This window comes from Crinia signifera, chromosome 3, assembly GCF_055691185.1.
Source record: "Crinia signifera chromosome 3, ASM5569118v1, whole genome shotgun sequence".
In the NCBI taxonomy this organism is placed as follows: Eukaryota; Metazoa; Chordata; class Amphibia; order Anura; family Myobatrachidae; genus Crinia; species Crinia signifera.
The window spans coordinates 64976748-65048836 of NC_139219.1; the positions used below are offsets into that span (position 1 = coordinate 64976748).

At 41.9% G+C, this 72089-nt stretch overlaps 1 protein-coding gene and 1 pseudogene across 3 annotated transcripts; one reads left to right on the forward strand and one right to left on the reverse strand.

Moving 5' to 3' along the window:
• Nucleotides 1-21395: 21395 nt before the first annotated feature.
• On the reverse strand, nucleotides 21396-21513 carry LOC146066025 (5S ribosomal RNA; annotated as a pseudogene).
• Nucleotides 21514-37569: 16056 nt separating this feature from the next.
• Nucleotides 37570-58443, forward strand: NKX2-2 (NK2 homeobox 2). 3 transcript variants are annotated; one of them, XM_083175916.1, is made up of 4 exons: nucleotides 37570-37810; nucleotides 49447-50115; nucleotides 51283-51559; nucleotides 55294-55431. In XM_083175916.1, exons 2-4 carry the CDS (start codon nucleotides 49854-49856, stop codon nucleotides 55373-55375), a joined length of 621 nt encoding a protein of 206 aa, XP_083032042.1. In that variant the 5' UTR covers nucleotides 37570-37810; nucleotides 49447-49853; the 3' UTR covers nucleotides 55376-55431. The 3 variants fall into 3 exon arrangements, with proteins under 3 accessions (XP_083032042.1, XP_083032040.1, XP_083032041.1); XM_083175915.1 differs by having other exon boundaries at nucleotides 37578-37810; nucleotides 51283-51591; nucleotides 55294-58443; XM_083175914.1 differs by lacking the exon at nucleotides 55294-55431 and having other exon boundaries at nucleotides 37572-37810; nucleotides 51283-52625.
• Nucleotides 58444-72089: the final 13646 nt, after the last annotated feature.

The window sequence follows — 72089 nt, forward strand, 5'->3', positions numbered from 1 at the left end:
CACCGGCACGTGCATGTGCATATAGCTGGCGACGTCGGCGTCCCTGCAGTGCTGGAGCGGGCAGGTGCTGGAGCGGGCAGGGGTGTCCGTGCCGCGGGGGTACCTGCGGCGCTGTCACTGTGTATAAAGCTGCTGCGGCGGGGTCCCTGCAGTGAATAGAGAATAACTTGCGCTATGCGGCGGCGCGGGAAGCGCTTCTGGGTTTGAAAACACTTGCCGCACGCTGATTGGCTGAGATTCACTTTATGAGATCAACTCCACGCCGACATGGATAGTGGGGGTATGAAAAGGTCAGGAGGACGCGTTACGCGTCCCCTTGTGGGGCTCTCTGTGCTCACCACGCTTCGGGTTAACGTGGATAGTTGTGGTTTGCTAAATCACAATGCATGGCATTGCAAGCGATAAAATCGCATGCGATTTGAGTGAGATGCATTGTGATCCATGGCCAGGGGTTGCCGTGAATTTTAACGCTGTGCTCACCACGCCATGAATTTTAACACTGTGCTTGCTGTGCTCACCACGCTTCGGGTTGACGTGGATAGTTGTGGTGTGCTAAATCACAATGCATAGCATTACAAGAGATAAAATCGCATGCAATCACACGCGATAAAATCGCATGCGATTTGCGTGCGATGCGATGTGATCCACGGCCAGGGGGTGCCGTGAATTTTAACAAGTACCATCGCATCACATGCGATTGCATGCAATGCGATTCGATCTCTACGCCGGCGTACGTAGGCAAATCGGGCGCCCTACTAATACACAATTAGCGAAAAATTATTACCCTAAGTCACAGCTCACTAGCAGGGCCTGAGCACCCACAAAACTTGATGAGCACCCACAGGGCAGAGTCCCTCTGCTGGGCCGCCATATTAACTTGCTAATTTGCGGCTGAGGCACCCACATCGCCGGACCAACTGCCTGGGAAACAGTATGCCAGGACAGCCCAAACAGTGTATTCCATCCGCAGAGTAACACTCAGACATGGGACAGGACAGCCTGTGCGTGCTCTGTGAGTGATGTACGGTGCCGGCGTCTGCGGTCAAACATCAGGGCTACACAGCGTTCATAGCGCGCACTGACTGGGTAGCTCAGCAGCAGCCCACCCGCCCATGTCCCACCGCATTCCCCCTCCCTTGTCGCCAATACAGGTGGTGTGGGGGCATTTAAGTATTTTGCACTGTGGGGGCATTTAAGTATTTTGCACTGTGGGGGCATTTATGTATTTGGCACTGTGGGGGCATTTATGTATTTGGCAGTGTGGGGCATTTATGTACTTGGCACTGTGGGCGCATAGTGTTCATTCTAGCACACGCCATATTTGAAAACCCATGCAGTTCCTCTTCCCTGCCTGGGGTGTCACTGTCTGCTATAGTGCTTCTAGTACAGTGTGGTCTGTATATCAGCACTAATATGCCAGCCATACCTGTGCTAGAAACACCTCAGCAGACAGTGACACCCCAGGCAGGGAAGAGGAACTGCATGGGTTTTCAAATATGGCGGATGCTAGAATGAACACTAGGGACATTTATGTATTTGGCCATAATGTGTCAAAAGGGGGACTCTGCTGATGTAATGTGTAAAAATAATTTGAATATTGGAGACAACTGTGCTGTGCAAAATAAATTGTTATTATTTTGTGGCCATGTCCCTTCCCCATGATGCCACTCCCCTATATTTTTGGCTTGAGCACCCACCAGAAAAAACAAAAATCGGCACCTATGAGGCTAAACATCCATTCGAATGCATGTGGGGAAATCGGCATGTAATGGGGAGTGGATGTACCTCCGGGCAGAGTTTATATAACCCGCAAAGCTGCAAATTTCACAGCTTAACGGGTCAACCAGAATGAGGGCCTCTGTGTGGAGACCTGGAAAACGTGAACTGTTGGTGATACTTGAGGACTGAGGTTGGGAACCTCTGCAATAGAGCATCAAGCAATAGGGGTCACCTTGGAAGTAACAGGTATTGTCTTTTAAATGGTTAGGTACAGGTTCTGTGCTGTCAGTAATAAATACTAATGATTACAAACACCTGTTTGCGTAGATTACTTTAAAGAAAACATAGCACTTTGTAGCTATATGATTGAGCAGGTGTAAGTATTGAAATTGGTGAAGTACAAAGGAAATCTCCATAAGCTGTCTTTATAAATACTTTTACAGGTTTTCACAGGGTGCACCGGGCTACATGGTCCGGGATACATTCAATGTGGTTGGGTCACATGTTGCAGCCCAACCACATTGAATGTATTCAGAAGGAATGCAGCTACGGAAGGAATTTTGAAATTGTTAGATCAGGCAGAACAATTCATTTTCCAAGGGCATTAAGGCTAATTTAGAGTTGAATTCACAGGCCATTTCCCTATGCTATCTGACCAGGGGTTTGGAAGCCATTGTGGAAACTGGAAAACCTTGTTATGCTTTCCCCCATACAATTAAGTAAATGGGCTACATCTAATGGACTGGTTGGTTAAGAAGGACAAGGCGGGAGTACTCACATTTCTAGAGATTTCAAATGACAACATATCCAGTACTTCCCACTGTACAATATAATTTGCCTAAAATTAAGGTCATTTTTTAATCTCTTTCAGGGGGTGACCACTTCTCCAAAATTGACCTTTCCAAAGTCTTCTTACAGATGGAAATAGAGGAAGCGTGCAAGAAATCACATCAACACACACTAAGGGTTATTTTGATTTAGCCATCTTGTGAATTTGACTGTCTTCCAACCCAGCACTACAAGGAATACTAGGTATACAGTGTTACCTGGATTACAGAATTGGGATGGCCAATGATAATATGGACCATTTAAAAAATTTGGAGAGTTGTTTTAATGCATATGTAGGAATATGATTGATACAGAGGGTCTGTACATGTTGCCTGATAAAAGTACTGCAAGCACCCTGGGCCCCAGTCTGTCGCAACTGAGATCTCAAGGCACATCCATTTTCCCTGAACTCCCCTGGCAGCTCCCTGGAAGTCCTCATATCCTATTTTGTATTTGATGTGATATTTTTACATGTGAGTTATCACATTTGATTTTTCTGATGGGCTGGCAAATAGGGCTATATAAAGCAAATCTCACATGATATATCGCAGGTGATAAAAACCAGTCACAATGTGCACTTAACACCTGCGGTTCCGATTAACCCTACATGCAGCAGGTCCGATCTCCGACTCCAATCCGATGCGCAAGTGATGTCAAACACATGCGATTTTGCCACTTTTCATCCAATTTCTTGGCCCGATCCATTGGGAACAGATGAAAAGTGGCCAAATCGCACTAGTGTATGGCCAGCTTTATTTGGGCCTAGTTAATCATTATCACATATTCTTATCAGACAGCTCCACAGTACTACACCCACTAAATTAATAACTGAAGAAAGATGCAAACTGGCAATCTTAGAAACAAAAAGATTGATTACTTATGATAATGTATTTACTCCATTTGAATCCGAACTGCTCATCTTACTGGTGTGTAATGTCTCAATATATGACATTAGTGCAGTGTTGTTATATCAACTGAGAGATGGAAGTGAGAAACCAATAATGTTTGCTCCACTGTCCTTGACAGTAGATGAAAATAAATATATTTAAATTGATCAGAAGGCCTTAAGTCTTCAATATTTATATGGACAATGGTTTAATCATCAACAATTAGTATTCAACCATGACCATGCTTGTCTTCAATATTTGTATGGACAATGGTTTAATTTAATCACTGATCATCAACAATTAGTATTCAACCATGACCATGCTTGTCTTCAATATTTGTCTTTATTTCCGGGGCACACACATATATGACTGGTTGAGTTTACAGAAACAAAACTACATATCAGTGCTGATAGTCTGTTCTTACTTTTCTGAAAATAAGGAGACCAATGGTGACTACCCACTGGAAGTGTATCACAATTAACAGTGACACGATCAAGTGGGAAACTAGAAGAGACCTGGTACTTTTGAATGCAATGTCCTTAACGCTCAAAGAATGACCTAAACATGGCAGTGCTCAACATTACACATTTTCAGCCCGACAACTTTCTGTCTGTCAAGAAACGCTATGTTTCGATGGTCGATGGCCATCCCTAGTGCTGCTGCCAGTAAAGGGTGGTCAGGCTGGGGACATAAAGTGAAGGGAGGTCAGGCTGGGGACATACAGTGTAGGGGGGTCAGGCTGGGGACATACAGTGAAGGGGGGTAAGGCTGGGGGACATGCAGTGAAGGGCGGTCAGGCTGGGGACACAGATAGAATTGACAACCGCAGGACAAACAGCTGGTGGAGACAGATGCTAGAGGTGCTCCTGCACCTCTAGCATCTGACAGGGTAGCGAAGAGCACCCAGTGCTACCCAGGAGTGCAGATTCCTGGAGCATGGTGTGCAGTGTGCTCCCGTGAAAACGAGAATGTAATACCCCATGGCAACAAGCATGTTACATGGACCCCATGGACAACAAGCAAGAAACACCACCTGGGCAATGAGCATGTAACTCCCCCTAGCAATGAGCATGTTTTCCCCCATGGCAATGAGCATGTAACTCCCGATGCATTTAATCCCCCCCTGTGGCAACAAGCATAAAACTCATGGCAAGGAGCAAGTAAACCTCAGGCAACGAAACTTAATACCTGGCATTGAGCAAGAACCCCTTTCAAAAAGCATGTCATTCCTGGCAACAAGCATGTAGGTAAGTAACAATTATGTAGCATAATATGTAATAGGCATTAAAGTGTGTGATGTATAATTGGGGGGCCCTGCCTATATTGTCAGTCCCAGGCCCCACAATTTCTGATGGCAGCCCTGTGAGCATCTGCCTTTGCAACACAAGATTGACAAGATAGCTCTGTGAATGCTGGTGCCCACTGCGTCAATGACATCATCAGATTCACACCGGGAGCAGGACAGGTGATGGTTGCACAAGGTGTTCTTTTCTCTTTGCACACATATAAATGTAAGTACTTGTACCATTTTGCTTTATGTCTTAATAAAGGGCACTGAATCCGAAACATTGACTCACACCCGTGTATCGTGCATTATTGAATGTTTCTACTTCACATAGAAAATCTTAGGAGTGCCTAAGTATCCTTCAGGATAGACAGGCACCCAAGTGACTGTAATACGTTCTGTGAGTGCCGGGATCTTCCGTATATATATATATATATATATATATATATATATATATATATATTTAGTACAGTATAAATTGAAACCTAAATTTACGTTTAGGAAATTGTCTAGCTTTGGAGGGTACCATTAAAACCTTGAAATCACGTATTTAATTGAGTAAGAGGGGTATAGTGATTTTCTGAATACATTAACAATTCTCTTCACTTAGGTCAAGTGTTTAATGTATTTAACAAATACACTGAAATGTATAGATCGTAGCTTCCACTGGGTATCAATGATAAATAGACCTTGATTTTCTAGCAGTAGAGTTCTCGCTTTTCAGTTCAAGGGAAATGTGCCAAATGTTTATTCAATACTGTCAGTAAAATAGAATGTTTCTGTTTCTTCCTTTTCTTTTTTTATTCGACAACACGAGTTGTTCTGTGGAGCAAGGAATATTCAACAATCTCAAACTCTGGATATTAAAAAGTAAACCCCAGGGCTGGATAAAGCCTTCAGGGGGCCCGGGGTCACTTTAGACAGGGAAGCCCCCTCCCACTTGTCATTACTGGCCGCAAACTGCATGGGAGAATATTACACTGTCAAAACACAGAGTAAAGGCAATATAAACTTGGTCAATGGGTAACTGCAGGGGGGGGTTGATTAATATAAATATATACATAAAATACCACATGAAAATGATGTGTTTGTTCCTCTGTAACTTACTCTAGCGCTGCCTCTAATTAAAAACCCTCCCATGATGAGGCCACTGCTGCTGCTGTCCTCCATGGGCCTAAGAAGCATGTGAAGAATTCCACTAATCAGAGCTCAGCACAAGCCTCTCAGTCTTTGACCTCTTGTGCGGTCTCATGGGACTTACTCAACTCCCAGTAATGCACTGCACACTTGTGCAGTCAGTGTGCCTTGTCTCCCGATGCGCAGCACCATTAATCATTGTCACATTGGCAGATAGGTAAAGCTGCAGCACTACCCCACTCCCATGCACAAAACCTTTAGCTAAAAAAAATGAAAACCACAGGGGGCCCCTAGATAGAGGGGGGCCCAGGGGTATTGACCCCCTGTGCCCCCCCCCCCCCCCCCCTTAATCCAGCCCTGGGAAACTCCTTAAACTCAAATAAAATTTTAAGTAAAATTACATTTTCATTACATCTATCGGATGTACAGTCTGAAGGAGATAAAATGTCCAAGTTAGGCCGGCATTCTGCACCTCTGCTGCATTTGGACTGTATTACAATCTGCCGTGAAATTCTATTCAACTTCAAGTTCAACATAACTGATGAATTTCAAAATATCAGTGGCAGTGACAGAATGCAGGAGCAAGATGGTAAAAGTAATGGGCCCCATACGTCAGCAATCACAAATAATGGTTTTCCAGATCCAGTGATTTTTTGGCCAGATAAATTGTTTCTCCATTCTATTTGATTTGCCCACACATTACAGATTTATTTCAGTGATCGGCAGATTTTTCCCATCTAAAGATTGCATCTTCATATCTGGAAAGTGCCCATACATCACCTCAATCGATTGTCATTTCAGATGTTACTTCTTTTCATAATTTAAATAGAAGAAGAAGACGAAACGGGAATGCCCACACATATAAAAAAGAACCTCAGATAATACCAGATATCTGATTCAGCAATCAATTGGCGATCCCGATCAATTTTTGATCGGGATCGCCAAAAGGGGGAGCCCACACATTAAAGAATAATTGTGACAATCATCTCCAGAATGGAGGATTGTCACAATCAGGGGGAAATTTACTAATATGAATTCGTAAAAAATAGGTGTATTCGTAGGCAGAAATACACCTATTTTTTACACATTTGTATTTTCGGGATTTACTATCCCAAAAATACAGCAATTCCTATTCCTAAAGATGGGACATTCGTATTTGTATTTACAAATACGAATGTCTACACCATCGATAGAATACGACAGGAATCACCATTCAAAAGAATGGTGGTTCCTGATTTACTAAGCAGCCGTATTGATAATATGGCTGCTAATTGGCGTGAAACAGCCACGAAAATACGGCAGGAAAATACACCTTGATTTCCCTGTCGTATTTGCTTTAAGCCTGCACGGATCAGTCAGATCCGTGCAGGCTTTAGTGTAAAAAAAATAGAAAAATAAATAAATATTTTTTTAAAAAAACAGCGTGGGGTCGTCCCCCCCCCCCACAGCTGTAACCAGCACCAGGCTGAAAGAGCCGGGGCCGGTAATTAAAAATCAGGGAACCGACAAATAGGGGTTCCCTGATTTTTTAACAACCAGCCCAAGGCTCCAGGTCCGGGGCTGGTTCCCAAAATACGGGGGACAAAATGACTAGGGGTCCCCCATATTTTAAGAACCAGCCTCAGGCCAAACCAGCCAGCAGGGTAATGTCACAGCCGGGGGACACTTATTATATAAGGTCCCGCGGCCAAAATATTAACCCTACCGACCTGTCAGCCTGGCCAGGGGCCCTAGGGGAGTGGCGACCCCCCCAATACAGGGGTCCCTCCCCTCCAGGACTTACCTGACCAGGCTGAAGCCTGGTGCTGTCCCCGGTGGCCCTGTGCGGTGGCCACCGGGCTGATTGAAGTGTAAAAAAAAATAGATGAAAAACTATTGTTTAAAACTGTGGAACTATGAGTCCCAGCAAGCCTCCCCCTCAAGCTGGGACTTGGAGAACTCAGCCTGAGGGGCATTAAAGAGCCCGCTGGCACTTGTAGTTCCACAGTAAAAAAAATAGTACAATAAATACACACTGACACAATGAAAATAAAACTTTAATACATCCATTACACACATACTGATACTTACCTATCTTGAGCCTTTAGGCCCTCGGTCCTGGTGTCCGGTGTCCTGTGTCGTCCTCCAGGTCCATGTCGGTGGTCCATGTCGTCCTCCAGGTCTATGGCGGTGTCCGGGTCCGAAGTAATCCATGGTGGAGCTGTGGAAGGAAATCCTACTCACCTGGTCCTGTGGTGAAGATGTCTTCTCTTGCCAAGCAAACATTTTTATTCATCATAATGACCTGCCATTTTTACTTTGTATAAGGAATATAATCTTTTTTTACTATTTTTTTATTTGAATCTATATAACAAATGTGAGCGACGCTAGCATTTTTAGCGGATATTTTGCACATCTCTCACAGAGCTGCTGGCACTCAAAGGGTTAAAGGACCTTTATATCGGGACTGAAACACAAAAGCTAAATCGGGCTTTAGCGTCTCTCGATGTCCCCAGGAATGCTGGAGAAAGGTCTGTGGGATGGCAGATGGGCAGCTCGAACCCGCATAGAATATTTGCTCTGACATTTTAATGTTTGCCTCTTGTGAGGTATATATCATGGCAGCTCCCCTTCATATTCACTGCAATGTATTTATTGAGCACACTCTAGCAGCAGAGTACAAAGCAAACAGACAAAATTGACACTGAACCAAACAACTGCAACCTGATTCTGACCCTTATCACACATCTCCCTTCTGCTCTTCACTCAGTTCAACCATATGGAAGAATAACAGAGGGAATGTACTTTACAGTATCTGAAATACGCTTAGGTCATTCTAAAGTATTGGACTTATGTTCATTGAAATCATTTGTCACAGGTTTTTGTGCTAAAATATATTCATGTAGTATAATAACACGTTGTGTGTATTTAATATTGAAGCATATACTTCAAGATATCTATCTTTATACTCTCAATTCAAGAACTTTGTACTTTGTTTGCTCCAAACAATCGAATGGAGAAGCCATCTGTTCCTCACAGGTGCAGAAGCCTGAATCTGCCAAAAGTTATCTACCTTGCAGTATTTGTATATGATCTTATAAGCCAACTTCTGTTCGCTTTTTCCTCAATTGAAATCTGCCAGAGTTTATTATATTATATAACTCACATTATACTATTGTTCATATCATTCCTAGTAGGCAGCATATGAAAACTTTTGAAAATATATCCAATATTCTATCTCAATTTCAACTGTATGTTTCTGTACTCAATAGAGTATAATGTATTGAAAAATAATTAGCCAAGTAAAAAAATATTCCTCTCTGATATCCAATCCTGGGCAATGTTGATAGATCCCTAGACATATTGCTAGATCATGTGGTGTGAATGGTCATGTGGTCTGTATAAGGGTAATGATTTTAAATGGAATTACATAAAACTCATACTTTACAACACAGTTACATTCTGGGTAATAGGTTTAAATGGACTTGACTAGACGTTGCTGCTGCTATTGCTGTTCATGAAGTGGTTTGACCCATACTTGCCTACCCTCCCAGAATGGCCGGGAGGCTCCTGAAAATTGGGTCTGCCTCCAGGCCCCTTCCCCCCCGGAAAGCTTGGCAAGTACCCCATATTTTTACTTTGAACCCCGAACCTCCCACCTGCCGCCCCGCATTGCCCTTGAGAAGAGAGTTTAAATGAAGAAAATTAGTCCTGCTCCTTCCCCGAACTGCTCAAAACACTGCATTTATCTGCAATAGGGGCGGGGTTTACTGACATCAGCATCTGCTCCACCACCTGGACTGCAGATCAGTGTCTCCTCTCTGGGCTTCTGCCAGATAGGAGGACACCAAAGTAGGCAAGTATGGTTTAACCCAGTGATGGCTCACCTTGACACTCCAGCTGTTGTTGAACTACACATCCCAGCATGGCCTGCTACAATTTTACTATTTGGCCATGCTAAAACTGATGCAGAGCATGCTGGGATGTGTAATTCAACAACAGCTGGAGTGTCAAGGTTAGCCATCACTGGTTTAACTGATGACTAAAATTTGAGCCTATTAATAAAGAGGAGCATCATAACAACACATAAAGGGCCAGATGTATCAAGCTTCAAAAAGTAACAAAATGGAGAGTGATAAACAACCAGTCAATCAGCTCCTGACTGCAATGCACAGGCTGGGTTTGAAAAATGACAAATAGGAGCTGATTTCCTGGTTGTTTATCACTCTCCATTTTATCACTTTTGAAGCTTGATACATCTGGCCCATAGTATGATCAATTACAATTGTATTTATTTGGTAAAATGTTACACATTTTTCAACTATCTATAAGAAACATCAAATTATTAATTTGTTTATTTGCGCTTTCTGCAAATAATCCTCCCCAAAAGGACAGAAGGGTCTTCAGAACTTTAGGAGGAATCCATTTACATTTCAGCCCTATATAAATTTGCACTACCATTGAGTTTTCTGAGCGGGGTAGAGGGTTGGACCTCTATTCCAAGGCGCAATGCAATTACCCACACCATAGAGCAGAGAGGACAGATGAGGCAATTTGCCAAGATTAATGCTCAGTCACTAGGAAAGCGACCAGTTCTTAAGTGTCTTTCAAAACACCATAACATTTTCTAGGACACTTAGAAATTATGACTAACACAAGCCCTGTTTCTTCTAAATGGTAATGGTATAAAATGTTGACAATTATAATGTTGACATTCTTCTTGTAGATAGTCATGAAATATCAACATGTTAGAATGTCAATGTTTTGTCTTCGCGGCCCAGCAGTGACTTACCTTCTCTTGGCAATTTCGTCAACCCCAATGGCATCTTGTAGGTCCTGGAAGTCACTTCCATGTCAGACTCCAACTTTCTGGTATTTCTTCCCAAATCCATACACCATTTTCTCCCCCTGGTGAGGGCTAATCCTTACCACCACACACAGCCTATCTCTCACCCCCTCCACTCTGCAGCTTAATCCTAATGTTGACTTTCTGACAATTTCGACATTTCACCTGTCAGAAATCTCATGATGTTTAACAATATCAATATTATATCTGTCGACATTGTGATGCCCACATTATAAATATTGATATTGTTATTTTCGGTCTTTTGACTTCATCTCCAGCTGAAATACCTCAGTCAATGAAAGGTAAAAAATGTAAATACTTTTACCCATATATGTACCTTCACATCTTAGAGTGCAATATTTTCATTTTACACAGGCAGTAGAACTTAGCATATGCCCTGGCTCATTTATGTTAGGCTGATGTGTGCATTAAAGTAAATGTCACAATAATGTCAGTTTTTATGTTCTATCTCTGGATACAAAAGTTTCTGCTTCTTGACCTTTTCTCATCCTTTGGCTAATGTAATGATGTCCTACGAAGAAAGCCATCTTTAGATGGTAATGTCTCCTGGTTTTCTGACTGAAGGTTCAGCAACATCCAACTCTGGAATGTACAATTATATATGGGAAAGGGATCCAAAGAGGTCCCATTCAATTTATCTTGATAATTTTCAGCTCCAGGTCCATTTATACCTTAATCTGACACTGAGCACTAGTACATCAGGACTACCAGACCGGATAAAGTTTCCTTAAAGCCACTGCATTAATTACTTGAAGAACTTGGGAGGGGACAATAAACCTAGGAGTTAGGGTCTGGCTAAAAACTAGACATGAAGCTGTCACCATCTTTTAACAAGGGAGCTTTTCTTCTTTTCTGAGTAGAGACAATGGGTGACATTCTATGCTATGCGGTAAAATCAGCATGCTTTTTATCGCACCAAATCGCACTTTTGAAAATCGCAAGATTGGCCAGTTTTTCGCATATTTAATGAGATGCGAAAAACGGGCCAAATAGTGCGAATAGGTGCGATTTGGTGCGATTTCTTTAGTCCTGAAAATGTGCGATTTATAGTTTGGGAGTGTCCCAAACTGTTAGCAAGAATGCCTACTCAAGGAAGATTCTTTCCTCTGTCTCTTCCAGAATTCCAGACAGTGTCTGAGTATATAAAGGAGAATCTTAAAAAAGGTTTAAACAGGGATTCTAAGTGGGTTATTCTGGTTCACTCCTTCTGGCAAATTCTTTCTTAGATGGAGAAGGACATTTCCCATTCATCTCCAGACCTTACTCTGATTAGATTATACACCCGCAAAGGTCCAGTTTGGTGGAGACCATTTCCCCTTTATTTCTATCAAACAGCTCAAATATTAGATAAAAGTGTATCAGTCCTTTATGGTGATTGCAGTTAGGCCTTAGTAGTCAATAGAAGGTCTAAGATCCATCAAAAAGAGTAAGTGCAGCATCAGCTGGTGATTTAGGGGGTTATTCTGGTTCACTCCTTCTGGCAAATTCCATCTTAGATGGACAAAACCATGTGCACTGCAGGGGGTGCAGATGTAAAATGTGCAGATAGAGTTATATTTGGGTGGGGGTTTACTTCAAAGTGTGATATATATTGCAGTTTAAAAATAAAGCAGTCAGTATTTTCCCTGCACAGAAACAAAATAACTCAGCCAAATCTAATTCTCTCTGCACATTTTACATTTGCACCCTTCATTGCACATGGTTTTGTCCATCTAAGAAGGAATTTGCCAGAAGGAGTGAACCAGAATAACCCACTTAGAATCCCTGTTTAAACCTTTTTTAAGATTCTCCTTTATATACTCAGACACTGTCTGGAATTCTGGAAGAGACAGAGGAAAGAATCTTCCTTGAGTAGGCATTCTTGCTAACAGTTTGGGACACTCCCATTCCCATGAACACATCTCAGAAGGATCAATAGGAATCTTGTAGAGAGTTATTTATGATTAGAATGAGAACAGGTAAGCACCTCCAATGGCAGTAAGATCCCCAGGACAGAATTTGAGGTTTCCCGAATCTAGAATGTGGGTGTGTAATCATAGCCATGGTTGACCCAAAATGATAGGACTCTCAGCTGATGGAACTATGTAGAAGAAGATTAACTCTGGGTCACCAGCACCAACATGAATGGGTAAATTGTGATCTTGATAATGACTTATTGCCATAAGAATTTTATTCCCATCCACACAAGAAAATCCAAGCTCTTCAGATTTTTTTGCCCATAATGAAATTTCTGTTGGCCCCAAAATCTAAAAAGGACTCAAGTGGTTCAGAAGGTTTTCCTAGCAACATGAACACTTTCAAGGAAAACTAAAGAAGCTTTTAAAATGAAAAGAGATGGTGTTGCCCATAGCAAGTAGTCAAATCATGTCTATCAATTCTTGATTGCATCCTATAAAATGATAGACAGAATCTGATTGGTTGCTATGGGACGCATCACATCGCTTTTTGAAGCTTTAGTTAATTTGCCCCAAAGCATTTAAGTTTGGATGTGTTGAATTGCACCGAAACTGACCAACTCCTAAAAAGTTAGGCCTTCTTATTTTCTGGATGCTTGTAACAGTTGGTAAGAAGGTGACCCATTTTTACACAGTAAAGGCAAAGTTTGTTTTTAGACCTCTTTCCTCTCTCTTCAGCAGATTTCCTGACCTGCATGGGCTCTACCGGACTTGCAGCAGGAGCTGTGAACTGAGGAGCTAATTTGAAGCTGAAGCATCATGACTCTCTTTCCTCAACTCTCTCCCTGTGGCAGAGATCCACCCATGTGCATATAGATATTAAGTTGTCCCAAGGATGAAAGCATTTCTATAAATGTCAGCTAATCTTTGACTCATACAGACAATCCCTGAAAGCAAGTACCAGAGCTTCATTGTCCCATCCAAGCTTAGAGGCCTACTGTCCTACAGACTGGGTTCTTTGTTTTATATGCCTCCCTTCCGGGTGGCAGTTGATTGACTAAGAGAGCTCTCAGCCTATCAGAGAACGGCCAGTCATTTGACAAATTATTTTCAAAATCTAATACCCGCCGCTGCCCGTCACAGTGTCCTGCTGATGATATGATCACTGCCTGCTAGTGCAGTGCTCAGCCCCCACCCCCTGCCCCACTGCTCCTCACCACCCGCTAGCACAGCAGTGCTCAGCACGCGCTGCCCGCTCCACTGCTCCCCGGATCATGGGACTTGGAAAGACTGTATGCTTAAGTAACGTGTTTACTGTAACATTTATAATGTAGACTGATGAGTTAGAAAACTCTACAGTAAAGGAGTAACAATAAATTCTGGATTGGTTGAAGAACAAAGAAGGAAATGACTGTACTGCTGTACTTCTTATTCAATTAAAGATGAACCTAAGCAAATTTGAAAAGAGAAATTAAGCTATTTTTGAACTTTAGGTGGCTGTAATTGTTGCTTCTTCTGGGCCTTTGGAGCGCCTATAAGCAAAGGATAGGTCAGGTACATAACTGAACCTTAGAGAGTGCAAACAACAGAACTAGCAAGGTAAAGTTTGGGAAGGGTGGGAGTTGTTGCTAGGTGGCAATCCTATTCCCTAGAACAAATAGAGTTTGCAGGTCATAGATTCCTGCAAACTAGTGCTTACTCGTAGGGAGGCTTGCCACCTAGCAACAGCTGGTGGATAGTCTACCACATACCTGGTGGTTGCTCTAAGGAATGCTATTCTTTGCATATCCGAAGGCCTCCAATAATTTCTTACAAAGGTTCGAGAAGATGACCAGTGTGCAGCTTGCATTATGGACTGTAATGGTAGGCCATATGTGGCCACTGAAGTAACAGCGGCATTGAGGAATGGCCTTTAAAAAGAGAAGTATCTATACCAAAAGACTGAATTGCACAAACTATCCACCCCTTGATTGTAGAAGGTCTCGCGGGCCCAAAGGATTTCTGGCATGTGACAAAGAGGTAAGAGATGGCAATCATTGGACATGCCCAGGGGAAGTTTGGGACTTTTGCAGAGAAGGTTGATCAGTGGGAACCAAAGCCTGGAGGGCCAAACAGTATATACTAGGATCAGCTGGGACTAGGGATGCCAATCCCGGGGCATTTTTTCAATCCCGGAATTCGGGATTGAAAAATGCCCAATCCCGGGATTCCCGGGATCCCGGGATTGGCTTCCCTAATTAAAAAAAAACCGCCTCGGCGGGGCGCATGTTTACTTACAGATGCGTGGAGCTGGTGGTCGAGACGGGGAGATGGAGCCAGGGTGGGAGGGACGACCTGGGTTGATGCAGCCCGGACTGGTCATCTGGTGGGCAGGTGAGCAGGCGAGCGGGCTGGTCCGCGGTCTTCTGCCTGGTCCGCTCAGCAGCAGTGCAGGTGGGCGGACTTGTCTTTTGGTGCCCAGCAGCCTGTGCGGCCTGCGCAGCGTGACCTCTGACGTTGTCACGCTGCGCAGAGTCGCGTTGCCCAGGACGGGAGAAGCCGGGCAGCTGCTGAGCACCAGCTCAGACGCTGCCCGGCATTAGACTGCGCATGCGCAGTCTAATCCCGAAATTCCGGGATTGGAAACTCCAATCCCGGGATTGAAATCCCGGCTTTTTGGGGGCCAAATCCCGGGATCCCGCCGATCCCGATCCCGGGATTGGCCACCCTAGCTGGGACATGTTGTCTGTCCTGATCTTGTAGAGCACTTGTCCAAATTTTGGACACAAAAGTGCATTTAATAGTGTTGTGAACAAGGTCTGTGCAATGCTCAGAAAGATTTACGGATTCAGAGTCACCAGATCCAGTGTGAACCTGTTTCTGGATAAGGAATTGGGCAATTCATTTAACTCCCCTGTAACGTAAGTCGCAAATAGTAGAATGGACCTCTCTACTGTCCAGTTCAAGATTTCTATTGCCTCCTGACAATGAATTCGAGACTGAGTGCCCCCCATCTTGTTGAGGTATGAGACTGCTGACAGATCTGGACCGAGCACTCTCAAGAACCTGAGGGAACTATTGAAGACTGAGCCAATTTGGATGCTCTTAGTTCTAAGAGGTTTATATGAGCTGACATGTCCCAAGTGCACAACCTTCCTCTCACTGTTGTGTCTTGAGTGAAAGCCCCTAGCCTGAAAGGGAAGCCTCTGTTGGGATGACTAACTCTAGTGTAGGAGGTAGAAGAGACCTGGGAGGAGGAAGACAAAGGGTTAACCAGCTGCGAATCTCCCTGATCTCCTGCAGGGGGGTTAAGATAATTTTGTCCGTCCAAGCTATACCCTTTTGGAGGTGAGCTGACAGGAGATGTTGGGACTCTCTGTATATGAGAGGAGTGTAAGAAACCCAAGATCCAATGTTCTCATCTTACCTATTAGTTTGGCTAAATCCCTCAAGGAGAATTGGTGTTGAAGGACTTGAGAACCATAAACCTGAATAGCGTTCCATTTGTCTGTAGATTGATAAAGAAGAGGAATATATTAAAAATCCCAGAAAGATATGCGACTGGGAAGGATTTAAAATGGATTTCTTTAGGTTGATGGTGAAATATAGATCTTTCAGAAGTGACAGGATAAGTTCTCTCTGAGCTAAGAGGGAATCCTGATTTGAGTGTACTACCAGAAGATTGTCAAAGTATATAATGCAGTGAATTCCTTTCTGTCTAAGATGTGAGACAACCGCTTTCATGAGGCGTGTAAAGGTGAAGGGGCATTGAACAGTCTGAAGACCATAATGGTCCATTGGTAGAGGATGTCTTTCCATAAGAATCTCAAGAGCCTCCTGTGATTTAGATGGACTTGGATTGTGTGAAATGCCTCCTTCAAGTCTATCTTGATGCAAATGTCATTTTGGTTTAGCATAAAGGGTGCATCTGCTTATACATTGGTTTAGTGACCTTACGTTTAATAATGCTCTGTCTGAACTGTCTTGTTTCCTTACTGGGAAAAGATGGCTGACACGGCCTCTTTGGGATATGTCTGCCAACTCTATCTTGCCCTGTCGGAGGGAAAGGGAAAGAATGTCATCTAAAAAGGGCTGACTTACTTTGAACAGGCATGTAATTGGTGAGGAAAATGAAAAACAGGGAGGGAAAGACCTTTTTCTACAATTTTTAGCAACCACCTGTCCATGGTATCCTGCATCGAGGAGGTCAGTGCTAGGGAAAGATGGGGAGGGGGAAGAGAAGAAACATGACTTTCTTGGAATGAAATAAGCCTCCGGACATTGCATCTCTAGAAACTCTGGTCAGGAAGAAACCTTTCTGGGAGCTCGGGATCTGTCCCTCTGGTGTCAGGTTGAACTTCTTGAACCGACAGAACGACCCTCTTGATGAAAGTGCTGCTTGAAGGGCTGTGGGCCTTTTAAGTCAGTAAAGAATTTACGGGCTTTCTAATGGAGCTTAACCTCGTCTATGAAATCAGGCCCAAAAATATCAGAGTCTGTTTAATTTGGGATGTCTACTTGCCTGGGACCTACACTGGTCAGGCCTACACTGGCTAACCAGTGAGTTCTGCGGGCATTAGATATAAAATCAAATGTCTGACCAATTACCAGGGTGGCTCGCCTAATAGCTTTTAAGAGGGCCATCTTGGAAGCTACCTCCCCCAATGCAGCCGCCACTCCTCCTTGTCCCTGCCACACACAGGCGCAGCGTTCCTGGCGCCTGTACTATTATGACAGGCGCTGGTACTGGCGCATACGCAGTACAAACTTCTGTACTGTGCATGCGGCCAGCTTCTATGGGCTGCTTCGCCAACAGTCCATAGAAGTGAAATCACGGTCCCGGCGCCTGTGTAATACAGATGACAAACACCTGGACCGGAGCGTACATAGTACCGACGTAGTGTAATCAGCAGATTTTAGGGGCTGCAGCTCGACAATGGGACTGTCTTGGTGAATGGCAGGTCAGACTTCCAATATTTATAGACATGCATGTGCACGTGACCGTCATGTGTGCACATACACTGTTACAGTGCCTGCAGCTAGACTGCTTCCTGCTCCCCTGGCTGTGAGAAGGTGAATAAAAGTTTTTCTTTCACTCTACCTTCTCAGCGAACATCGGGAGGCTTGCGCTCTTACCCACCAGCTGTTGCTAGGTGGCAAACCTCCCGACAAAAAAAAATCGATCTCTCTTCCACTGCGCACTCTACATCAGCCCCTCCTGAAGTGCACATGGTTTTGTCCATTAAAGAAGGAGTTTGCTTTTGCAAACCAACTAGAATTACCCCCTATACGCAGTGCATGAGGGAGGGGTTAAATACTGGGTAAGTAAAACAAGACATTTTTTCCCTCAGCACACTGAGTAATGTTAGTAACCAATCTAGAACACTACATGATAATAGAATTCAGAGATATTGGTTACATATACCTGTGCAGGTGTATGCTATGCCCCCAAGCCGCGTCAAGGCTTCTCTGTATATTGGGGGTCCCTATATCTAGGTGCATGTTGCGGCACCCCAAAAACCATCATAAGCTGGGAAGCCCAGTGCGGCATGCCAGTGATATACTAAGTGTTAATAATTAGTGATAAGAAGCTGAAGCTAAATATAAAGAGAGAGATAAATGAAGGGGGAAATTTACCAATATGAAAAACCTAGTTTTTCGTATTAGTATTTCCCCTACGACTGTGTTCCGGAGGGGAATGTACAAAGCAGTCAGATATGACTGCTTTGTAACCCTCCGATGGTGTAACATTCATATTAGCTGGCCATATATACGGCCGCTAATACGAATGTTTCTGGCAGTCTGCATGGATCAGTCAGATCCGTACAGGCTGCGTGTAAAAAAAATAGAAAAATTAAATAAATGTAAAAAAAAGCAGCGTGGGGTCCCCCCCACAGCTGTAACCAGCACAGTAGCGCACGCAGGGGGGTTTCTGAGTACCCAGAACCCCCCCAGGAGTCTAAGGGCCCTAGGCTGAAAGCTGAGGGTCCCCTCTTTCCATGGGTACAAGAATTTTAAAAATCGGCCCTTGGGAACCGGAGATATCTGACTTCAAAGCAGTGGTCCCCATCCAAGCCTGTTAATTGCTCTTTCCAGTCAGATATTTCAGGTTCTGTCTGACTTAGAGTTTTATTCCAAAAGCTGGGACTATCCCCCTTTGATGGACACTAGCAGCTTGTCTCTATTCTTCCCAGAACCAGAGATATCAGCCTTCGAGCTGCTGGTTACTGCTCCAGCTCCACACACCTGGTATGTAGTTTTATATACTCGTTGGCGGATTGCTCTGCCTCCTGAACTCTCATCCCCTAGTCCCCAATACCATTTGGTAGGTGGGATTCTCTAGTTTTTAATTCCATTAAAATCTAAGAAATCTATTTCCTGTAACTGGAGATATCTGCAGTCAAGCAAGCTGTCCTCCCACCAGAAAATTATGAATAATAAGCCCACTCCACTATACACCCTTCCTCTGCATATTAAACACCCTCTACCACCCTGGAAGTTATGTGTCAGGGCCCCTTAATTTATCCCAATGCCCCCTTCTCCCACCCCATCTCCCACCATCTGTGCAGTAAAGGGGTAATTAGTGGAAATTACTGATCCAGGCCCTACATGCTGAGCGGTTGATATAATATCCCCTACCACCCGTGGGACATCAAAGCTTCCCCCACCCCTACCGCAGGAGGATCGGTAGGTGCCCCAATACATTGCTATGCCCAGGGGTCTACACTGCTGTTGACGCCCCTGTATGTATATGTGTGTATGTATATATATATATAAATATATATAAATATATATATATATATGTGTGTGTGTGTATAAATATATATATATTATTATTTATATACATTTGGTCTATCTATAATACTTTAACTGACCCGGCATATACTGGGTCACCTAAGTGTCCATCTCCATGCTTTGCTCCGCCCCTCTGGAAACCCCCTTCTGAAAATCCTGCGTTTGCCACTGCAGCACCTGGCTGAAGGAGCCGGGCCAGTAATTAAAAATCAGGGAACCCGACAAATAGGGGTTCCCCGATTTTTAACAACCAGCCCCAGGCTCCAGGTCCGGGGACAAAATGACTAGGGGTCCCCCGTATTTTAAGAACCAGCCCCAGGCCAAACCAGCCAGCAGGGTAATGTAACAGCCGGGGGACACTTATGATATAAGGTCCCGCGGCCAAAACATTAAAATATGTTCAGATATATACTGTATAACACGTACAGATATATATATACACTTCTGCACTTGCACTTTACTAACATACAGCTCCACATCCTGAAGAAATGGTGTTGTATGTAATGTATACTTCCTTTACTTGAATACACTTGTTGGATTATCCTGTGGAGTGCCTCTCTACTCATCTATATATATATATATATATATATATATATATATATATATATATATATATATATGGAAACGGTTATTCTCAGAGGTCGGCGACAATTGTTATAAATTAGGACTATTGATTATAATAAATATAAGAATTTATTCAATGAGGGGGTTTTGACATAAAAAATTGGTAACAAGTTCACAAAAGCATGTATCAAGGCTGGGGGGTATGTAAAAAGGTTAAAAAAGTGGACATGAGAAAAACAGGCAAAAAAATACTAAGGAGGATCTTATGTTTTAAAAACCATGCATATACTGAATAAAAAAACGTCATTCGATAAAGTACAAGGTAAAAGAGAAAAAGTGCTTAGCTCATGTGCAGAAAGTGAGGTAGGTTAGAAGCTTCCCAACATGTTTCGTCTGTATGACTTCCTCAGGGGGTAGGGACAAACTGGCAAAGGATCATATTTAACAGGAAGGCAGGCATACCTCACTTCCTGCTAGCTCATTAATTAATTAATGAATTACGTATTTTATTTCACTGTGTTAGTGTGATACGCAATTTTCATACTCTATGGTGTCATAATAGGGACCATATGGTAGACTGAAGATAGTTGTTGCACAATTCATCAGCACAGAATCTGTCCAAACAGCGTAAATAGAATAATATGTATAGTGATGTGGGGCGCGACGTCACTTCCGCCCCACATCCGACGTCCTCAGATTGTCAGTGCGCACGCGTGTGCGGCGTCACAGTCAGGGAATGTTTCTTCTAGCGGCGGTGACTTCAATCACGCTGTGGGCGAGGCTTAGCTCCGGACATCCTCACGCATTCTTATGGTACGCAGTGGAACGCAGGAAGAGCAGGGAGATGTCAGTTCATATATCCTGCGATTGGAACGCATATGACACGCAGAGGAATCTCTCATGGATTATTTGGTGGATAGATGTTTGGATTAGTTTAGACGCAATCACGGGTATTTGAAATGTTAAAGAAAAGAGACAGTTAGTTACACATTCAGGGATGTTTGAAATAAAACGTAAATAAAGTAATCCCTCTACATTATGTACTGGGATTTAATAATAACGTGGGAGATGCCAGTGATAAGTGATGATCCATATCAATGGAGGTATATTAAACATCCAACGTTTACTATAGATGTATAGACAGAATATATATTATTCTAGCACTTAAGTCAGATTGCAAATGTATAAAAAAATTATATACTATTTAAGATAATATGGGAAAATAGGTAAAATCTGCTGTAAATTGTGCGGAAGATATTGAAATGATGGTATCATAAAGAGAAAGGTTACATAATCCACCGGGCAGACCAATTTAGATATAGTTTATACTCCAGAATTTAGGAATGATGCCAATGGGTACATAGAAGTATCTTAATACATTGATAAGAGAAGAGTGGTAGTGATTTTCGGAGGGGTACATTGCCAGGAGCTCTCGACCTAGTGATTATATCTGTCTTATTTCCATACAGCACCTGGTTTTCCTTAGAGGTCTCCCATCCTTGTACTAACCAGGCCCAACACTGCTTAGCTTCCAAGATCGGACGTGTTTGGGCGTACCAGTGTGGAATGGCTGTATTGTTTGACAGAGTTAGTGGTAGCGCCCAGAGAGACCTGTTAGTACTATCCGATAGAAACATCTTATGAGGTAAGACAGTGTGTAGGGGATGGAAGATTAACTGCACATACCCTATTAGTAGAACAGGGTCGGTCTAGTGATTTATGTTCAGAGGAAGGGGGCTATTTCATAGCTATCGTTGAATCCTTCGGGTTGTAAAGTGTTCAGTTCGAATATCCAATACATCTCCCTTCTGGATAAAAGGTTGGATAGGTCGCCGCCTCGTTCTCCTAGGTTGACTTGTTCAATGCCTTTGAAAGTGAGTAATTCCGGGTCTGAGTTGTGATGGGTGAGGAAGTGATGTGAAACTGTGTGGGTCTGGACCTTATTCTTGATATTTCTGACGTGTTCTTGGATCCGAATCTTCAGGGGTCTTTTTGTCTTCCCAATGTAGCCAAGGCCACATGGACACTCTAGCATGTAAATGACGGAGACTGTGTTGCAGTTGATAAATTGTTGAATTTTGAATTCTTTAAGTTGTTCTTTACTGTGAAAAGTCTTTCTGTTCGGGTGGAGGAGTCGACAGATGTTGCAGTGTCCACATTTGAAACTGCCTATGCATTTAGGCATTCCATTGGTGGTGTTGGTTATGCTTCTCAGCATACTGGGTGCTACCATGTCTTTGAGGTTTCTCGATTTCCTAAATACTACTTGTGGGTGTAATGGTAAGTGTTCTTTCAGAACTGGGTCCATCGTGAGAATTCCCCAATGTTTATTTAGAGCTGCTCTTATACTTTTCTCATGGCTGTTGTAAGTGGTAATAAATTTAACTCCGGGTAATTGTTGATCTTTACTCTTATATTTGAGAATGGATGTCCTCTCTAGGTCTTGGGCTCTCTGTTCCGCACTGTGGAGTAGGTGTTCTGGGTATCCCTTCTCTCTGAATCTCTCTGCGTAGATCTTGATTTGGGTGTCCCTTTCTGACGTCATTTTGCAGTTGCGTGTCAACCTGTGGTATTGAGAGAACGGTATGTTGTCCTTCCAGTTCCTGAGATGACTACTTTCGTAGTGTACATAACTATTTGTGTCAACCTTTTTTATGTAATTTTTGGTGGTCACTGCGCTGCCTGTTTTCATGAGTATTAGGTCAAGAAATTCCACTTGATCTGTGTTTATGTTTGAAGTGAACTTCAGGTTCAGATTATTGTCTCCTATGTATGTTAAAAACTTGTTGAAATCAGATGAAGAACCATTCCAGACTATTAAAATGTCATCGATGTATCTCTTAAAAAGGATGATGTTTTCTTTAAAACAATGATTATTGTAGATAAAATTGCGTTCCCAATGGCCCATGAGTAAGTTCGCAAAGCTGGGGGCAAAGATAGTCCCCATAGCTGTGCCGCAGATTTGTAAGTAAAACTGGTCTAAGAATTTAAAATAGTTATGCTTCAAGATAAAACGCATCACTTCGCATATGAAGAGCCTATTGTCATCTGACAATGTCGTATCTTCACTGAGGAACTCGTGACAGGCTGCGATTCCATCTTCATGTCGGATGCAGGTATATAATGATTGTACATCTATGGTCGCCCATAGGTAGTTCTCTTTCCAGATGAAATCTTCCATGATGTTCAAAACTGAAGTGGTGTCCTTCAGAAAGGATGGTAGTTGCATAACATGTGGTCTAAGGAATTTATCCGCATACTCTGAAAGATGTGATGTCAGGGACTCAATGCCCGCCACTATCGGCCTCCCGGGTGGATTCTGCAGGGATTTATGGATTTTCGGTAGAAAGTAAAAAATAGGGGTGGTGGGATTAGTATGTAGAAGATATTGGTATTCTTCTTTCGTCAGAGTGCCATTGCGAAGACCTTTCAGAAGGGTATGGCGTAATTCCTCTATGTATTCGTCTTTAGGATCGTGAGAAAGGCTGGTATATGACGATGTATCTCCCAGGAGTCTCATGGCTTCTGCTTCATAAGCTGATCTATCCATGATAACAAGTCCACCCCCCTTGTCAGCTGGTTTGATGACAATCCTATCGTTGGTTTGTAGAGTTTTAATAGCTGCTCTTTCTTTATATGTCAGATTTTTCTTGGGCGTCTCTGGTTCTTCATTGCTGCATAGTTCTTTTTTCACTGCTTCGTAAAAGGTACTGATGTATGGCCCTTTAGATTCCAGGATCGGTAGGTGCCCCAATACATTGCTATGCCCAGGGGTCTACACTGCTGTTGACGCCCCTGTATGTATATGTGTGTATGTATATATATATATATAAATATATATATATATATATATGTGTGTGTGTGTATAAATATATATATATATATATTATTATTATTTATATACATTTGGTCTATCTATAATACTTTAACTGACCCGGCATATACTGGGTCACCTAAGTGTCCATCTCCATGCTTTGCTCCGCCCCTCTGGAAACCCCCTTCTGAAAATCCTGCGTTTGCCACTGCAGCACCTGGCTGAAGGAGCCGGGCCAGTAATTAAAAATCAGGGAACCCGACAAATAGGGGTTCCCCGATTTTTAACAACCAGCCCCAGGCTCCAGGTCCGGGGACAAAATGACTAGGGGTCCCCCGTATTTTAAGAACCAGCCCCAGGCCAAACCAGCCAGCAGGGTAATGTAACAGCCGGGGGACACTTATGATATAAGGTCCCGCGGCCAAAACATTAAAATATGTTCAGATATATACTGTATAACACGTACAGATATATATATACACTTCTGCACTTGCACTTTACTAACATACAGCTCCACATCCTGAAGAAATGGTGTTGTATGTAATGTATACTTCCTTTACTTGAATACACTTGTTGGATTATCCTGTGGAGTGCCTCTCTACTCATCTATATATATATATATATATATATATATATACAGTATATATATAACACTTACAGATATGTGCCCTGGAGAGGGTTAGGACACAGACATGGGGAACATATATTTGCTGAACCATACAGCACCTAGGCAGTCATCAGCAGCGCCACTTGGTCGCTGCAACAGCCAGATAGGTAAAAACAAGTAAACAGTACAGATAAGGACACAACAGGGGGAGAGACAGGGTACATAAAAATGTTGGCTGAGCAACACAGATCCTAGGCAGCCATTAGTGGCGCCATCTTGATCATTGCTACTCACAGGGCAGCAGTGGAAGGGCTCAACAGGTCATCTCCCCTTCAGCACCCACAGGAATCAGCCAGCGTGGATGAATCCTGAGACTGTCCCGCCGTGGGTCTTGGGTCATCCAGTGTGTCAGGGGCCCTGGCTGGAAGGAGAAACAGCGTGTGCAGGAGGGGGGAGTTAGTGGGGATGGGGGGATGGGGGGAGAGTTAGTGAGGCCTGGGGCCAAAGTTGGGCCCTCTCTAGTCTGATGCCCACCACCGCTGCCCCTTACTGTATGGACATACAGTAAGTATTTTTTCAAAAGCATATCAATACATGTTTAGCATGCTGCCAAATCTGCACAATTTACAATTCCATATTAATCAACACCACCATATTCCAACAGTGAAGGATGATGAGGATTTTAAAGAAACATGTAAATTAAATATTGTGTTTGCATTACACAATTATCTACACCTTTTTACTTTTTTGTTGTTGATGGTAGTCCCATCCTCAGCAGTCCAGTCCCAGAGAAGCAGTATGAGGAGCACAGTGGAGGGTTGTCCACTGCAACGAAGGTCAACATTTCCTAAGGCGGCTGGTCCTTGATCCCTACATTTAGATGTCTGAAATATAAAATGTATAAACTAATTTAAATTTCTAGACACATTTTTTCTTAATGACACATTTTAGTTTAACAAATTAGGGATGTGCGCTGGACACTTTTCAGGTTTTGTGTTTTTGTTTTGGATCTAGATCTCCATTCATGTTTAGGATCTGGCTTGATTTTGCCAAAACCCCCCTTCTGGATTTTGGTTTTGAATCTGTATTTTTTTTTTTTTGGGGGGGGGGGTGTTCCTACAGTATTATTAACCTCAATACCATTAATTTCCCCACTCATTTCCAGCCTATTCTGAACACCTGCAGAGAGGTTTCTGTAAGAAAAGAGTTCAATCAGAAAAGAAGAAAGTTCCTTTTTTGGAGAACTCTTTTATCTTATAATTGTAAAGCTAAAGCATAACTTTTAATCCTCTCGCTTTAAAATACTTTTAAAAAAATATATATATATTGGGGGTTTTTTGGGACGATATAACATACATAACATCATTATTCATGTGAGTAATCTCACTAGTAAATACATGTTCTTATACATATTTTTGTATGATATTAGGCATAGAAGAAAAGAATATGTGAAATATAGTGAATCAGACACACAGGTCGGAATTTGGCCCCATCCCCAGCGCATAGTTGCTTGCATTCCCCTGGAGTGAACGCCTTCGGTGAGTTTTACACTCGCCGAGGTGTTCGCTAAATGATGGGCAGGTAGGGGGCGGTCGCTGGGATCCATGCAGTGTTTTATGGGCGTGCCCACAAAAAACAGTGGGCGCGTCCATGGAAACATTGGGCAGACACCTACAAATGCAGAAGTGCCTATGCCTGCCGGGCAGATGACATCACATAACATCAGCAACCGCCCCCATTTCCGCCATCATCGTGCAGGATAAAAGTAAGTATACACTTAAGGTGCCCATACACAGTGAGAAGATCGCACCCGTTATGGGCTGGATCGCATCGCAACACTTGCATTTTGCATGCAATTTTCGTGCGATGCGATCCGCATGCAGTACAATGGTAGCATGGAGATTTGAACAGTGGGAGGGCGTGCTGGTGTTTACCTGCTCACTAGTCAATGAATATACGCAGCCTAGCAGGCAGGACTGAATTACCCTGATAATTCCCTGTACTCTTCTATACCTTACTTAAATTACTTAAATACCAGATGTTAATTTGTGCTAAAGAGTCTAGGAACCCTGGGCTGCCTCGGGATGTATGCAAGGGTGTCTCAGGTTGGGGGTCAACGACCAAAACAAATTAATGATACTGTTGTGCTGATAAGAAATAGTTTGGTAAAAAATATAAAATAATCATTGTGGTTTGCTTATAATCTTTGCTAAATAACAATTCCTATTCAAATGCTTACTTGTCATCATAATAAATGTCGAGGTTCCTGTCTGACACCCTTAATAAATAAATATTTATGCAGTAATTATCATTGTCATTTATCAGGCACACCTGTACAATCAAATTGCATCAACAGGATAACCTTTTAACTAGGGATACCAATCCCGGGGCATTTTTTCAATCCCGGGATCCGGGATTGAAAAATGCTCAATCCCGGGATTCCCAGGATCCCGGGATTGGCATCCCCACCAAAAAGACCATTTTTAGCACTGGACCCGCCCCGGCCGACCCGCACATCTACTTACATTAGGGAGTGGGCGGGCGGCCGGGAGTGGGTTTGGAGGTGCACGGTGCCTCCCGGCAAGTGCACCTCCATAGAAGACAGCAGGCAGGCGGGCGGAGGCAGGCCGGCGGGTAGGCGGGCGGATGGTCACTGGGGACGTGTGGCCTGCGCAGCGTGACCTCTACTGTCACGCTACGCAGGCCGCACGCCGGGTCAGGTTACGGGAACAGCCGGGCAGCGTCTGAGCGAGTGCTCAGACGCTGCCCGGCATTAGACTGTGCATGCGCAGTCTAATCCCGGGATTGGATTCTCCAATCCCGGGATTGAAATCCCGGTCTTTTTTAGGCCAAATCCCGGGATCCCGCCGATCCCGATCCCGGGATTGGCCACACTACTTTTAACCTTACATTAGAGTCTCCTCATGGAGTGACATTAAAGAATTGGTACTTGTTTAGTTTCACGGCGGCTGATATATCGGATATATCGGCCAATCCGATTCGACCCGATGCGATTTTTTACCAGTTCATAACCCCACTATCCACTATGCATGGAGTTGATTTTATATAGTGTGGCGAGCGCAGTAATCCGCATCCGCTCGCCACGCTTCGGGCTCGGTGGCTCGCTGCGCTCGCCGCACTATATAAAATCAACTCCATGCGTAGTGGATAGTGGGGTTATGAACTGGTAAAAAATGGCATCGGATCGGCCAATATATCGGCCAATATCGCATCCGATATATCGGCCGCAGTGAAACTAAACAAGTACCAAAGAATTTTTTCACATATATAGAATCCAGTAACCCCAATCTGCAAATAATGTGTGACACTTTGTAATCGTATAGGTCCCATATAGGGTAATTATTACAGAGATAATAGCATATATGCAGATACAGCCGTGCTAGTGTTACGCAAGTGTGTGGAGGTCAGTGTGGAGGAGAAAGGATGTAAAGAGAGAGGGTATACACTGCGCTCAATTAAGAACAATTGTAATACAATTTTGGTAGTTGTTAGGTGCCAAGTGAGGAAAAAAAAAATGATATTAAAATGTATAAAAAGTAATAAAGTAATAAACCCAAATGCTGCTAAAATGGTGATCAATGAGGGATTAACCAATGCCAGTTCATACGGTACTGTATAAGTCTCTGTTCGTAGGTAGGTCTGTTCCTATTGTGCCTTTGTGTTACCTTCCATATATGATCCAGATGTAATAAAGGAATCCATTCATCTCATTTAGTGTAACTTGTTTTCCGTGGAATCTTTTCACTCAGGGGATGGCTTTCCCCATATATGATGGTGTGAATGTCCAAAGGGTAGTAGGAGAGTTCTTCCTTCAGTTCAGGAGGAGAGCAGTGGCAAGATGACGGAAGGTGGAAATAGGTAACAGAGGCTGGTCTGGTCTCCAAATAAATAATGAAGGCTCTAATGGCATAAAGTGCAATCTGGCAGGGTCCCTCTTCGACGCGTTTCACCTTTATAGAGGCTTTATCAAGGTGTGTAAGAGCCCAGCAGCTATGGGGTTTTATACCTGAATGATTAAATGATTATGCAAATGAGCAGTTCAATTGTGGAGTGGAGGAGAAAGGACCAGCACTGTGCCCAAATACCTTTCTGCTGCCCCATCATCCATGAGCGGATGAGGGTAAGAGAGGGAAATTATGGAACGCTGGCGGAAGATAATGGACAGTGGAGACCTAATTGGCTGTAGGCATCTCCATGGAAACGCTTAAAACCAATCACAGCTGAGCAGTGTCCCCATGAGGTCAGAACGGGAGAGGAGCAGCTCCGTTGGGGGCATGTGGATATAGGACCTTATTCTGGTCCACACACAATGCTGCAAATTGGAGCTTGGTGCTGGTTCCAAAATATGGGGGACCCCCAGTCATTTTGTCCCTCGTATATTTTGATCCAAGACCAGTCCAAGGGCCGGTGTTGGTTTCTTACATGCGTGGAATCCCCACTATTTCCCCCCCTGTATTTAGGGAACCAGGACGAGCTCAATGAACCGGGGGGAGGAATGCTCAGGGAGAACCCACGCCGTATATATATATATATATATATATATATATATAGTAGAATCGAAGAACGGCACTCCATCCATCTCTTGCGGACAACTTTGTGGTGCTCCGCTCTACAGGAAACAGTGTCCCAAATATAGCAATTTTTGTTGGAAGCAGGCACTCACCATAAACCATAGAGTAGTTGAGACAAGGATTTATTTCATAGTAATGGTTGACGTTTCAGTCCTCACAGGGACCTTTGTCAAGACACAAATATGTAACATCAAGGACCAGGAACACCAGGCAGTGTCACACTGCCTGGTGTTCCTGGTCCTTGATGTTACATATTTGTGTCTTGACAAAGGTCCCTGTGAGGACTGAAACGTCAACCATTACTATGAAATAAATCCTTGTCTCAACTACTCTATGGTTTATGGTGAGTGCCTGCTTCCAACAAAAATTGCTATATATATATATATATATATATATATATATATATATATATATATATATATATATATATATATATATATATATATACATATACTTTTTTTGACAGAATCATGCACAGATCTCACTGTCTATTTGTTTTGCAATTTTGCTCATGTTTACGGTGCGATTTGAAAATTTGCACTCTATTACATTTGCGTGTAATGACAGTCATTACCCCGACGTCGGGATCCTGACAGTCAAAACCCAGACACTCGGGGTCCCGACGGCCACCGGCTATTCTCCCTCATGGGGGCCCACGACCTCCATAGAGGGAGAATAGAATAGGTGTCGAGTGCAGCGAGCCACAGTGCCCGCAGCGTGGCCTGCAAGGGGCTTTGTTGCGCTCGCCCGCTGTCTGAGTCTGGGCAGTTGGGATCCCGACGTCGGGCTTCTGACTGTCGGGATCCCGACTGTCGGTACCATATACCCAGGGCCGGTGTAAGGCTTCTCAGCACCCTAGGAAAAACTTCAACCTACTGCCGCCATCACCCCCCACCCCCCCATACTGCCACCAATAACCATTTTCCAACCCCTTAATGCATACTTGCCTAATGGCAGAGAGCCTCCCAAAATTAAGTGGTCCTCCCTGCCCCCCAGGTAGGTGAGAAAGACCCCTGCTTTCTCTGGAGGCCCCCAGAACCCTCCCCTTTTCCGCCCACAACAGAGTACAGGAAGAGAGGGCAGCAAAATAGGGAAGTATGCCTCAAGAGAAAGTATGGAGGTAAGTATGTAGAGGTTCCACAGTATTAAGTACAACAAGGTTCCTCACAGACATCCTTGATTTTTTATAGGCAGACTTGGTGGCACCCCCCTAGATCCTGGTGCCCTAGGCAGCTGCCTAAAGCTGCCTAGTGGTAGAGCCGGCCCTGCATATACCACACCCATTTCACCAGGTTAAAACGGGCAAATTTTACCGCAATTAGCTCCAGTGGTGTAGGTTTGTCCCAAATGTCCGGGGCAAGATAAATATTGGTGCCCCTAAATAGCGTAATCTGTAAGCTGTCTGTTTCCAGGAAGACAGGTCATGGGTTCTAATACAGGGTGCGACACTTGCAAAAATGATGTTAGGAGGGGAAGACAGCCACAGAAGTGATATCCATGGCTTTCAATTATTGATTCAAAGTTACAGGGGAGGAGAGGTGCCCCCTTGGAAGCAGGAGTCCAGCAGCAGACGACTCCATTGCCTCCAGAGTTACGTCTTTGATTAGCACGTTACTACTTGTGTGATTTTCAGAAAACATTACATTTTGGACATTTTTTGACTAAAAATCTCACATTACCAAAAACCACATTTTACAACATTTGGCCCGTGATGTGATAATATCGTCCCATCCCACCATGCGATAATTGACTACATGACAAGGGTGTATCAATTTTTGCATCATCAGATCATAATTACCTGTCCCTGGGGATCACTGATTTTTAGCTCCTACAGTGCTGCTGGACATTGGGGCTCCATGATAATGTGACCTCCCAGCTCTGAAAGTGAGATGCCACTGTGCAGCGTCCCTTTACTGCACCGTTAGAGGGAGCCCCAATGACCCACAGCTCTCACAGGAGCACCAATCAGCAGACCTTGGGGAGGTGACTATATGTTTATTTTATTTTATTTATTTATTATTTTTATTTTTTGTACAGTGATCAGCTTATGGTTACTAAACAAATACAAATTGAAGGATTTGGAGCAGTCTAAAAGATCTTTTATGTATTAGTATTGTATTGATGTACTTCTGCATATTGATTTTTACATTGTACAAACCTTACTTACACGCGTGTCTCTCAGATGATAAGGGAGCCCTATTGTACATCAGGAAGATATGACCACCATTAACAATTTCGACAGTCATAAAATATCTGCCACCCCCCATAATTCCAGACATACCATTACTCTTTAAAAAAAAGGGGGGTTTGGAAGAGACTCTTCAGGAGGTGCATGGCATGATAATTAATTTGATAACAATTAATAAAGACTAATGAAAGGAGAAGTCCTTATATGATTCCTGTGTGTGAAGTGTCCTTCTTCTCAATAAAGAGGGGCTCCGTGATATGGGGATACGGTCATTGGGTCTACAGCAAGTTGGTCGACAATTATTAAGTAGACCCCGTTAGATCGACATGCGGATAGGTCAACATGGTTCTAGGTTGACATGGGTCAAGTTTGACATGGGTCTAGGTTGACATGGGTTTAGGTCAACAGGTCATTAGGTCGACAAAAGCATTAGGTCGACAGTGTCTAGGTCGAAAATGGGTGTTTTCACTGTTTTTTGAGCCGACATGTGCCTGCCCTACCATCCACTAGGGCGTGGAGGGAGAATAAAATAGTGTGCCCGAAGCATCGCGAGTGAAGTGAGCGATGCGATGGGGATGCGGTGCACTGGAAACTGTGTCCATGTCGACTGTGTTGACATTCGGGTCAAAAAACAGTGAAAACCCCCATGTGGACCGTTTGACTGTCGACCTAGACAATGTCGACCTAATGCTTGTGTCCACCTAATGACCTGTCGACCTAAACTCATGTCGACGTAGACCCATGTCGACATTGACCCATGTTGACCTTTCCCCATGTCGACCTAACGATGTGGACCTAATACCTGTTGACCAACTTGCTGTAGACCAAATGATCCCAACCCGTGATATGATGACTCCAAATGATTGTGTTTTCAATAGCGTGTGGTTAGTTGAATAGATAATAAAAATAAAATCAAGGTGCCATAAAGGTGATGGGTGTACCCAACTAACTCTGAAGTGGAGTGTTTTCAATCTTTGTACTGGTTTCTAGGCAACGTAAAGTTCTTCAAGTTCAGGATGCAATGGAATATCACGGCATATATCAAAGCATATCACGGTTTCTTTCAAAATCTCAAGGTGTCGTATTTTATCAAGATAAGGTGGCTGAATAGTCGGCGTACCGTAAAGGCCCCCATACATTAGGCCGACTTGTCCTAGGGACAAGTCGGACCCAATTTACCTGCAAGCCGCCCGGCAGCTCCCCGGGAGGCTCACATACAATTTGGCACTTGATGTGCCATTCTTTACATGGGAGCGGGGACGGGACGCGTAGTGGCGGCTATTAGATTTTTAAAATACTTGTCAAATGACCGGCCGCTCTCTGATTGGCCGGAGAGCTCTCAGCCAATCAGAGAGCGGCCGGTCATTTGACAAGTATTTTAAAAATATAATAGCCGCCACTGCGCTGCTTGTCCCTGCTGCTGCTATGTGTAAGTACACTGCCCGGCCAGGTCAGTCAGCAGCACTCGCCGGTGCTCAGGGACCCGCTGCCCGCCCCACTGCTCCCCCGGTGTCTGCATGCATATGCCTGTCAGGTGGCAGGCAAATGCATACAGGGAGGTCGGACGTGATCGTATGTACTGACCGTCCGACCTCCCTGATCCGGTCCGATGCGCACGGGACCGCGCATCGGATCGGATCAGATGTCACACAACTGCGATTTTGGGCCGATTTCACCCGATTATCGGCATAAAGTGCCGAAATCGGATGAAATCGTCCCAAAATCGCATAGTGTATGGGGGCCTTAACTCACATAGGATAAGTGGTGTAAACTCCTATCAAGGTTTCTTTTCAAGGTTTCTGCTGTCCTCTGATATTCCTCATCAATGATTTAGGGTATGATATATGGAGGAAGAGAGGGAAGACAAGAAAACTACAATGTGTAGTATTGGAGTATATAGGGTCCCGGTGTTATAAATATTTCCTATGTCCCTTAAATATACCTTCTGGGTGTACCCCACTTATAGTCTGCCCAAAGATTGAAGGACCCTTATGGTGAGTTTTCTATCTATGAAAACAGGGCATACCTTACTCACCACTGCTAAGGTGGAAAACATCTATAGTGGTTTATTTTATCAACAGAGGAGTTGATGGCGTACCTCACTCACCAAACTATGGGTGATAGAAAGTTTGTAGCGTTTCCTTTAAGGTTTACCCTCCTAGTTTAACAGCATTTAGAACGGATGTTCTAGGACAAGGATAGGCGTACCTCACTCACTATTTTATGTAGAGGTTCTCCACATGTAGTAGTTTCTTTAGACCCCGATGCAGTTGAGGGGGGCCTTTTTTCTCTTTTTACCAAAATATGCAGATTTCCAAGTAAAATTTTTAAAAAATGTATACATTATACATAAGGCAAGTAAATAGCAGCATAGTTGTTAAAAAATATGGCCAATAATCACGATCCAATACAAAAAAGTCCCCAACAGAAAAAAAGGGGGTTAAAAACAAAGAATAAAAAACAACAAAAAAAAAATGGTTGCTCTTTTCCACTTCAACCAGATCAATCCTTTCGGGTGCAAATTGTGTGATTTCAAACTGAGCAACTACAACTGCTCCAGGACCAGGTATGGCAAGGTATCTCCAAATACCACTCATAGGAAATATCAGAAATATGGTGGCTTTACGAGTAGAGCTTACAAGAATAGCAGACTAACTGAAGTGAATTTGGGAAGGCAATATGCAACAGTATACAGCACAAAGCTGGTTTCAAGACAAACTTCTTAGGCTATTAGAACAGTAGAACAATGCTATAAGGAAGCATAATGCTACATTGCAAAATGTAGAAGTCCAATTGCTAGGTCACTCACCAGAACCAAATGCCAATGTGACGAATAGCAACAACTCACCAACTGCAACACCTGTTAATACACCTAGGTGCAGGCCAAGAACCAGAGGAGGATCACAGCAGGACAAGGTTAAATGACCACCACCTAGGGGGAGGCTGTAAAATAAAAAATGTTTGTACATAATACAGAAATGTCACAATGTTACAAAAACTTTATCTTGTTGTACCAGATGATATTTGGCAATTTTGCCAATTGTGATTTTCTGAACATTTCCTGAAGGTCTATTACTATTGTGGACATAAAAAGTTGACCTGTTAAAAAAATATCTCGAATCAAAAATTGTTATAATGTATGTAGAATATTGGAGAGGCATATTAATTACCTTGACCATTATACCTAGAAATTGTGGAAAAAAAAACACAAAATAAATATAGTATCCACTGATGTTAGGGTTTTGTTGAGGAATGCAGTTTCAACATAAAATTAAAATAAACTTGTATGATGATTAAATTACACAATCTTCATCCAAAAACATCATTATCCAAAATAACAGAATGTTATGGGGCATAAAAACACCTACACACTCTGAAACTAATAGTACCTTTGGATTCTTAACAGAATGTTCACCTACAATGAACAGTCCAAATGCCTGGGCAATACACCAAAGCAGAACCAATTACCCCAACGTGTTTTAAGTTGAATAAGATACTTACAGATGTGTCCACATACATCTGTCTTCTGTGTACTACAAGTCTCATAACTTAATTTGACTTAGCTCCATACATCATTGATTGAAATGTTTTCATTACATGTGTATTATTTTTTTTGTTTTTGTTTTAATAATTTTTATTGAGTTTTACATATATATAAACATGTTCAATGCCAATTTGTCTTAATATGAAAGGACCAAAATTATACTAAATATTAGGTCCACCTTGAATAGTATTTAATGATTAATGAGTATAGGTGAATTAACATAATAAATCATTGGAGAAACACATTATTCCCATCTTTATCATTTAACAACAAAGATGTGTGTTTTTCATTTGATTTCATGATGTTACACCTCTGTTTGCCATTAGAAATAAACTCAGTGTTGGAAATATTGGGAAAACATACCCAGAAAATTCACTTTCAACCAGGGTTGCCTACCTGACTCTCTCCTTCAGGGAGAAAATGCTCTGTTCCTGGACTTCCCTGGTAATGTATGATTGCAGTCACCGGTGGTGAGCTAGGTAATTGATAAGAAAGGTGATTCACCACAGGTGACGGCAATCCTTCATTACCAGGGAAGTCCAGGAACAGAGCATTTTCTGACCTGAAGGGTCAGGTAGGCAACCCTGGTTTCAACCAAACACAGATTACAGATTAGTAAATGTACCCCTGGTCTCAGATAATTATATGAAGGAAATCAAGCAGTGGGAAAAAACAATAGAAAGGTATAGTATTTGCAGCAAACAACATCCAACTAGTTGGTTGGACTGAAATTCTGGTACTGTATGGGGCAAATACCAATAAGCAATTTGCTCACAAACTCAGGAGAATGGACAAAAACATTCAGTTAAATTCTTTGGTACTTGTGCATTATCACGGCGCCCCCGATATGTGATTGCGCGATTTTTCATCGCATGCCATACACCCGATGCACTGCAATGCGATGCGATTTAGGCCCCCTATGTGATGAAAAATTGTATAAGCACCCTAATGGTACAATGTTAAATGCACCCCCACGCCACCCCCCAGTATAAACGTGAACCTGAAGCGTGCCGAGCGCAGCGAGCCCGCACGGGGCGGCGGTATGCGTCCTCCGACCTTTTTTATACCCCCACTATCCACGTCGGCATGGAGTTGATTTTATAAAGTGTGGCCAGCATAGCGAGCCACCAAGCCAGAAGCGTGGCGAGCGCAGCGAGCCCCGCGAGGGGACGCGTATACCTGTGAAGTTATGCGCTGCGCTCGCCACGCTTCGGGCTAGGTGGCTCGCTGCGCTCGCCACACTTTATAGAATCAACTCCATGCCGAGGTGGATAGTGGGGGTATGAAAAGGTCGGAGGACGCGTACCGCCACCCCTCGCGGGCTCGCTGCGCTCGCCACGCTTCGGGTTCACATTTATACTGGGGGGGTGGCATGGGGGTGCATTTAACATTGTAAGCAGCCATTAGGGTGCTTATACAAGTTATAATCGCATCCCATCGCATTGTATGGCATTGTATGCCATATACAATGCCATACAATTTAAAAATTAGAACATTGCGCGATATCGCATTGCATCGCATACCATTGCATGCCTTATGGTATGCGATGCGATGGGCGCCGTGATAATACACAAGTACCAATTCTTTAAATCAAATTGGTCCAACTACAGTACATTGTCTGAGTGACGGTTGTTGTCCATTTTCCCATTTGGGAAACAAATGACTTAATTACAAATTACATTTGCTCCCATCCAGTACCAGGTTTTTTTTCCATCCAACCAACTAGTTGGGAGGAAAGTTGGTCTGACTATCATTATTAAAACAAAGAAAAGCGCCCAAAAATGCATGGGCTGTACAACAAAACTAATAATAAAAATAATAAAAATAATAATAATAATTTAATATAGTGTTTTTCTCCAAAACAACTTAATATTCTGCATAATGAGCAGAACATACACATCTAAGAGGAATAAACTCAATTCTTTTTAATATTAAGGAAAAAGGAAATCACACTCCACCTGCCAAAAAAAAAGGACAAAGAAAACACAAATACATAGTTTGCTCTGGGTGTTGATCCGTGTAATTCTGGAGCTCTTTAAGGGCCAGATGTATCAAGCTTCAAAAAGTGATAAAGTGGAGAGAGATAAACAACCAGCCAATCAGCTCCTACCTGTCATTTTTCAAACCCAGCCTGTAACTTAGCAGCTGATTGGCTGGCTTTTTATCACTCTCCACTTTATCACTTTTTGAAGCTTGATACATCTGGCTGTAACTGTTTGAGTCTCTGTCATAGGTGTTGGAAGACTATTACTGCTAGTAATAAAAACTATATTATTAATAATAATAATAATAATAATAATAATATTGAGTTCCAGCCAGTGGACATGGCTATGCATGATTCTGAGGTAGGCTGAGTGCTGCTCCCATTCCTTGGCTCCAAGTAACAGAGCAGAAATTCTGTTCATACCAATGTGTCAGTGGAAAGTATAGCCAGAAGTCTGTACCTACCAAAGCATGTTCTCTCAGAGGTCATATCTCCAGATCTAATGTAAACTGATGATCACACTAAAATATAGTGCTACAGCTGGCTACTTGGCCTTATTAAAGCATGACTACCCAGATATTTATTACAGGCGAAGCACAACTAAAGAATCCACATCACAACTATTCAGCATGACATGTACCTGTCTCTATACCCCTTGCATCTAGCATTAGGCATAACAGTAAGCACAGGGGCTAGAACAGCAGCTAGAACACAAAGACAGGTACATGCCAGATGAAAGCTATCAAGGGAAAAGGGTGTTTGCGCTTACGACCAATTTATTACCGATGAACATATGGCCAATATTTTGACACACGTCACTGGGAAGGAAAGCAAACAGATCCGGCAATTTAAGGGAGTGGGGGTGGGTGACAGTCAGTCTGTGTGTGGAGCACGGGAAGGAAAAGATAGGAGCAGAAAGGAGAGTCTGAGAGAGAGAGAAGAGACATGTGGGTCAGTTGAAGAGGAGGACAGATGTATTTGCTCAGTGTGAGAAGTGCAGCAGAGTGTCAGCTCTTGCACCTAGAGTGCAGCAAATCAGCTGCCTTGTCTGTCTCTGCGCCTCCTCCTTACTTACCTTTGGGAAGCTGAACCACATCACTGGCCCAGCTGTTCTCCTACTGGCTCCCTCCTTTCATCTGCCACCAGGTGAGCTGATTTTCTCTAGCTGCAGTAAACTCTCACATCTCTATTCTTGAGCAGTTGTTTCCCCTGAAAGACGGGATTAAAGGGATAAATTTATTTTGCAAGTGCACAAAGAGGCTGCAAATCGTTTGATGTAAGCTGTAGATTGAAAAATAAATATCTGCCATCATTTCATGGACTGCAAGCCAGCAAATGTTACTTCTAAATGTGTTTGTGTGATCTGGGGTTTAAGGCACCCTAATTGACAATATTAAAGAGCACGTGAGCAATTCTGTATTTTCAGGAAGGATTTTCTTTTTTCTTTTTTTTCTTTCCCCCCTAGGATTTCTAAGAGGTGGAACTTCATCTCTATTAGGGGGCAGCAGGTGGTTCCAGCATTGTAGATGGACTGTATAGTTCTCAGATAACGCCGCTGTTGAGCGGTGATTTAGTGGAGCGTTGGAGAAGACAGGTGAAGACTCATTAATAAATAGCACCAGCGCTGTGCAGATGGCGAGTTGGAGATAACCATTTAATAAATCAAGTAGAATTCTCTGTCAAGTAGTTCAGGGTTACAGAATGGCCATTCTTAGATAACATCTGATGGCTTGTGGCGTGTAATGGTGCGTTTTTCTATTATGCGTGTTCATATTCTGTACATACATCTCATTTACCTGCGTTATTGAAGCATCAGCCTGTATCAAAAACGCATCTGTCTCGGACCTATACAGGAGAGATGTCCCCAACTCCTGCAGAACAATTTCATATGAGAGAAGAGCAGATCGCCTTTGCCATATCCTGTGCTGCAGGAATGGGAGAAAGAGGATGAGCACAATTGGGCAATTCTCTTTTGAGTCAGTAGAGACCGCTGGAGGATCAGTAATGTGCACCATGCTCATCCTATTTCACTGCATTTCCACCAAGGTTCCTTCCCTGTCTCCTATCCATCATGTATGGTGAATGCAGCACCATTAACGTTATGAACAGCGCATGCATTGACTGAGCCTTAGCATGCGTTCTTTGCATGCGTTCTTTGTATCTTAATGTCCCATAACAAATCCTATTTATCCCATGCACTGCAGATCACATCCAATACATTTAAAGGTGTGTATCTCTGTATACTTCATTCATGATCACAGCTTGGCTCAATCCTCTAACAAATGTTCTGCAGGGGCCGTTTTGTAGCAAGCCCATTAAGATAAGGCTATGCTGCAAGGGTTCTATTTCATTATATAGCAGGAACGTGGAAATCGGGCCGTAAAATTCTGCGCTTTATCGTACTGGGCATGAAATAGATGTTTCCTTAGGGAGAATTACTCTGCTTATAATCTCCTTGTGATATATTTAATCAATTCTGGAGCAGAGAAGATGAATAAAGCCACAATGTTTGCCTAAAGGAAACAACGACTTTGATTTTCATATTAAACACTCATAATGGACAGCAGATAAAACAAAAGCGCCCGCGGGCGATGTCGGAGCTTGGCGCAGTCTGTGTGTTTGCTGCGATACATTAAGCGTCCGCTGTTGCATTCATTAACGCCGCCCGCTTTGTGCGCTGCTCCCAAATCTTTCCTACAAATTGGATTTAGCTTAAGTCCTCCCCGGTAGCCTCGGGATGTCCACATCCTGGAATGTGACTGATACAAAGAAATATACCGATTTCTGCTACAATTTATCACCTGAGGTGTTCTTAGGGATGGCTGTATGCGTCTATCTTGGGTGAGAAAAAAAAGAATCAAAATGCCAATTTAGATCTTTGTATTTGGAACAAATAATTAATATCCTGCCAGGGAGAGTATATTAGGTGCCATGGATTTAATTTGCATTTTTGGAAGAGTTAAATACATTTCCATTCTCACCCATCTCGAGAAGTGGCAATGTGTTATTTTTGTTTAAATCTATAAAAATGTAGTATATATATATATATATATATAGTGTGTGTGCGTGTATACACATACATACATACATACATACATACATACATACATACATACATACATACATACATGTTGACTGTAATGTGTTAATAGCACCATTACCATTATTAAGAGGAGTTGAGTAGATCAAGTTCTTTATTAGACTTGTTAAAGCCAGATTTAAAAGACCACAATCCTGAGAAAGTTGTCTTAATTATATATATATCTGTCCTCTTAATGACCTACAATTCCTTATTCCTCTGTTCTGCATTGCTTGTCTTTTTTTTTATTTTTTATAAATACGAATTTTAGTTAAATATTTCAGGTGACTCCTGAGACTTCCCATAGTCACCGACCACCTCGTTATTACAGTTATACCCATCCTTGTATCCCTGCTATATCCATCTGAGAGCTGTCAGTTGTGTACTATTGCTGTGTGCTTGTCTTTCTGCGAAGACTGTCTCAGGAATAATTGGCAGCGCTAAATTGGACTGTATTTTTCGTCCAAGTTGATTTTTAAGTGTATCAATCCACAGAGTATAAAGTCCTAGATGGGAGTAGAGTACCCGGGCCCAACAAAGCCTGTGTCAGCATCACTAATCCTCAGCAGTGCGTTAAGGTGTAATGTTTTGTTTGTCTGAAGTGAATGGATGTAGAAAAAAAAAAGGAGAGGAAAAAAAAAAAGACAATTGGCTGCACCTTTAGAACTAGTCAAACAATACTGTAATCCACGTGAAGCTTGTTATCTGTTCAGTGTTGTGTGATGAGCAGCGGGTCAGACTTATATACTGTATGTCATCCTGTATGAGATATAATGATGCTATTGAGCACTTTAATGAATGAAATTACACAAGCTTTATCAATCCACATCCATTATAATCACATCAGATATTAAAAGTTAATGTCAAAGGAAGGACCGACAAGGCGACAGCAGCCTGGCACTGACAATTTTATATTTGTCATCTACCATCAAATATGGTGTTTATACTGTAATGCCCGCTGCCCCCATTACAACTTTAGGATATCATTTCAGAACCTGTTTGTGTTTCTTATTACCCCCTGGAAAACGCATGTCTCAGCAACTTTCATTAAATAAAAATAAACAGTGTTGTTCTTCAGTGTATGAGATCATCTTCTGCTATGTGGAGGGATACAACGTGCTCTACAAATGCTCTGGGGGTGTTATAATCCAATTGTCAAAAATGACACGTCATTATCTAGGAACTTTATTATATCTATATATCTATATATATATATATATCTATATATATATATATATATAGATATATATATATATATATATATATATATATATATATATATATATATATATATATATATATATATATATATATATATCATGGTGGGGAAGGCAAAATAGGTTTTGAGACAGATTAAGAAATAAACCCAAAGAAAGACAGAGACAGAGGACAGGCTGGGGAGCGAGAGAATATTGGAGAGATGAGGAGAAGAAGAGATGGAGATGGGGGGAGATAGTAAAAATGAGGGATGAGTGGAAGTGCCAGAGAGGCAGAATAATGGGTGCTAGGGAGACATGATAACGAGACATGAATGAGAGAGGTTTAAAGGACAGATGTTGATGATAAGGTAAAAAAAAAAAATACGTTTGATATTCAGAAAATATATTAATTTACAAGAGCAGAGAATATATTATCGAACAGGAGTGGATTCAAATGTATGTAACACTCTTCGTACTAAAGTAAGAAAATAATTGAGAGTAAAAAGAGAGCAGACGGGGAGAATATTTGGACATAGAGGGGACTGTATTGATTGATAGAACGGCAGGCACCCTCCTCCAGCCCATAAGACTGATCACTTGTGGTAAGCTACCTGCAAAAGTAAACAGGTAAATACAGCAGAGAGCACTTGACTTTAAGTGCAAACACTTATCCCGGTCACATCGCTTTCCTTCTTGCTCACTTGTTCAAATAATCCCACAACTCTCTGTCCCCACACACTGACCTTCTACTTAATCTGTGTGCAGGTTCTACCCAAACTCTCTGATTCATCAACTGCATTTACTTATTTCTCCCCCAAACACTAACCTTTTGCCTTATCCACTGTATGTACTGGTTCTCGCCAAACACTAACCTTTTGCTTCATCTGCTGTATGTACTGTTCTTGGCAAACACTAACCTTCTGCCTCATCAGCTGTAAGTACTAGTTCTCCCCAAACACTAATCTTCTGCTTCATCTGCTGTATGTATGGTTCTACCCCAAACACTAACCGTCTGCTTCATATGCTGAATGTATGGTTCTCCCCAAACACTAATCTTCTGCTTCATCTGCTGTATGTATGGTTCTACCCCAAACACTAAACTTCTGCTTCATATGCTGCATGTATGGTTCTACCCCAAACACTAACCTTCTGCTTCATATGCTGCATGTATGGTTCTACCCCAAACACTAACCTTTTGCTTCATCTGCTGTATGTACTGTTCTCGCCAAACACTAACCTTCTGCCTCATCAGCTGTATGTACTAGTTATCCCCAAACACTAATCTTCTACTTCATCTGCTGTATGTATGGATCTACCCGAAACGCTAACCTTCTGCTTCATATGCTGCATGTATGGTTCTCCCCAAACACTAATCTTCTGCTTCATCTGCTGAATGTATGGTTCTACCCCAAACACTAACCGTCTGCTTCATATGCTGCATGTATGGTTCTCCCCAAACACTAACCTTCTGCTTCATCTGCTGTATGTATGGTTCTACCCCAAACACTAACCTTCTGCTTCATATGCTGCATGTATGGTTCTACCCCAAACACTAATTTTCTGCTTCATCTGCTTTATGTGTGGTTCTACCCAAAACACTAACCTTCTGCTTTATATGTTGCACGTACGGTTCTCCCCAAACATTAATCTTCTGCTTCATCTGCTGTATGTATGGTTCTCCCCAAAACACTAACCTTCTGTTTCACCCGCTGCATGTACTATTGTAGTTCTCCCCTAAACACTAACCTTCTGCTTCATCCACTGTATGTACTAGTTCTTTCTAAACACTAACCTTCAGCTTCATCCCCTGTATGTACTGGTTGTCCACCAAACACTAACCTTCTGCTTAATTTCTGTATGTACTGGTTCTCCCCAACCACTAACCTTCTGCTACATCTAATTAATGGGTGTTATCAAACACCTACCCCGTGCTTCGTCTATATTCATCTATGTAAACGTTAGCACCAGATCCAAGCCCTGTGCTTCCTATACGTGCCTGTCCTGTCCAAACAGTAACAGTTCTCATTTATGTACTGGGTCACCCCAAACACTTGCTTTATCTATGTACTAGTTCTTACAATCACTATCCCTCTGCTTCTTCTATGTACCGGGTCACCCCAAACACCAGTTCTATACTTATTAGTATGTACCTCAAACTTTAGGGAGTCAATTTACTAAATCTTCTAAACCGCAAAAGAGGTGATTTTACTTGGCAACCAATCAGATTTTGTTTATTATTTCTCTATTTCATCCTAGAAATAGATAGACAGAATCTAACTGGTTGCTATGGGCAACACCACCTCTTTTAATTTTGAGCTTTAGTAAACATACCACTACAGTAGTTCACTACTTCATGTATATTTCACCCAACATCCATCTCCTTCCCATATGTACTGGCCCACCCCAAACACTAGCCCTCTGAGTTGACTATATACTGACTCAAACACACCAATGGCACTTGGCTTAAAATATGTGCTGGTTCAAATCAAACCCAAGCCCTCTGCTTCTTCTATATAAACAAACACTTGCCTGCTACTTTTATTGTATGTATTGGTTCTCCCCAAACACTAGCCATTTTCTACTTCTACTGTATGTAGTGGTTCTACCTACACACCAGCCCCCTGCTTTATCTATGTTCTGGGTCACCCAAACACTAGCTACTTCTTCATTTATGTACTGGTTCTCCCCAGGCTGTAACTGCTTCTTCCATGTACTGGTTCTCCCCAAACACCATCCCCCTGCTTCAGCTATGTACTGGTTCTCCCCAAACACTTTCCACTTACATTAGCCTACTACTGTTTCATCTATGTATTGGGCACCCCAAACACTAGCCACGGATTCATCTATGTACTGATGCTCCTCAAACAGTAATTGCTTCTTCCTTGTACTAGTTCTTCCCCCTGATTTACCAATAAACTGGGCATCCTAAACTTTAGTTCTCTGCTACTGGTTCTCCCAAACACTAGCCACCTGCTTCAGTACTTGCTCTCCTCAAACACTAGCCACCTGCTTCATATATGTACTTGCTCTCCTCAAACACTAGCCAATGCTTCATATATGTACTTGTTCTCCCCAAACACTAGCCAATGCTTCATTTATGTACTGGGCGCCCAAAACTCTAGCCCTCTGCTACTTGTTCAGTAGGTAGTGGTTCTCCCCAAACACTAGCCCCCTGCTTCATCTATGTGCTACTGTAGTTCTCACCAAACACTAGCCAATGCTTCATATATGTACAGGGCGCCCCAAACCCTAGCCCTCTGCTACTTCTTCAGTATGTAGTGGTTCTCCCCAAACACTAGCCACCTGCTTCATATATGTACTTGTTCTCCCCAAACACTAGCCAATGCTTCATATATGTACCTGTTCTCCCCAAACACTAGCCACCTGCTTCATATATGTACTTGTTCTCCCCAAACACTAGCCAATGCTTCATATATGTACTTGTTCTCCCCAAACACTAGCCAATGCTTCATTTATGTACTTGTTCTCCCCAAACACTAGCCAATGCTTCATTTATGTACTTGTTCTCCCCAAACACTAGCCAATGCTTCATATATGTACTTGTTCTCCCCAAACACTAGCCAATGCTTCATTTATGTACTGGGCGCCCAAAACTCTAGCCCTCTGCTACTTGTTCAGTATGTAGTGGTTCTCCCCAAACACTAGCCCCCTGCTTCATCTATGTGCTACTGTAGTTCTCACCAAACACTAGCCAATGCTTCATATATGTACAGGGCGCCCCAAACCCTAGCCCTCTGCTACTTCTTCAGTATGTAGTGGTTCTCCCCAAACACTAGCCACCTGCTTCATATATGTACTTGTTCTCCCCAAACACTAGCCAATGCTTCATATATGTACTTGTTCTCCCCAAACACTAGCCACCTGCTTCATATATGTACTTGTTCTCCCCAAACACTAGCCAATGCTTCATATATGTACTTGTTCTCCCCAAACACTAGCCAATGCTTCATTTATGTACTTGTTCTCCCCAAACACTAGCCAATGCTTCATTTATGTACTTGTTCTCCCCAAACACTAGCCAATGCTTCATATATCTACTTGTTCTCCCCAAACACTAGCCAATGCTTCATTTATGTACTTGTTCTCCCCAAACACTAGCCACCTGCTTCAATACTTGCTCTCCTCAAACATTAGCCACCTGCTTCATATATGTACTTGTTCTCCCCAAACACTAGCCAATGCTTCATCTATGTGCTACTGTAGTTCTCACCAAACACTAGCCAATGCTTCATTTATGTACAGAGCGCCCCAAACACTAGCCCTCTGCTACTTCTTCAGTATGTAGTGGTTCTCCCCAAACACTAGCCATCTGCTTCATCTATGTGCTACTGTAGTTCTCACCAAACACTAGCCAATGCTTCATTTATGTACAGGGCGCCCCAAACTCTAGCCCTCTGCTACTTCTTCAGTATGTAGTGGTTCTCCCCAAACACTAGCCACCTGTTTCATATATGTACTTGCTCTCCTCAAACACTAGCCACCTGCTTCATATATGTACTTGTTCTCCCCAAACACTAGCCAATGCTTCATCTATGTACTGGGCGCCCCAAACCCTAGCCCTCTGCTACTTCTTCAGTATGTAGTGGTTTTCCCCAAACACTAGCACCCTGTTTCATCTATATGTTAGTTCTCTCCAAACACTAGCAACTGCTTCATCTATTTACTGGGTCACCGGCTATGTATTTTTGGCTATATCGGAGATGGTGCCAGAGAAAAACAAAAAATTACATAAATTTATCGTTTACGATCAATAGGAGATGACAGCAGCAGAACACATTGGGACTTCGGTGGGTGACATCATTACACAAGATAGCCTCAGATTTTATATTTAATACTCTTTTAAAGTATTCAGTATATGCCTCTGATACGTTTTATATAAATCTATAGCAACTTAATAACATTGCTACTATTCACCTACCTCCATATAGAAAGACAATAGATTCGAGCACTACTAATGCTATATACTGTACATACTGGTGAAACTGTATTACAAATTCAAAAAATACTTTGATCATTGATTGGTGTCTCTTCCTCAGCTGATCACCGAGCCTAATATTTGAGCTGATTGTTATCACTGCACTATCTTTGTCTTATTCATCACAACCTACATGTTCAGAATATACAACACACTTAAAAACACTGTGATTGTTTACTAATTAATTGGTATCAGTCAAGGGTATATGGATTGCCTAAATTAAATGTTTCTAAAATAATAAAATAATGATTCCTTCAACTACACACACACACACACACACACACACACATATATGTAGTGGTATTGGTGTGCCTTAAGATAGTGTCAAAAAATCATGTATTGACAGTGACATTTACATAGCTTGCAGGATTGTAATGCATTCATTTGTAATTAGAACGTGCTAAATATATTTTTTTAAGTATTGTAGAACCCACCCAGCCAGCAATGCGTTAAATCTGCCAATTACTGCACATAATAAACTATTAAATACAAGAAAATGGGGCATATAATACACATCTACTGATTCACCCTTCATCTTCATGTGATGCAATTGTTCATCTGCAGTCATGTGATGTATATTCCATAGTTGGTGAAACATTGTATTCTGCAGTATAGTTATATGTTTCATGTACGACTTCAGAAATGGCATTTATTATGGGGCTTGGTGGGGGGAGGGGGGAGAGCAGCCTCTGATGTGTATATTTATATGGCTTAGGCCTGTTACATTTAAAAATGAAGTTTATTTTTTTTTAAGAGGGAAAGGATGTTTCAGTTTTTATAGTGGGGGGTTTATAGTAAGGGATTTATAGTGGGGTGTATAGTGGGGTATTTATAGTGGGGGATTTGCTTGTGTTTTAAAGTAAAATGCTACCAATCGCCTTATGCTCAGTACTGTATGTCGTCGTCGTCCCCCCCCCCCCCCCCCAAAAAAAAAAGGGGGACCATACATTAAGAATGTACTCTTAGCTTTTTGGATTATAAGGGCAACTACTTTACCTTTTGGTCGTTTAATACTTGATCCCATCAGTGTAAATGAATGGAGCCCTTGTCTGCTTATGGTGTGACTAATGGCTACTATGTCCTTGCACCGGGATATATATTTACCTACAGGATCAGGTGGTCTCAGGGAACATGGAACAAGTTCTGTCTTATACAGGAAAAGTAACAAACTGGTTTGCTTAGTGTTAATGAGATGTAACAAGCCATCATCTGACCTTCCTGGCTGTCAGCAGCATTCCAACTCCTAATGCTACCTTTGTGCGATTCTTTTAGGAGTCAAATACGATTTTGATAGAATAAAGTACACTTATGACAGGCGCTTCTCGGTTGTTGCAGCCGTTATTTATTTATTTATTTATTTATTTATTTTAAATATAACACAATCATTTTTGTTACACATATTAATTAGAATAGGGTAGAAAAAAAGTGAGCCTATATCATATCAATATATTGTGTGTTGGTTGTTGGGCAGGAGTGTTCCAGATTCGTTTTACCCGACGTGATAGGCGTGCTAATAGCCTTTGTTCTATGTTTGAATATATATATATATATATATATATATATATATATATATATATATATATATATATATATATATATATATATAGTGATTATATTATCAATAATGGACTTAACCGTTTATTTGCCAAGTGGACCTTGCAGCGTGGCCGGTTAGGGGTTAATGCTGAGGCAGGGCTGAGAAATGAATGAAGAGATAGCCCCATTGAAAGAGGTTGAATGCCATGACAACTAGCAACAACCTCAGATTTATCCCAAACAGTTAGAACACATTGTAAGAGGGCGTCAATCATGTATTATTTCGCCACTAAAATAAATGCAAAAACTGAGCCCTGACAAAAGCATCCAACAGGAGCCGAACATTTGTCTACATTTCGCCCATTGTCCGCAGCTTAGCAATCGGTTTGTATTTGTATTTGCCCGGGTCCGACCACCCAGGATGCTAAAACCCAATGCATTGTCACACACATCACATACTAGATGGGAGGCACAGAGATACTGAAATCAACTGATCAACAATAATCCATTAGCTTTTTTTTTTTTTCTTTTCCCCTCTCCGAGTCTTAGAGACTTTTTTTTTTTTGCTTGCAGTACAGTTGTGGGAGAAAGTCAGAGAATTTCCCAAGACCCCCACCACCAAGACCAGCACTAACCTCCTAGCAGTATACAAATCTCCGCTCCCTAACCTTATCGCTGCCCTGAGAAGCTGTACTCATAAGATGGGACAATATCACCGCTGGTCATCTTTTTTTTTTTAATCCAAAAGAGACATTGCTGTCTAATTATTAAATTATAAAATCGCCCACAATTTACAAAAACTGTAAAGTGAATAATAAAGCACAATAGATAGATAGATAGATAGATAGATAGATAGATAGATAGATAGATAGATAGATAGATAGATAGATAGGGATACGCACACAAAATGATTAATACACACTGGCTGAATAATGTGGCACAATATACATTATTTATATATATATATATATATATATATAAATATATATATACACACACACACATATAGTCACATATACACACAATAATATATTTATGTAACAATGTAATTCAATTGTAATTATATTTCAATTAAATTAGTGGAATTAATGGAATTAGTGAGAATATTCACTGAATGCACATTTTATTTTAAATTATGATAATAATAATAACAATACTAATAATAATGCACCTATTTAATATCGGGCGCATTTGCCATGGTTAATACAGTATAATGCACAGTGCTCTAAATTACCGCATTATTTAATGAAAAAAAATCTTCTAATTGAATATGGTGAGTTCATTTAAAAATGGTAACTATGTCCCAATGTGCCAGGAAGACAATACAAGATCCGTGGTTACCTTCCACAGAGCACAAACCTCCCACACAAGCCAGGATACAGGATGATTACATTTCTCCACACTTTGGTTTATTTTGGAGCAAAGTCGAATCAATTACTTACTGTTTAATTTATACTACTCATCCTTAAGCCCCAACCACAATATTGACCTAAGCGGTTTACATAAGTTGGTCTCTTGCCATTTCAAAAGCATCTTGTTTAGGTAACAGCCAATATCTTGAATAGGTCTTCTTGCCACTAATCTAGTTTAGCTGATTCTGTAAATACTCAATATTCTGCCTGGCTGCAAAGCTCCCTTCTCCCTACAGCTGCGAAGAATGAGGATGAGTGCAGGGAGAGAGACAAGAGAGGGAGACAATTTGTTTAAACGTGGTCTCAAGTGTGGAGAATATCAGCTACTTGGAGGTCCTTTGTATGTAAATACTATGTAAAAAGGCCCTCCCCATCTTTGTAATTAATTGACACGTTATACCACTCATCATGTGCTGAAGCACCAATGGTAAAGGCGCCGATCTCCCCAAAACCCACAATTTCACATCTGCAAACACTGTCTTCATCCACTTGACTCCCAGGACCCGCCCACACGTGGCCAAGCTTTCGCGATTTTAATGTACTTTTTCTCCTCTCTGCAGGTTCATGTGTGGGGACCAACCTTATATGGACTGATCACTCCAGCAATGGCTTATTTTTTTCAGGCAGCAGGCAACAGCTCAGTGTGCTTCAGCCAGACCCTGAAGTAAGAGCACTTTGGCATTTTTCCTGGAGTTACAAACTATTTCAGAGGACACTCTCTGATTATCTCCCATCTGCAGCAGATCCACACAGCGCTGCAGCCCCTGCCTGTGATCCCCTCTGTGTGTGTTGCTGCTGCTGCTCCTTTCCTGTTACTGTTGGGGCTTTTTCTCTTTGCTGCTGCTCCTGTTGCTGTTTGGTTCTTTTTTTTTTTTTTTTTCTCCTATCCTGTTTTTTTTTTTTCTGCTGTAAAGAGGATTTGTCATTTGTGGTGATTCAAGTTTCCCTGCAACCGTTTGAGTAGAACATGTCCTCTATCACCAACACAAAGACTGGGTTTTCTGTCAAGGACATTTTAGACTTGCCTGACACCAATGATGAAGAAGGATCCATTGCTGAGGGGGCGGATGAAGACGCAGAAGGGACTGAGCCCCCCAAAAAATCTGGAGGTTTAGGGCAAAGCACCATAGACACTGTGCAAAGTCTGCCTTTGAAAAGCCCATTCTATGACAACAGCGATAATCCTTATACACGATGGCTTGCCACTACTGAGAGCATCCAGTATTCCTGTAAGTACCTGGCACTTAGCGCTATCCTACCCTGGGTGTTTGCTGAGCTGTGATATGTGATGAGGAATTTGGCTGTGTATGATCAATCTGCAAAATATAGTGAATTATTTGGTGTAGTATTACCCCCCACCCCACTCCCCTAACCTCCTAGTTACATTGCACGCCATATCCCTCTGTTATCTCTTCCATTTCCAAATGCAACACGAAATAAGCGATAACTAGCACTTTCTGAGACACAGCCTGACACATCCCCAGCACAGAGGGACCTTTGTGTGGAGTTGGGAGATCAGACTTTTTGGCAGAATAAAATGTCTACACGAGGCTGGGGCTGTGCTCATCAATGAGGGAATTGTTGATTATTCTTTAAAAATCAATCCACGTATCTAGCACAGAAATAGTCCCTGCAGCCAGTGGGAGCATCTAGCAAACTTCTCATCGTTCACAGGTTTATTAGGGTTCTCAAACGTCTAAAAGCCTGGAGTGTGCACAGCTATGATATGTAGGGGAAGCGTCCAATGCCCCCTGCTACATAGATAGCATATACTGGAGACTATTCCCACAACGTAGATAGGATGATTGATGGACATAGAGTGGTGTGTGTGTGTGTGTGTGTGTGTGTGTGTGTGTGTATATACCTGTATATATATATATATATATATATATATATATATATATATATATGCGTGTGTGTGTGTGTGTGTGTGTGTGTGTGTGTGTGTATACACACATGTGTGTATATACCTGTGTGTATATATATATATGCGTGTGTGTGTGTGTGTGTGTGTGTTTGTGTGTATATACACACACATGTGTGTATATACCTGTGTATATATATGCGTGTGTGTATACACGCATGTGTGTATATACCTATATATATATATATATATATATATGTGTGTGTGTGTGTGTGTGTGTGTGTGTGTGTATATTATATATATACATATATATACATTCACACATGTGTGTGTGTGTGAATACACACACACACACACACACATATATATATATATATATATATATATATATATATGTGTGTGTGTATTGCTATTATCTGTGCATCGTATGTATTTGCTTGTGAATGGAACAATTTCCATAGTAATGTTCTGTAATTTGCTATTTGTATTGTTACTGTTTGATGGTCACATTCATCCTCATTTATCCCTGCAGTGCACGGATTTGCATCCAGCAATTCCCAGCAGGACTCCTCGCCCAAGTCCCCAGAACCCTCTGCCGATGAGTCCCCAGACAACGACAAGGAAACTTCAAGCAACGCAGAGTCTGGGAAGAAAAGGAAGAGACGGGTGCTGTTCTCCAAGGCACAGACTTATGAGCTGGAGAGGAGGTTTAGGCAACAGAGGTACCTCTCAGCCCCTGAGAGAGAGCACCTGGCCAGCCTGATCCGGCTCACCCCTACCCAGGTGAAGATCTGGTTCCAGAACCACAGGTACAAGATGAAGAGGGCACGGGCAGAGAAAGGTATGGAAGTCACTCCTCTACCCTCCCCTAGACGGGTGGCAGTGCCAGTCCTAGTCAGGGATGGCAAACCATGTCACACGCTCAAAGCTCAGGACTTAGCAGCCACTTTTCCGGCTGGCATTCCTTTCTCAGCATATAGCGCTCAGTCATTACAGCATATGCAATATAATGCCCACTACAGCTCTGCCAGTAACCCCCAGTACCCAACAGCTCATCATTTGGTGCAAGCCCAACAGTGGACTTGGTGAACTTTTATTTACAGACTGCTCCAAAACGTTGAAAAAGACTGTTGGGTAAACAAAAAATAAAATGAAGAATTATTATTATAATTATTATAATTATTATTATTATTGATCTCATTCGTTGTTTTTTTATTTTTTTATTTAATATTTTTGTTTTTGCTTTTTGTTTTGTGTGGGGGAAGGGAGTCTTATTTCAATTTCTGGGAGGTAAAAAATCATCCTCAAAACATTATCTTTCTGGTATCTTGTGCGCCATGTTTACAACACTGAACCATGCCAGTGACCCTGCCTACCTACCTACAAGTTCAAGAGGAAAATAATTCTGCTTTTGTGATTTATTTTATAAATCTTTTTATTTTGTTTTGTTTTATTTTGTTTATATATTTTTTTGTACAGTATGTTTGTGTGCTGTAGAGATGTTGTCGGTCGTATATAAAGCAAGTGGGATCACTTTAAAAAATATAGAGAAAATTGTTTCCTTTTTTATATGAAACTTTAAATATTTATGGCCATGTATAAATTCTGGCGAACGATTAGCTTTTTTTTATTATATATTTTTTTTGTACATATCTGTGGTTATTGTTGTTACCAGTAACCTTCAGGTCATTTTTTTATGCAACTATTCCCCCCAAAACAACGCAACAACAAAGATACATTTCAAAAGTCATCTACTTAGAGATATACAACTGATTATTATGTATAATTAAAAAAGAAAAAAACAGGAAAAAGAAAAACGCATCCATGGGATTTCCAATTTTTTATAAGAATTTTAATAAAATGATGTGTTAAAAAATAAAGAACTTGTGTTTGAATTTTTGGATAGGAAATACAATATTATTTGCTGCTTTACAAGCCAACCTCACCCTTATGAATTTTTATTATTATTATTATTATTATTATTATTATTATTATTATTATTATTATTACTATTATTATTTCTACTGTAGCAAAGATAGGCAAAGACTAATCGATATTTTTATGTGAATATATTCTGAATAGTAGCACTATGTGTAACAGCTACACCTAGCCCAAAAATATACAAGAAATAATGGTTATTTATTTTTTTACCATTGTTAAGCTTCTAAAATAATGTTATTTTTAGTGCTATGGGTTTGGTCGGTTAGGATTGCTTTATTTATCTATGTGGAGAGGTAACGTAACATAGCACAAGTAATACAACCCACTTACTATAATCAGCAAAGAGATCCTTCAGCAGGGAAAGCTTTCAGTCTCTCACAATACCAATAGCACTTGGTGTTGGATAATTTACACAAAGTGGGGAAAAAAATCATTTATGCTGGGATTTATAATACAATTTTTTTTCTGCTATTTCCATTTCTTTATTTTTTATTTTTTTTTATTTTTTTTTACTCATTTTTTTGCAAGGGTAACAGTCTCGTAATAACCTTCAAATAAGCGAAACTTTAGTTCACCATAGTCACATTTTTATGGTTCAATTCTCCACAAGTTTGTTGAGTATATATTATTTTGTATTCAATGTGCCAAGTTATTCCCTTGGTCTCATTTTACATTTGAATTGCATTTCAATTGTTTTATGTAATATAATGGCATTAATAGCGATAGTCTCCCAAGATGAAATCTCTTCGAATGTTAGGTTATTTAATATCCTACACATGGGTAATGGTAAGCGGATAGCCTGCAGAAATGTAACGTTAAGAATTCCCAAATGAAATCACTATAAAACCTAATTCAATTGTGGCAAGATTATATATCTTCAAACCTCTATGGTATTTTGTGAGCCAGTGTTAAATGTGTTTAATAACTAATTGTAAGAGGTAATCACATTGACATGTGGGGGCACACATTAACCTAGTATCTAATGATAAATAATAGGTCCTAAGGTGTTTCTGTGTGTGTGTGTGTGTGTGTGTGTGTGTGTGTGTGTGTGTGTGTGTGTGTGTGTGTGTGTGTGTGTGTGTGTGTGTGTGTGTGTGTGTGTGTGTATCTCTCTCTCTCTCTCTCTCTATATATATATGGTAGATATATATAGATATATATATATATATATATATATATCTATATATAGATATATATATATAGATATATATATATATATAGATATAGATCTATATCTATATAGATCTATATCTATATATATATATATATCTATATAGATATATATATAGATATATCTATATAGATATATATATCTATATAGATATATCTATATAGATATATATATCTATATAGATATATATAGATATATAGATGATCATGCCTTGCTATTGCAAATTAGGCTACAAAAAAATTCCCAATAACTTGTAGCTTGTACCTGAGTCAATTAAAGCAGACAAGTCTTGTGTGGCCCTAACCCCGTTGGCCTTAAATCTTACACTCTAATGGGGCAGTTTGTGCAGTCTATCTTTGAACAATATACAGTAGACATTACAAAACAACACAAAGAGAAAGGCTGGTAGTTGAGGATGTAAGAGGCGTGCATATTAAGAAGGCCAAATGAAAGCGACCCATGGGGAACACAGAGAAAGATAGTGTTTTTTTCCCTCTCTATTCTTTTCCCCCTGGTTGCTATTGAATTCGTTTATCAGTAGCAGTGCATCCCAGAGTCAGGGAGAACTGTCCTAGCTGTTTTGTTGTGCCTGTCAGTTGGCTCCATTGTGATCCAACTTATACACGCTGTATTCCATATGGACAGCTGGGCTGAGGGAGGGTGGAAAGACAGTCTCACAAAACCCAAATTGTGTCCAGCATTCAAAACCAGCATTGTTGTCTGTGAAAGGAAGACGAATTAAAAATTCGTGCTATATTTATTCGTGTGGAAGAAAAAAAAAAACCTAAGGGATAACAGGCCCCCTTTTTGTCAATGCTCTCTGACAAGTTTGTCCTTCCACAGGAAATTAGACAGTGTCTCTATAGATAAAGGACCATAAATAAAATGACACTTTATAGAAACATCATAATTATAGTTCCGCTGCTGTGGGATACATATATATTTTATAGAATATGTTTTATATGATTGGGATAGTATATTAATAATTTAGTTTTTAATACTTTTAATACTATAGGATTTGTCATACTCTTGATAGTTTAGTTTTTTTTTTTTAGATTTTAAGTAACATTTTTTAACACCATAGGATTTTTTTACTCCTTTAAAAGTATATGATTTTGTACATGATTCTTCCCCCTAAAGAAAAGAAAAAAAAAAATATATATATATATATATATATATATATATATATATATATATATATATATATATATAACATTTTTATATGTATTACAATTTTTTTATATTATACTTTTAATATTTTTTTTTTTTACTATTTTTTTAGCCTATATACTTTGAATAGTGCCCCCAATGACTAATGATCTATATAAGCTATGCGGTGATTCTCCTGCAGCGAATTGTACATTAAATAAAATTCTAGTGGTGTAAGTCATTATTAGATCTGACCCATTCTATCCGTGTCTTCCTTTTTAGTGAGGGCAGAACTGTCGAAGAGAATATTGGACCAACTTTACCTAAGATTTCTGACTATAGATGCACCTGCTGCCACCTGTAATCGTTTTAGTCTGTTACATATTAACAAAAGTGTTGGGAAAATCGATATACACCTACAATAATGGACAAGAAAAGAAGTGATTCTACTTGTTTCACACACATAGGAGTAGAAAAAGACAGAGAGAGAGCGAAAAGGAAAAAAAATCTGGACGTCATAATTAATTGAATATTTACATTGACTGCCGGATACAATGTCTTTTGTATATCAACATTTTTCAATGCTTCAATTGTGTTCTGTCCTTCAAAATAGCACAGGACAGCAGTGAGCTGACAAATGAACTGGGAAGTATTATATTACACACACAAATGTAAAACACAAGTAAGGAACCTAATTTAAAGAAAAAAAAACTTTTTTTTTTTTTTTTTTGGTAAATTAATTAAAGTAAATAATCCCAAAAGGGGAAATGATGGTTTGTTAAATATCCGCTCCATCCCGTTGCTTTGTGGATCGGTAACTAGCTTTGTGTAATATGATTACGATGTATTTTAGGTTACACAGAGTGAAGGAAATTGGAACTTGATTTTTTTTCGGGTAAGGAGGCTAATGTAATATTGGCAAATTGGCATTGAAATTGGATATATAGCGGTTAGGAGATTTAATACCCTACAACACCTTCCAATGTTTGTTTGAGCTGGGATACAAACGTTTAGTGGATTTTATTTGCTATAATGCTGGCAAGATCAGAGATAACCCAGTAATGACAATACCATTACGAGTTAACACCTTGGCGAGTTACTCCCCACCTATTGACCATTAGGCGAAGACCAAACATTAAGCGTAGAGTTTGGTCAATGAAAAGCTAATCCAATATTTACAGAAGTACAATGACATTTCTCAATTGTAATTATGAGGGACAATTACTGAGTGATTGCTTGAAGTGGTAAAACAAATCATTGTTATTGTGGGGTGTGAGGACAGGAAAGGGGGGGGGGGGGGCCATTGCATAAAAGTACAGTACATGTTTCTATAAGGGTAATCCTTAACCCCCTGGCTACCATGAAATGTGCAAATGGATAGGGTGTAGTGGTATGTTACCCCATTACATCCTTACAAAAGCCAAATGTCCCCAATGTTTTGCATTCATTCCACACAGTATTTGAGGTGGACGTTTAACCCTTTAAGCTGTAATATATATAATATACACTATGCCCAGTGATAGAGACATAGACAAAATATGGTTCTTAAATATTGTAAGAAAAAAATATGATGTTATCATTTTTTCAGGTTATTTATTCTTATCGTCTTTATTTTATTCATTTAAACGTATATATTTAATATGTATTTGTTAGACGTTTGAGGATTCCGTGGCTCTCCAGCTGGTGTGTAACTACAAGTCCCAGCACCCCTATAGAACAACATGAGATGGTAACGTTGTGTGTGGCTTAGGTGGAAGCTATGAGTATTGGGGGGGGGGGGGGGGGGTGAGTGTGTGTGTGTGTGTGTGTGTGTGTGTGTTTCCCCAGGAAATATACACTTGTGACTGCATGAGAGCAGACATAGAATGACACTGTGACTAAGGTTGTATATCATCACTCTGTCCTAGCCAACAGCCCCATAATATAGCCTCATCTCCAAAGCACTCTCCAGTCTCCGCTATCTCTGGAAGGAAGCAATCTAGTTTTATTGCTTTTTAAGGCTTTGTTTTGGGTCAACATTATTAATACGATAGCAAGATGTAATCAGGGGCACTACCGTAGGAAAACGCAAAACCTATTTTAAAGCGAAACTCACCTTTTGCCCACCAGGGGTCAGCAGAGCTCTGTGCAAGAATCTCTACCCTTGAGATAAATGGTTTAATTTTCCACTGAATACATATTTGTCTTAAAAATCACCTTTAGTGCTCATTTTACCGACAAAACTGTACAGGAGATTGCTAGGGGCTTTATACCAGCGTTAGGACCTTAGGAGGTGCGTGATATAGATAGATAGATAGATAGATAGATAGATAGATAGATAGATAGATAGATAGATAGATAGATAGATAGATAGATAGATAGATCTATATAAATAGATAGATAGAAAGATAGCTATATAGATCTATATTTATCTATATATATCTATCTCTCTATATACACACACACACACACACATACACACGATCTCTCATGTGGGCGCACAACTGTGATTCGGTGTGGAATATATTTAAATATAAAATTGGTATACAACCAAATCTGTGTTGATGGTGCGGTAACAAAAATTTATACCGCAGAAAAAATGTTGTGTGATCGAGTGTAAAAATCGCTAATACGATGGGCTCGAATTCGTGCGAATTTGACGCGATTTGGAACTTAACACAGTAAAACCCCTTTCATATTGCATGTTGTAAAGGTATATTGCAGTTTCAATACTGTTTTTGTACCTTCAGATTCAACCCGTTTCACCCATAGAAAGCCATACAATGTCATTTTAAATGTTTTTTTCCCTGCTTGTGGGCGTGTGGTTATCATTTGTAGCAAATACCGTTTCTGAGCTGTTCAGACTGCAGGGAAAACGGCTCTGAAACATGTAGGATCCTGCTTTTAACACGTTTCAAAATACCGGTATTTTGTAACCGGTAAATTGATTGTGAAGCTTTCATATTGCAGCTGCTACCGTTTTAAAGCAGTTAAAAATCGGCAATATGCCATGTTAAAACTGCAATGTGAAAGGGGCTTCACACGGTAATTCTCATTTCCAAGTTGTCATGGAGCAAGCCGAAAGACTTTGCTTTAGCCCGAATGAAGTCATTATTGCATGTAATATATATATTTTATTGCATTACACTTTACAAAAACACCCGAATCAGTCTAATTTTGAAGAGTGATTGTTACACCTGATGTTGTTACACGTGCTTGGCGTGGAATGTGGATCTGTGTGACGCAAGATTGCTTCAAAGTCCACTCGATTGTTTCAACCAAATAAAATAAATGTGACGCAATATCCCTGCATTGTTCTTCGTCTAAAGAAGCAGTATATGTATATATTTGCCTGTTTCACCTGCATACGTACATATCAGAAAGAACATCTGAGAATAATGTAATGCTATTTATACCATGAAACTAAATTAAATATGGAAAGAATTTAATGAAGGTCAGTCGGTAACATTTCTCTTTTCTATCAGTTTCCTATGGCTTGGAAGAGGGATATTTAATTTATGTGTTAAACAATAAATGGCGGCTGGGATTTTTTTTTTTTTTTTTTTTTGGCTTGATAGAATTGGATATTAAAATCGCTCAGTATCGTTTCACCTTGCTTGGAAATCAAAGGTTTACTCTTCCCTGTTTACACAGTAGACACATTTTATTTTTATTTTTATTTTTCGTTTTTAATGTATTCATTTTTAGGGATTACATTTAAAATAGTAGCCATAAACTTGGACTTTCACAGGTAGAAAGCTAAGACTGAAGGAACCCTCTATAATACGCAAATAAACAGCTGGCCTCCGGGGGTCGCAGTAGGATAAGAAATGCTAGTAACGTTTCCTAATCGGATCTACAAAATACCTGCTCTTAACAATTTAACAGAGATGATCTGCATTACCAGTATTACCCGCCAGGTGGCGCTCCCCGTTGTGAGGCTTCATTTGTTCTTTAAAAATGATCCTCTGAGGCACACATGAAAGGACGCGTTGTCATAAACTGTCATAATATTTACAAACTGAATGATCCCTGATTTTAAATTCATGTAGCTTAGAGCACTACTTGTATAAGACTCTTCTGTTACTTGTGTTTTGTTTAATACACACCCGTTTTCAGCGGGGATATTGGGGAATGCCTGTTTAGTACATGACGGCTGTTTTTTCTTTTTATTAGATGTATAATAGATTGTGTCTCATTTGCATTGGGCTTAAGTGATTTTATTTACAGAATTAAACCAAACACTAATTTACATTGAAAAATGTATATTAAAAAGTACCAAACATTACTTTCAAGTAATAACAATAATAATGGTGATGATAATAAATAATAATACTAATAATAATAAAATAAATGATGATGATGATAACAATGTGAATAAGAGGTGTATAAGCAGGTAAAGAAAAGGAAGATGACTAATGAAGACTGGAGGATAATATGGTAGGCTGCACAATGATACTCCTTTCACACCAATCTAAATTCCCGGGTTTAGTCCGGGAACAACCTGGTACTAGCGCTGGTGTGAAAGGTTCCCGGGACAAATTACCGGGCTAATTTGCCGGCAATCCAACCCTGCTAGGTAGCAGGGTTGTTCCGGGGTTCAACCCGGGAACCTGGCTGGTGTGAATGGGGTAGGGTATATTTACCCGGGTTAATGGTCCTCGTGTCCTGTCCGGCCGGGAATCCACGGCGGCGGACGCAAATGATGGGACAGGCGGATGGTGGATGATGATGACGCAGCTCTCCGTGGCAGTGAGGGCGCAGGAGAGCTGTGTCATCTTCATCTGCCGCCTGACCCGCCATTTGTGCCGCCGCCTGTGTGGATCCCCAGCCTGCACAGAGGACAAGCTACCGGGGTGAGTATTCTCACCACCTCCTGCCCACCTCCACCGCCATCCCGCCGACTGCCCGACACCATCCCGCCGACTGCTCGCCTCCTCCCCACCTCCTGCCGGCCTCCTTCATGCCCCCTTCACACACCAGAAAATGCAGGGACTTTGCTTTTGTGAAAGGGACCAACCCGGGAATGGCCCGGCATGATTCCTGGGCCATATTCCCGGGTGGGTCCCTGCATTTTCTGGTGTGAAAGGGGTATGACTGAACATAAAGTGAATGAGTAAAGACATACATTTTAGGACAGTATAGTTAAGTCTTTTTTTTTCTAATCTGGTTAGGCTTTGGAATCAAATACCAAGCTACTGAACTGGTAAAAACCATCTTCTCCGTCTAGACTGTATCTAAAATAGAGGAGCCAGATAATGTAAGATCCAGACAAGAGTGTTGAAACATACCTGATCTAAAAATAGGTGTTGGTTCTGGATCATGTACCAACTGACAGGGCCACCGAGAGGGGTGGGTGCAGTGGCGTAACCACTGTAAGGCAGCCCCAGCAGCCGCTTGGGGGAGCTAGCAGCAGTGGGGTCTGTGTGGGCGCCGGTACCTGCTTGATGCACTGACATGCTGCTGCCTGCCACTGCCCACTGGCTGAGCACTGGAGGCGAGTCAGCCGCAGCGTGGGTGCGGCCATGGCAGAGATGACAAATCCCCCCACTGATTCAATTTACTGTACACAGAGCCAGCTATTGGCTACTGTGTACAGGATGGGTGGGCAGATGGGTGTGCTAGGGCGGCCTGGGATGTATCAGAGCCAAGGGAAGCAGCAGTGTCTGCTGGTCACTCTTCCTCTCTCCTGCTTTAGCTTCTCCGTTATGCGTCATCACGTCTCACGCTGGGGAAACACGCTGGAGAGGAGCCTGAAAGGGGGGGGGGGGGGGTGCCACAAACTTTTTGGCAGGGGGGAGCCAAATTTATAGTTACGCCACTGGGTGGGTGGGGGGCAGGTACTAATTACCTGGGCCCGGGCTTGCTGGAGGGGCCCAATGGGGGCCCTGATCCAACCTCCTCTGTCCCTCCCGGTCAGCTGCAGCAGCACACAGGTACAGCATGTGGTGGGCTGACAGCAAGCTCAGCATGAGTGTCTCACTGACAGCGTGAGAGTTCATGCTGAGCCTGCTGTCAGCACAGCACATGCTGTACCTGTGTGCTGCTGATAATGATGATGGGGTGGGTGGATAATAGAGGGTTTTTTCACTCTCATTGGAATAATTTTGGGGGTGTGACCTAATAGTGGGAGGTGACCACGCCTCCCAGAGTTAGGCCAGGCCCCAAATTTTACCAGGACCTGGCATACCTCTCGGCTGCCCTGCCAACAGAAACAAATATTGGGTGGGCAAACACAAGATTGTTGTTCTCTTGTTGGTTTACGGTAACAAAGCTGTAATTGAAATGCGTGTATTACTACATGAGTATATTACACCAATGCAAAACGCATCTGTGTCAGGCAGAATGGGATAGCAGACTGAGCACACAGATGTACTGTACAGAGAGTAAGATAGGTAGTAATGAAATGTGTTTTTCTTTAAGACACTTATTTTTATTTTCACATTTCTATTTCTTTGATTTATGTATGCTGTTCTATTTAACTTAACAGGAAGCAATAGATAGTGGTGGGAACCAAAATGTGTGACAAGGAAAGAACCGAGGGATTAATGTAGGGCAAGGCAAAAGGTTTGGGCATAATATGTGATAAAGAAAGTGCTGAAGGGTTTAATGTGGGGCAAGGGAAGAGATGTGGGCATAATGTGTCAAAAGGGAAGGGATGGGGCATAATGTGTGACATGGGAAGGTCTGAGGATTTAATGTGCGGCAAGAGAAGAGGTGTGGTCATAATGTTTGACAAGTGAAGGGATGCGGCACAATGTGTAACAAGGGTGGGGCATAATGGCCCTTATTCTGGTTCCGTCACAAAGGCCAATTCCTTCTCAAATGGACAAAACCATATGCACTGCAGGTGGGGCAGATGTAACTTGAAATTAGATTTGGGTGAGTTAATTGGTTTTTGTGCAGGGAAAATAGTGACTGCTTTATTTTTACACTGCAATATGGATCTCACTTTGTAGTAAAACCCCACCCAAATCTAATCTGCACGTTATATCTGCCCCACCTGCAGTGCACATGGTTTTGTCCATTTGAGAAGGAATTTGCCTTCGAGAGTGAACAAGAATAACCCCCTATGTGTAACAAGAAAAGGAATGGGAGCAGAATGTGTGACTGACAATGGAAGGGATGGGAGTATAATGTGTGACAAGGGAAGGGATGGGGCATGATGTATGACAAGGAAAGGGGTGGAGCATGTTGTTTGACAAGGAAAGGGATAGAAGCATAATCTGTGAAAAGGGAAGGATTTGGGAAAAATGTTTCACAAGGGAAAGGGTGGATAATATATGTGACAAGCAAAGGGTTGGAGCATAATGTTTGATAAGGGAAGGGGTGGAGCATGATGTCGGACAAAGGGAAGGGGTGGAGCATGATGTGTGACAAAGGAAGGGATGAAAGCATAATATGTAAAAAATGAAGGAGCTTAGTGTGTGTGTGTGTGTGTGTGTGTGTGTGTGTGTGTGTGTGTGTGTGTGTGTGTGTGTGTGTTTGTGTGTGTGTGTGTGTGTGTGTGAAGAGAAGGAGTAGAAAATAATGTGTGACAATGGAAGGGATGGGGTCAAATGAGTGACAAGGGAAGGGAAGGGGTTTACATAATATATGACAATGGAAGGGAATGGGCTGAATATTTGACAATGGAAGGGCAGGGAGCATTATGTGTGAGAAGGAAAGGGGTGGGGTCTAATGTGTGACAAGCAAAAGGGATGGGAGCATAATATGTGAAAAGGGAAGTGATGGGAGCATAATGTGTGACAATGGAAGGGATGTGAGCATAATATGTAACAAGGGAAGGAAGGGAGCATAATATGTGACAAGAAAAGGGATGGGAGCATAACATGTGACAACTGAAGGGTTGGGAGCATAATGTGTGAAAAGAGAAAGGGTAGAGCATAATATGCAACAAGGGAATCGAAGGATCAACAAGGGAAGGGAATGGGGCTCAGTCTTTAGCAAGGTAAGGGATTGGGCACAATGTGTGACACGGGAAGAGGTGGACATAATGTGTGACAAGGGAAGGAATGGAGCATAATGTGCAAGAAGTTAAAGGATGGGGCAAAATGTGTGAAAAGGTAAAGGATGGGGCAAAATTGGTGACAAGAGAAGGGATTGGGCACAATGTGTGACAAAGCAAGGGATCAGACTCAATGTGGGACAATGGATAGAATGTGGCATAAAATGTGACAATGGAAGGGATGGGTTACAGTATGTGACAAGGTAGGGGAGGAGTATACTTTGTGGAAGGGCTGGGGCACAATGTGATACAAGTGAAGAGATAGGTTATAATGTGTGACAAGAGAAGGGATGTTGCATAATGTGTGAAAAGGGAAGCCGTATGTAGAAGTAAAAATATTTACTTTTGATTTCTGTAGAACATAGGTAACCACAGGAATAACTGACAGAGGAGAGCAGCAGACAATGAACACTTAGCAAGGAAGATCAGCCTTGCAGTTGCTTTAAAAATAGAATGTATTTGTTAAATTATGCTTTGGGAAAGACCAATAAGGAGACAATTGCAATCATCAAGGTGTAAGATAAAGAGTGTATGAATTAGAGTTCTTGCAGTGTTATGTGTAACATATGGGGTATTCTGGATCGGGATATGGTTTATAGATGTTTGTAACATGATTTAGAGCAGTGGCATAATAATAGCCCCTACAGACCCCACGATGGCTTGGAGGTGCTGGTGAGTGTGGGCACCTTAGGTTTGCTGGGTCTAATGATGTACTGCAGCCGCGACCTGCAGATCTAATTGTCTGTGGTCCAGGCGCTCCCTCTACTGCCATTAAAAATGCCAATCACAAAATGGTCACCCCTTCACAGCAGACAATTATTGAAGATGCTAGAAGAGGCGGCCACAATTTAAAAACTGTCTGCTGTGAAGCAGCAGCCATCTTGCAAGGGACCTTTTTTGCATGGTATAAGGAGGATCGCTGGCACTGCAGGCAAGTAGATCTGCAGGACCCAGCTACAGACCTTGCAACACCAGACAGAGAGGTGAGGCAGGGTCTAACAGGTTGGGTGCCGAACCAGGGACGAGGGTACACAGTTTTTTGTTACACCACTAATATGTAAACAGATTGAATGTGGGGAACAAAGAACAGTACAGATTCCAGGACAACTACTATTTAGATAGTGAGAGGTTTTGTAACTACTATTGGCTAGTGTAAATGTTATTAATTCTGTTTTGAAAATATTAAGTTTGAGGTTGCAAGATGAGATCCAAGATGAAATGGCAGAAAGAAATTTGGTAACATAGACCAATATACATGGTGACAATTAGGACAAAGGTAGATTTGAGAATCAGCTGCACACAGAAGATACTGAAATTCAAGGAACTGATAAGTTTGCAAAGAGATGGTATAGAATGAGAGGACCAAATATTGAACCTTGTGGTACTCGAACTGAAGAGGTTGCAGCTGTTTGCTGCAAGTGTCTAACTCCTTACTCTCAACAAGTTACTTTTTACCACTGACTCCAGTGCAACACTACTACTACAATCATTACTACATTACAATCAATGCGCTCCACATAGTAACTAACTGATAGATATATAACATGATTATTTATTGTAAATACTATACTGTAAATCTTCTTTACAGTCTGCATTAGCTCCAACCAAAGGAGGTGTAAGTAGAATTCCTGGCACCCAGGGCAAAATGAAAAACGGCTCCTCCAAAAAATAGTTATATTAAAGCATGAAAGAAATATTATACAGATATATAAAATGGTTAATTGCTATAAAACTGCTTACAAAGTTAAATACAAAAAACATACAAGTATATAATATTTACAAGTGTGAAACTTCTGTTGTTGGAAACATATATTTTTCCTCAGTGACAACAAGGCCAACCCCGGAAAAACCCAGGGCGAAGGTGCTGTGAAAACAGAGGCCCTTATTTTGGTTTACTCGCAAAGGCAAATTCCTTCTCAAATGGACAAAACCATGCTGCACTACAGGTGGGGCAGATGTAACATGTGCAGAGAGAATTAACTTTGGGTGAGTTATTTTGTTTCTGTGCAGGGAAAATACAGACTGCTTTATTGTTACACGGCACTATAGATCTCACTTTGAAGTAAAACCCCACCCAAATCTAACTCTCTCTGCACATGTTATATCTGCCCCACCTGCAGTGCACATGGTTTTGTCCATATGAGAAGGAATTTGCCTTTTGCGGGTGAACAGAATATCCCCCAGAGGCTGAGCCAGGTCCAACATGGCGAACAGTCAGGTTTGAAATATGGGGTCGGACAAAGGATTTCAGTGGAAAAGCTGTAATAGAGATACAGGTCAGACATGGTCAAAATCCCGGCATTCTGGATCCCAGTGGTCTGAATACTGACAGATGCCAGGGATACCTACAAGGGGTTATGGTTAGGAACTAGGAAGAGGGTTAGGGTTAGGATGCAGGATCGGGGAAGGGAAAAGTTGGGATACATGTGGGGAGGGGAGGGTTAGGCTGTGGGAGGGGACAGATAAGATGCAAAGGGAGAAGGAGGTTAAGGCTGTGAGGTGTATTTCAGGGTTAAGGGTACGATTTTGGGTAGGTGTAGGGTGAAAATATCAGGATTCTTACACAGCCATGTTCTGCACTGCTGATGGGACAGCTGAAACCCGGGCTCCTTATAGTAGACTGTGTCGTTAATCACACAAAGGGCCCAGTTCAGACCTGTTCATACAGCTCCGAATTCAACCCCATCACTGATGGTGGGGGTGTGTGCAGGGGCTGGCTGGTATCTTGTAGCCTGGGGGGCAAGTGCAGAGCATCGGCCCATAAGTAACAGAGCATTCTTATTATTATACTTTATTTATATGGGGCCACAAGAGATCCCTAGTACACAGTTACAGAGTACATAAATGAATAAGCAAAACAGGAAACACTTAAACTGGGCATACACTTGAGCCGCCCGGGACCTTCCTGGGTGGCAGGATTGCATGCAATATATCCCATGCGGTCCTTTTGCATGCAATATATCGTATGCGAACCCAGCTAAGGCTGCCTGGCTCAGAAGCAATTTTGCAGGCTCTGGTGCGATGCGCATGGGACAGTGCATCGCTTCAGACCTGCTGTCAGTCACATGCAATTTGTGCACTTTTCATGTGATTGATTGCTGAAATGGCATGACAAGTGCCCAAGTAGCATGTAAATACCGTAGTGTATGGGGGGGTGGGCTTTACAGTTCAAGACAGTCAAGGACAAGTATAGGGTATATAATCATTGTTGCATCAGCAGACGATATTGAAATAAGATTAGGGTGGCAGAAAAACGCAGGATTTGGTGCCGTCGTATAATTTTTTTTATTATCCGGTATATTTTCTTTGGACTGACTACCCCCTTACAAGCTGCTGTTAGCAAACGCACCTTGCCACCACTTATTTTTCTCCTTTACAAATGGTAAACGATGGGAACAATTACCAGCTAAAGTCAACAACTGGCACTTTTTAAAAATATGTTTTAAAGAGCATGATCGCCAGGCAGCATATGGGCAGTAGCGCACGCAGGGGGGGTTTCTGAGTACCCATAAACCCCCCAGGAGTCTAAGGACCTTAGACTGAAAGCTGAGGGTCCCCTTTTTCCAGGGGTACAATAATTTTAAAAATCGGCCCTTGGGAACCAGAGATATCTGACTTCAAAGTAGTGGTCCCCATCCAAGCCTGTTAATTGCTCTGCCTAGTCAGATATTTCAGGTTCTGTCTGACTTTTCTGAGGGTATATTCCAAAAGCTGGGACTCTCCCCCATTGATGGACACTAGTAGCTTGTCTATACTTTGCCCAGAACCGGAGATATCAGCCTTCCAGCAGCTAGTTACTGCTCCAGCTCCACACACCTGGTATGTAGTTTTATATTCTCATTGGCGGATTGCTCTGCCTCCTGAACTCTGATCCCCTAGTCCCCAGTACCATTTGGTAGGTGGGATTCTCTAGTCTTTAATTCCACTAAAGAAATGTATTTCCAGGAACTGGAGATATCTGCAGTCAAGCAAGCTGTCCTCCCACCAGAAAATTATGTATAATAAGCCCACTCCACTATACTCCCCTCCTCTGCGTATTAAACATCCTCTACCACCCTGGAAGTTATGTATCAGGGCCCCTTCATTCAGCCCAATGCCCCCATCTCCCACCCCATCTCCCACCATCTGTGCAGTAAAGGGGTAATTAGTGGAAATTACTGATCCAGGCCCTACATGCTGAGCGGTTGATATAATACCCCCTACCACCCGCGGGACATCAAAGTTTCCCCCACCCCTACCGCTGGAGGATCGGTAGGGGCCCCAATACATTGCTATGCCCAGGGGTCTACACTGCTGTGTGTATGTGTGTGTGTGTGTGTGTGTTTCTATGTATATATATATATATTATAATTATTATTATTTATATACATTTGGTCTATCTATAATACTGTAACTGACCCGGCATATACTGGGTCACCTAAGTGTCCATCACGGTGCTTTGCTCCGCCCCTCTGGAAACCCCCTTCTGAAAATTCTGCGTTTGCCCCTGATGGGGCTGGCGCCTGGATATCAGTGCAGCTGTGTCTCTGTTCCACGCGTCATCGGGTTCCAACCAAACCAACGCATTTATGGCTGTGTATTAATTGCCCATTTTTTATTATTTTTTTTAAAGGTTTATTATATGGTATTTTAACTATAAATCGTTTTATGGACTTTTGCAATATACAACAAGATGCTTAGCAACAGTCTGGAGGCGTGGTGTCTTTCAGTTGCCAAGAAACACTGGATAAACTTTTGACGATCACTAAAGTCAGGACCATGCAATGAAGTTTACATTGGAGAAGAGGCATCTAAAATGGGACATAACTAATATACAGTGCATCTGGAATGTATTCACAGGGCTTCACTTATTCCACATGTTGCTATGTTACAGCCATATTCCAAAATGGAATAAATTATTTTTTTCCTCAAAATTCTACACACAATACCCCATAATGACAAGGTGACAAAAAGTTTTGGGGCATTTGTGCTAATTTATTAAAAATTAAAAACTAAGAAATCACATGTACATAAGTATTCACAGCCTTTTCTCAATACTTTGTTGATGTACCTCTCTCCCCCAACCTAGCAGCCGCACCATGAGGGGAATCAGCACTTGGCCTGCCTCCCGCACAGGGATGACTCCTCCGCCTCCAGCCAGGAGGCACCATCATGAAGTGCAATTTCCCTGCTGCCAACCTCTCCTTCGCCATGTGCCTGGATCCAGGGGCCTCTCACCCCACAGATTGGTAATTGTCTGGGGAAACCTGTACTCACCTACCCTGCTCTGTGCATGTGCATAAAAATATATCTCCCTACCTTCTTCCTCTGTGTGTGATCCCCTCAACCCCCATCACCCCTGGTTTATGCTTCTGTGTTTGTAACACCTTGTCCCCCATAGCACCATAATCCCTGGTGTTTGGCCCCTGTGCCCCTTCCTCTGAGTGTGTTTGTATATGTGACCCCTCCCCCCCGTGTACCTCGCAACCCCTGTGTGTGAAACTTTCTTTGTCTTTGTCTTGTACATCCTTAACCACCTTCACATCCTTCACCACCCCCTTACCCCCAGTGTGTGATACCCCCAGTGTGTGGACCTCTGTGCCCACTATGCCTGTGTGTGCAAGACACCTTCCCCTCCCCTACCCCCTAATTCCCAGTGTATGACCCCCTCTACCCCCTTTCTCTGTGTGTGTAACCTTGTCTTGTACATCCATCTTCTGTGGTGTGTGACCCCTACCTCTGAGTGTGTATTTTTGACAACCTGTTCCTTCCAACCAATTCCCTCCTGTGTATGAAATTGTGCACACCACTACCCTATGTGTTACACCCTCTACCCCCCTACATGTGTAGCTCACCTCTCTGTACAAGGGAGTCCTTTTAAAATGTTGTTATGGGGCCCAGAGAGTTCTAGTTACACTACTGGTGACAGCAGTGAAAGTATAAAACCACAGTATGCACAGTACTCTATGAGAGGTAACTGTAAAAAAAAATTGGGAGTTTGATATTCCATGTGGAGCAAAGTTATACCCAGCTGAAAACCATGAAAAATCCAAATATTACATGTAATTTCGCAAGATGTAAAATAGTGATTATCAAACGTATTAATGGCTAGTTACCCATTTCGGCCGTTTTATTTTACATTCTGATAAAAAAATATGTGTGTATATATATATTTTCTTTAGGTATCTTCAGGCGCTAACATGTCTCATATATGTTTTTCCACATGTCATTATTATATATGCATATACCTTATATACATTAATGTATTATTGTGCCGTTTGCATTTATGCTCTTGTACATGTTACCATGGTTCCGTTCTTTATGTATTGTTACTATGGTGATGGCTTGTTTCACGTTTGACGCGTCCTTGTTGGATGACGTCATCTTCCTGGTCCGAAAGGGGTGGAACCTCCCACTCCCGCCCGACCCGGCTCTACCTGCACATGGTGTAAGTCTATATCTTTGTTACTGTTTGTATTTTATTTTATCCTGATGACAAATTAAATTTGAAACGTTGATTCATTTCTGACTGGCATACCATTTGTGTACCTGAGTAAGAGTCGTGAGTGCCACACCACCATCCGCCTATATTTGCTCCTGTTGAGCTGTGGAGGCACCGACCGCTTATTGCTGCCATTGTTAGGAGTGCCGGACCCTACATTTGTATATATATATATATATATATATATATATATATATATATATATATATATATATATGTAGGATACAAAATGATACCCATTGGCAAAGTCCTCAAATAGTGTAAATCTTTGCAGAGTTCAGCTCTCAAGAGGATCGTACCAAGGTCCAGTTCACAGGTAGCCTGGAAGAATGGAAATAAAGCGCACAATGAGCCAAGTATAAACAAATATTTACTATATAAATGAATACTATAAACGAACCACCGCTAATCCCAGTCAGGCCAGCAAAGCCATGACATCACCACATCCTCGACGTACAGGCCACGTCCAACATGTTTCGTCATTCACAAGGACTTCGTCAGGGGTGTGTTCTGCTACATCGTTCTCTTATATAGGCAGTGATCAAAGGCTCAACACAGATGCCAGCAATTAGTACATTAGTATTTATTTGAGCGGATTACAAAAAAAATACAAGCCGTCTCACAATAAACCCCTATACAACAATTTTTTATAATAAATAATTTTTTAAAATAAAAAGCACATATAATTAATATACAATTCCCACATGAGAGAAGAAAGAACAACATAATTAATATACAATAATTAATATAAAATTCATTCATTTCAATATGAGAACGCAGTTAGAGTACTACAAAAACAGAAAACAGCAATTAGCCTTCCTACCAACAATTTCTACATGTATCTTCAGGTCAGACATTATATCCGATCCCTCCATATCCCCCAGAAATCTAACCAAACGGCAACACTTTTTCTATCCCTTATTAAACTTATTTCATCTGTCCCTTATAAGATTAGTTTATTGTATTTACCATTGGTCTCTTTGTCCGCCCACTCAGCCTGGTCTACTACACTTCAGAAATGGTCTACAGATATTCCAAATGTTACCACAGTATCTCATCTCCTGTCCCACTATGATACCACACTTAGCAGGGACGTGCAGTCAGGGTAGGCAGGGGAGGCAGAGCCTCCCCTGTCATTAATGATTAATATAATAATACAAGTCAAAGAAAATACTTATGACACATATTATGTGTCATAAGTATATGCTTTGTATTATTATAATAATTTTTACTCTTTTTTTTTTAAAATTAGCTAAGGAGGCATCAAGAGCGATGCCTCCCGCTGTCTTAATTAAAGCAGCAGACACAGGGGCGGGCAGTGGGCAGGGCTGAGCACCGGGCTGTAAAAGCCCATTAAAAAAAGCTGTAGATACGGCACCTGTAGAGGTGCCTCAGTGACAGGGACGTGCTTTCTGCCTATATGAAAGCACGCCCCTGTCACTGAGGCAGAAGTGATTGGGCACATTGGTGCTGTCACAGTGACAAGGGTGTGCTTTCATACAGGCAGAAAGCACGTCCCTGAGTGACGTAACTACCGAGGGTGCAGGGGGTGCAGCTGCTATGGGGCCCGCTGCTCCCCCTGCACCCGGTCACTGACCCAGTCACTGACTGCCCTTCTGCCCTGCAGTTCTGCTTTACCCCTGCCCGCCTTATAACATTCCAGTGGCTGCGCCGCCATCCCATGCCCTAGTTCAGCAGCGGTGGAAGAATAAGACACTGCTGCTGGCAACTCTAAACCAGAGACGCTGCGCGGGAGACCACGCAGCTGGAGCCTAGCACCAAAGTGCAGAGACTCTGCAACTGCCTGGCGTCGATGAGCAGGAGACCCGGTGGCGCTGTGCAGGAGACCTTGCTGCTGCCTGCCGCTGATGAGCGGGAGACACAGCATCCAGCAGCGCTGTGCAGGGGACCTAGCTGCTGCCTGCCGCTGATGAGCGGGAGACACAGCATCCAGCAGCGCTGTGCAGGGGACCTAGCTGCGTGTGGGAGAACCAGTGTCTCCGGAGCCGGTGAGTGCAGTGGGGGAATAGGAGGGACAAATGTATTAATGTCAGAATCTCGCTCTCCTCACCCTCTCAATACCCCTCTCTCTATACCCTCCTCTCACCCCCCACACCTTCTCTCTTGTATCCTCTCACTTTCTCTTAGGGAGATGCATTTAAAAAAAAAAAGTTTTGGGGTTTTCTTGCCACATTTGAGAATCATGATTGGGAATGCCTGCTCTGCTATATGTCACTGTTTGTCTCTCTCCCTGACATCCTTCCCTGTCCCTTCTCCTTTCTCTCCCAGACACTTTCACTCTCTTTCTCTCTCCCTTCCTCTCTGACATTCTCTCCCACTCCTGCTTATACCCCTCCCTTTATCTATCTCGCTCCTCTCGCTTTCTGTACCCTAAGGGGCATTTTAGTGACAATGGAGGGGGGGGCCTTTTAAAAATGTTGCTATGGGGCCTGCCAAGTTCTAGTTACGCCCCTGTCCCTGACCGTCACCGTGGCACTGCTATTGGTGATGTGCCCGCCGTGTAATTACAGCACAGTGCCATTATTAGAGGTGAGCGGCTCGTTCGCTCGTGACCCTGCACACTGGAGTGGGGACTGTCTGTCCCAGGCT

Coding starts and splice junctions, on each gene's coding strand:
- NKX2-2 (XM_083175914.1), top strand. CDS start 49,854: ATGTCCTCTATCACCAACACAAAGACTGGGTTTTCTGTCAAGGACATT. Junction 50,116..51,282: donor TGAGAGCATCCAGTATTCCT/GTAAGTACCTGG, acceptor TTATCCCTGCAG/TGCACGGATTTGCATCCAGC.